At 45.6% G+C, this 60,951-nt stretch overlaps 1 pseudogene; it reads left to right on the top strand.

The window, feature by feature from the left end:
* Positions 1-5,188: 5,188 nt before the first annotated feature.
* LOC136610351 (mast cell carboxypeptidase A-like) lies at positions 5,189-32,203 on the top strand (annotated as a pseudogene).
* The last annotated feature ends 28,748 nt before the right edge of the window (positions 32,204-60,951 follow it).

Genomic DNA, 60,951 nt, shown 5'->3' with positions numbered 1-60,951 from the left:
GGTGTAAATTGTGGGATGCTATACATATGGACTATGGTCAAATTGAGCCATATAGTGGCTGAATCAGTATGACCGCAGGGAGCGGTTGATTGTGGCTAGCAGGGATTGCAGTCAGTAGGACAGGGAGCATATTATCAGGTGTTATGTATTTGTATGTGGAACCACTGTGTCGTTCCTCAGAGCAGGGAAACCACCCAACAGGACTGACAGCCAACCCAGAGACTGGATGCTCACTCCTCGGCACGTAGCTTGGTATGAGGCAGAGACTGGGACTGAGCTAGCCCTGAACTGGAGTAGGGTAATGAAGTCCCTGCCTAACAGAGCGGAGTAATCGTCCCAATAAGGACGGCCCCGAGCTGGTACCTAGGAGCTGAATAACCTTGTTAAGGCCCTAACTGGAACAGGAAATACCAAGCAGAAACAAGAACCAAGGGTGTGAGCAGAAACAGAAGATCTGGGAAAAGCACAAGGAGCTTACAGCTACAGCAGAATTGAGATCAGTAGTCACAGAGATACTGCAGGAGCAGAGAGCCACAAGCCGTCATAGAAGTACAACAACCCAGAAGCACTGAATAGCAGATCTGGGGAAGCTATATAGTGGAGTGATTGGCAAACAGCCTCCAGCTGAGCGGAATAGTGAGGAAGTTTTAACTCCGGAGATGCTGGAGAAAAATAAATACAAACTCATATAACAGACAGAGCAGCAGACCTGTCTGTTATACCTAACAGTACCCCCCTCCCTAAGCCCCCTTCCTCCCCTGCCGATTCTCTGCAGGAATCTCCGAATGAGCTGGGGAACGTTGATGTTCTTGGAGGGCTCCCATGACCTCTTCTCAGGCCCATAACCCTTCTAATCCACTAGAAAATAGGTTTTATTCCTTACCCTCTTAACATCAAGAATATTCTTTACCTCAAAGGTGTCTTCAGAGTGAACCCGGGTGGACACTGATTTGGGTTTCTTGGAAAACCTACGAAGTATCAAAGGTTTAAGCAGAGATACATGAAAAAAGTTGGGAATACGAAGGGAGGGAGGGAGTCTAAGTTTGTAAGAGGCCGAATTAATTCTCTGTAGAACTTCAAAAGGGCTCAAAAACCATGGGGAAAACTTAAAGGATGGTATCCTCAACCTGATATATTTGAAGGACAGTCAAACTTTATCCCCAAGCAAAAATCATGGAGGTTCCCAGCGCTTGCGATCAGCAAACCTCTTCATAGAAGCTACTGAACTTACAAGCTTAGCCTTGGTCTCCTGCCATGTCCTGGTGAAACCCTCTGCTGACGCAACTGCTGCCGGTACCTCAGCAGTGATGGAGATCGGCAAGGGAATCCTGGGTTGTCGACCATTTACAATACAAAAAGGAGAATTATTGGTTGAGTCACTCACAAGCTGATTGTACGAGAACTCCCCCCACGCCAAAAGACTGACCCAATCGTCATGATGGGCATTAATAAGCTGATGAAGGTACATAGTCAAAATTTGGCTAATGCATTCCACTTGTCCATTGGATTGTGGGTAGTAGGTGGAGGACAAGTCTAAAGAGATGCTCAATAACTTACAAAGAATTTTTAAGTAAACTGCACTCCCCTGTCTGATACAATGTGCTTAGGAAAGCCATGAAGGTGAAAAATATGCTCAATAAATTTATCGGCCAAATGACTGGCAGTCGGCAAGTCGGGCAAAGGTATGAAATTAGCCATTTTGGAAAATCGATCCATGGCTACCTATATGACAGTACACCCCTTGGATGTTGGTAGGTCCGGGGCGAAATTCATGGCAATACATTTCCATGGAGCTTCTGGTATGGGCAGTGGACATAGCAGGCCTGTGGGCTAAGACTTCACAGTCTTATTCTGGGCACAGTAGGAACAAGAAGCCACAAAGTCACACAATAGCTCTTCCCATGGATGGCCACCAGTATTGCCGCTGAATGAGTTTGCTGGTCTTCCGTTGACTGGTATGTGCATCCAACTTGGAGCAGTGACTCCAGGACAGAACACCTTTTCTCTTGGCCTCAGGAACAAAGGTCTTCCCCGGATGTATATCTCTCACGTGGACAGGGGCTACGGTTTTCAATTTAGTTGGATTGATAATGAATTGTGGGCTCTCCTCAGCATCAGTACAGTCAAATACCCTGGAGAGAGCATCAGCTTTAGTTTTATAACTGGCAGGACAAAAATATAACACAAAATTGAAAGGTGCAAAAAACAGAGACCACCGCGCCTGTCGTGGATTACCACTGAGCGGTCTGCAGGTAGGTCAAGTTCTTGTGATCGGTATAAATTATAATGGGATGGCAGGCTCCCTCTAACAGATACTGTCATAATTCTAAAACCATCTTGACGGCCAGCAGTTCTCAATCTCCAATAGAGTAATTCTGCGTGGCTGGAGAGACACCTCGACGAGAAGAAACCGCAAGTCTTCTTGCAAGCAGATGCACCCTTTTGCAACAAAACTGCTCTGACGTCAAAAGAAGATGCATCGACTTCCAAAAAAAATTGACTCTTATCATCTGGTCAGTGCAGTACTGAGGCAGAGGAGAAGGCCTCCTTAAGAGCCTGGAAGGTAGACTCTGCCTCCGGAAGCCAATGCTTGGCATCTACCACCCTCCATGTGAGGGCAGAAATGCCATTAATAAATAAAGATGCGGAATGAACTGTCTGTAGTAATTGGCGAAGCCCAAAAATCGTGGGATCGCCCGGAGTCCTGAGAGACGAGACCAATTCAGAACTGCAGAGAGTTTCTCGGGATCCATCTCCAATTCCTGCTGGGAGACACCATATCCCAAAAAGGGGAGCGAGTCACACTCAAAACAGCATTTCTCCAGTTTGGCAAACAAATGATTCTCAGTCAATCACTGTAAAACTATACTGACCTGCCTCCGATTGGAATGAATATCTGGGGAAAATATAAGGATACCGTTGTTAAGAAAATTGTAGATCAATGTATCAGTTAATTGTTTTGTTATTAGATTGTTGACTAGGAAGATATAGAATCCTGCTAGTATAAGAAATGAAGAGGTTAAACAAAACCTTTTCTATATACCAGTGAGTGATTCAGACAGAAGATAAGATCCCTCAGCCCCCTCCCTGGCATAGCTTCTCACTGAAATCATGACAGTTACATTGTATATTATAGTTACACCTTAAAAGGTGTAACTTATGTTAAACATTTTAGTTGTAGCCTATCATGTATTCTAATTATTCTTGGAGGTATATACTTTTCCTGTGATGTCATTTATGGTATATAAACCACAGGCACCTTTGAATAAATTAGAAATCATTTGATACCGCAACAGGCTGGTGTGATTTGTATTTCTCCTATGGGCCCACACTTCTACATGATTGTCTTCTCCTTGGTAAACACATCAATTCTCTTTACAATCATTCAGATACACGACTACAAATACATGAACAAGGTCGCGAAAAATATTATTAACAAAGTCTTGAAATACAGCTGGAGCATTACCTAGCCTGAATGGCATCACCAGATATTCAAGATGGGTATCGCCAGTATTAAACACCGTCTTCCACTCATCCGCCTCGTGAATACAGATCAAATTACAAGCACCCCTCAGGTCGAGTTTGGTAAAAACTCGGGCACCCCGAAGACGATCAAAGATCTCATAGATCAGTGGTAATGGATATTTATTTTTCACCGTGATCACGTTGAGCCCTCAATAGTCAACGCAGAGGTGTAAAGATCCGTCTTTCTTCTTCACGAAGAAAAAGCCGGTGGAGAACTTTCGAATAAACCCTTTAGCAAGATCGTCCCTTATGTATTTAGCCGTAGCCTGAGTCTCAGAAAGAGACAAGGAATAAACTCTTTCTCGGGATGCAGTGAAACCAGGCATGAGTTCAATAGGGCAATCGTATGGACGGTGTGGTGGAAGACATTCAGCCTGCTTTTTTATCAAGAATGTTCCTAAACCCCTGATAAGCCTCAGGAATGCACAGGGTCTGCACCAAGTTGGGACTTTATTGTGGAAGTTGTACTGACAACAGATCAATAGTTTTGCAAATGAACAAAATCTTTAAATGCAGGTCCTTTCCAGTTATTTTTTAGGTTAGCAGTCAACTACAGTTGTAAGGATAGATTCACTCAGTTATGCAGAGTATTAAGACTGCTGCCTTAACACTCCGCTCCACACGAGGCCCTTAGAAATGGACAACCTCATCAGGGCTCAGTTAGAGGAGCTGCCTTTTTTTGCACACCTATGTGCACAAAAAAAGAAACGTTCCATGCATGCTAGAAATGCGCATGATTGAAGCTCTGTGCTCACTGCTTTCAATGGGGCCGGAGTTACTGCAGCCGGCCCTATTGAAACCAATTGGATGCAGGCAACCCCTCAGTGATTTTCGAGGAAAGGCTTGAAATATAAGCCTTTCCCTGAAAATCATCCCTAGCTCCTGGAAAAAACATTTTAAAAATATACCAGCACTTTTTGGAAGCAGGGATTTTTAATCCCCGGGCAGCAGAAAGTGCTTCAGAGTACTGCCAGGGACCAGCAAGAAGACGCGCCGAAGCCACGACAGCGGCGGAGAGGTGATGTAGATTTTTTTTATTTTTTACTGCAGCTAGGGATAATTTTCAGGAAGGGCTTATTTTTCAAGCCCTTCCCTGAAAATCACTGTGGGGGCTGCCTGCATTCCATTGCTTTCAATGGGGCTGTGGCAGTGGGGAGGACATTGCGATCCTCTGCCACAGCTATGACAGCTGTGGCAGGGGATTCTTTCGTCCCCGGGGAGAGAACCATCATCACTGAACAGTGTGACAGTGCTGTCACAGTGTTCAGTGATGAGGGGACTCCCCGCGGGGAATCTTTATGCGCAACACTGACCTATGTGGTGCACGCATGTCCTATCTTTTGCAGGTGCAAAGATTTTGACGGTCATGTGATCACATCATAGGGAACCAATGGTTCTCTCAGACGCGCTTTTTTTTGTGCACATAGGCGCTCGTAAAAAACGCTCATTTGACTTCGCCCTTACACAGACTTACTATTGATGAACTAGAACACACATTTATGAGAATTTTTTTTTTTTAGGGGGCAATAGTCTTATGTTTTAAAGTAGAGATATTGAGTTGGTTGTTGATTGGGACTTTTGCTTCTGTAAAAAATGTTATCAAGTAATAAAATCTAGCATTTAGAATAACGGAAGATAATGTGGTGATCACATGTAGTTTGGTGGAAGAAGATATAAGAGGGGGAGAAGTTAGAAGAAGCCAGTAGATAACATGAAGCTGTTTCTACTTCTGTGTTATATCACAGTCAGCCTCTGCGCTCTACGTGGTCGGCGGTTTGACAAGTACTGTTTTCTTCTATGCATGAGGCTTTTTATTGAGTGACTGATCTGTTGTCCTCTTAATAATCACAATACCGCATCCTTCATGTTTCTCATTTTAATGTACATTTATCCTTTTGCAGTGAGAAAGTATTTAAAGTTACTCCTAAAAATGACCGGGAGGTGGAATTCATTAAATACTTGGACAAAACAATGAAGGTAAGTTGTTTGATGCTGATGTAATGATCAGGTGATAGTTTAATGGAGTTTAATGTGTGTCAGGGTTATGGGGGTCAGTGTTCCATTCCTCTAGTATTAAAGCCGGTCCTTGCCCCAGAGAAAAGCCTCAGTCCATTGACAAGGCCAATACTATTTAATGGTATTGTATCTGTATACATATGCGCTGTATTTGTAGAGGATCCTGTGTGCATTTTAGAAATGCTTATTACAATCTTATTGTTTTCAATCGGGGCTCATTAACATGATTTTAAAATATGTAAATTAGTCGGCCTTCATTCTTATGATTAATAGATGTTGAGGCCTCACTAGTGCTATATCCTGACGCATCTCAATGACATATCACAAGCAGGATAAGGATGCACATACCATTCAAAAGCTTTGTTATGGTAGAAGTGAAACAAATCGATTGTAAGGCTAGTGACACACAAGCATATTATGGCCAGAATTATGTGTCCAGCATGCAGATGAGTGTTGCGGGCTGAAGGCGGGTATCCCGACCCAAACTCCAAGCATCACAGGGATCTATGATGCTCTAAGCTCGGGTTAGGATACTCATGGTCAGGCCTTGATACTCATCCGTATTACAGGACATATAAATGTGTCAGCGGCCTTAGATAGATACCTAGATGCTATTTGTGCAGTTTATGGAAGGATTAAAGCCTTTAGTAATTTTATCAAAAGCACTGCAAACAAAATCCATCTATTTCTTGCTATGTTTACTTTTACAGCTTGACTTCTGGAAACCCAAATACGGTCATAATGTGACCCCTAAAACAAATGTGCATTTTCAAGCTGATGCACAACAATCTAAAGTGATTGTAGAGCTCTTAGAGAGGGAGAGAATCGAGTACAGGTAGGTACTTACTTGATGATTATCCATTTAGTTGCATCCGACCTTCTGTCCCTCTATGGAATAATGTTCTCTACGCATTCCTGTCTTTCACCACTTCTTTCAGTTCCGCGATTGACATGTTTGTGTTGGCCTTGATTGTATCTAGCCATCTTGTATTCTGTCATCCTGATCTTCTCTTTCCACTGACTTTGCCGAGCATCAGTACTTTTTCCAGTGAGTTCGCGGCATCACGTGTCCAAGAATAGAGAGCCGCTGCTTTATGATTTTGCCCTCTAGTGATATTTTCGGTTTAACGGGATCTAACACTACCTTGTTCATTGTCATGGCAGTCCAAGGTATCCGTAGCATTCTCCTCCAGCACCATAGACAGAAAGAAAATTGATGTGTTTGAACTGTTTTTCTGAGCGTCCAACTTTCGCTGCCATACGTCGTTATGGGAAAGACAATTGCATTGATCAGTCTTGTTTTTTGTTGCAATGCTAATATCCTAGCTTTTCCAAATCTTTTCCATTCCTTGCATTGCATTCCTACCAAGTGTAATCCGTCTCTTGATCTCAGGTCCAGGTTGCCCGTTGCAATCGATTTTGGATCCAAGGAAGATGTCACTAAATCATCATTGTGCTCTACTCCATGCATTGTAGATTCCTTCTCTGTGTTTCTTGGCAAAACAATATAAATGGGGAGATTATTGCTTGATGGAATATATTAATAATAATATTTGCATTATTGTGTGTAGTAATTACAATTAAAAAGTATTTTTTAAAGCCTACTTTCACCATAACACTTTACATATAAATTGTATATGACATTTCCACTGAACACTCCCAATTCTGCAGACTGATGATCTTACATCCCCTGCATTCCCCTCTGCTCCTCCGCCTACTACACTGATCTTAGTTTGGTTGTGTAATGCAAACTATATCATGCCTATTGCAAATCAAGGACTCAAAGAAGCGAGCTCCAGCCTACAGACTCCTTTAGAGTAGGGTCTCGTGTAATGGCCATTATCAGGCCACTGTGCATTCGAGATATGGCTGTGATATGACTAGGGTTGCCATCCAACTGGTAATTACCAGCATAAGCTGATGCCGGTAATTATTTTTTAACAGCCATGTTAATTGCAGTAAAAAAACATAATTAACCTGTCGGAAGCCATGAGGCCTTGCTGTGAGGCAAATGTATGTAAACAGGAGAAGAGGGAGGAGCCAAGGTATGCTCAGCATAGCAATGGCTAGAACTTCTGACAGCATGAGTGTGAGAGTCCGGAGATGCTGCTTGCCAAAAGACTGCTGTCTGTCTGCTTGCCTTTCCAGTTGCTTGGAAGGAGTTAAAGGACCATAGGGTCATTATTACTAATGAGAGTCATAGGGAGCATTATAACTAATGAGGGCCACAGTGGGGGCACTATTACTAATTGGGGCCACAGTGGAGGCACTATTACTAATTGGGGCAACAAAGAGGGGCACTATTACTAAATGCCACCACAGTGGGAGACAAAATTACTAAATGGGGCAATAGAAGGGGACACTATTAGTGAATAGGGACACGAAGAGGGACACTATAACTAACTGCAGCTACGCAGGGGGTTACTATTATCTAAAACACTGCAGATTGGGTGCGGAAATATTCCACTCCATGTGCCGGAGATTTTAGAACTCTCATCCACATGGCTTGTGCTGTAAATTCTGCAACAAATTCCATTGCAGAAATTCCTGCGCAGTTACACTGTGTGTAAAGCCAGCCTAATGCTATTTGCTGTTGCACAGGTCAGAGTTTGCAGACTCCTTTTTTTTCCTGCTCCTGGATCTTCATTGGTGGCTCTCCAGTAACCTGCTCATAATTTGCAATGATCTATATATATTTTACTAGATGTGATCTAGCCACAGCTTCCCATATGATACAAGGCATCATGGGAAATGTAGTTATCAGAGCAAGTGGCCGCAGATAAAATGATTCTTCAACCAAGATGGTGGATAGAGGCTTGACTAAGCTCTTCTGATATTAACTTAGAGGTAGCATGGGGAAGACAAAATAACGCTGTCCTTCTGGGCTTAGATTGGGGGCACAGGGAAGGATTTAATAGGTCGGCTAGGGTTTTTTAAATTGGTGTTGAGAGAGTTACAACACTTTTGCTAGTAAGAATAGTGAAGCATGCAAGGCTATTCACACCGTAAAATAATGGAAACCTTGATTGAACTCCAATGGACTCCGCTGTCAGTAGAATCCATTGCTCATAATTTGTATTTATTGTATAGTAGATATGGCTTATGTTATACGTGGAAGCCATGATGCTAGTGTGAACATACTGTAGCATTATCCATATCTTTCTAAACATTTATCTACATTACTTTATATATGTCATAAATGTATTATTGTTGCATTTCCGCTATATTCTGTTTTCCATTAGGATAGTTTTTCATGATTTACAAAAAGCTATTGAGAATCAGTTTAACAAAGGAAGTAAAGACAGGAAGGTCTTCTCCCGCTACCGTGAATGGAAAGAGGTCAGTAACATCTCCAATCAGAGTCAGTCATCTAAGAGTAATTCAAAGAAGTACATTTATATACATTATGTGTCTTGGTTCATTAGATTGCTGTCTAGGCTTTTTCAGTCGCGATAAAAAACCCAAAATTGGCTTCCATAGTAGAGATTGGAAAGACATATGAAGGGCGGCCCATACTTGTTCTGAAGGTACGCATCTGCTTTCACCTACTACTTGACAATTTAAATTCATTTTCTGATAAATAAATTTCTATTTATATAGTTTTGTTCCTTGTTTTGTACATATAGGCTAATGTACTTAAAGCTCATTTCCAGAATTACTAGTATAAAAGAAAGATGGAGTCATCCATAGCTACAAATTAGATACATCTACACTTACCATAGGGTAAACACTGTGGATTTCCTGCAATGGAATTGCCTGGGGAAAATTTGACATAAGCAAGATGGAGAAAATTGCTATGAAAATTGACCAACAGTTTTTATTTTAAATTTGTGGCAATTTATTTTGTAGAGTTTCACTACAGGGGATAAATTCTGTAATATTTTATAGTATGGGTGTTATAGATGTGGTGGTACTAATTATGTGCATTTTTTTTTTGTTCTTTTTATTTTTTCAATACATTAATCCTTGTATACAGGGAAATAAAATGTTACAAATATTCTGTAAAAATGTTTACATGCCATGCTCAGTAATGATGTGAAAGAGTGATTAGATGAGAAAGTCTTTTCACTCCTATTCTAGGGAAAAAGACCCCATATGTGACAGTAAGGCCTTAGTCAGACGGGCGTTTTTTCGCGCGATTTGCGGATCGCATGTCAGATGCGCATGCGCAAATCGCGTGACCGGGGGCGAAAAATCGCGGGAAAAATCTGCACCTAGCCGCGTTAATCGTCGCAGCAAAACGCCCGTCTGACTGGAGAAAAATCGCCGTGCGCATCAAAATGCGCATGAAACTTAGACTGGCCAGCGAAAAAAATGATTTTGGTGTGCACATAAAACGCCGAACGCAGATAGGCGCGATCTGCGAATCGTCGTGTCCTATAATTTATCGCATATTGGCATAAAAAGCGGACATGTGACCGATACCATAGCGAACCATTGGTTCTAAATATGCGCGAATCGCATGCGCAAATTGCGCGAAAAACGCCCATCTGACTAAGGCCTAAGAGAGCAAATATGCCCTCTCATTGTTGGGGGGTGATAACATAAAAAAAAGTTAATGTCACTCCTTCCGTGGGACAGAGGGAGATACAAGAGAATAACAAATCATCACTGCTGCCTGCTCATCCCTCCTCCCCTCTTTCTCTGCTTCACACACTGACTAAAAAGTGACAGCTATAAATTCAATATTCCTGACCCCACTTCAAGCTGCTGTAACTCCTGTTCTATAAGTGCTACTGAATGCCTCTGTGTCATTTTAACACCAAGAATCTTGGCATTAAAATGGCACCAAAGTCTGACAAAAGCACTAATTGTAATTTAATTTTCTGCAAAAGGAACAGAACTCATCCTAAACTGTAGGGATAATAATAAGCTGATTTGTATGAAACTGGCACTTTGCAGCGCTGCGCATAGCAGAGTGACTGTGTACAACTGTAAGTTAAAGCATACCTAAACTTTCAGGTAACTCAATTTTTCAAATTCAGAGCTCCAGATGCCCTGCAGCGACCTACTATACTTTAAAAAAATATGGATCTAGACTAGCTGCTATGATGTATTCCATACACAGCACACATAGAGGAGGGAAGATCCTGCTCCCCTATCCCTACTTCTTATGTATAGAGAAGCAGCAACATCATGCAAGACATTCTAGAGAAGTACTGAGCAGTGTAGTTGTGAGACAGTAGCCGTAAGGCAGGAACCTGCCTGATAAATGGGGAGACATATTACTGTTTCTAATATTTACATGTACTGTTGATTTATGCAAAATTGATTGAACGTTCAATGATCATTTAAGCTTTTGTAGTGAGAAGAACTTATTATATAACCTTCATACTTTATGCACTATGCTATACTGACATCAGTCCTTCCATTTTATGAAGATTGGAAATCAAGAATCTGCCAAGAAAGGAGTCTTTGTAGAATGTGGAATCCATGCTCGGGAATGGATCTCTCCTGCATTTTGTCAGTGGTTCATAGCTAAGGTAACATCTTAGAAACATCTGAAATAAAGAAAAATGTTATCATTTCACCATTTCTCAGTACATTGCAAGGCATGTGAAAGCTTACCCATTTCTTGCTGTGCTTGTTATATCTCTCAAAAATCAGTCAAGTTGCAAAACTTTTTAGAAACCAGTTGTGATTAGAAACCAGTTGTGTTTAGAAACCAGTTGTGAAACCAGACACTTTAAGTATATAATTAGAGACCATGTTGTAAATTAAATTTATAATTCTTTTATATCCTAACCAGGCTGTAAAAACATATGGAAAGGACAAAGAAATGACGAAGCTCTTGGACAGTTTGATATTTCATGTCTTGCCTGTATTTAATATCGATGGCTATGTTTGGACTTGGACAAGTGTGAGTATTGGAAATATCAACAATTACTGCAAATACATAATGTAAAAGAGATAATATGTAGGATATCTGAAGATCAATAGAGCGACTAATGGACATTAGATAGTGGTTGGAAAATTTCCACCTTCAACTTTAACAGCTTTTCAAAAAATTGTTTTTGTGCGTAAAGTGATGCTCATGTTTTGTAACATCTACAGGATCGCATGTGGAGAAAGAATCGTGCTCCAACCCCTAATGATAAATGTTTTGGCACAGATCTTAACAGGAATTTCAATATATCATGGGATGGTGAGTTAACTGCAGTGTATTTCAAAGACAGTAATGAAAACCAGACCAGCATCCCCATTTAATGCATATAATAATAAAGATCAATAATATATAGCAGCCTGATAAATATTGTATTGAATGTCCGCCGTACTTTATTGTTACAAGGAATGTTTCCAAGATAATGAAGAGATAAGCTTTAATGAAAGAAGCTCATTTTAGAGCATAAGGCCTCGTTCACACAAGCTTGTATTTGTGTGCGCATATGTGCGCACAAAACCACACGCTTTTAGAACCATTGTTTTCCTATGATGTGTTCACATGTCCGTGTTTTACAGGTGTGCAAATTCGCGCACCTGCAAAAGATAGGACATATGTGCACCGCATAGGACCATGGTGCGTGTAAATGTTCCCCGCGGGGAGTCCCCTTATCATTGACCACTGTGACAGCACTGTCACGGTGCTCAGTGATGAGGGAACTCCCCATGGGGAGTAAAGAATCTCCTGTCACAGCTGTCACAGTTGTGGCAGAGAATCGCAATGTTATCCCATTGCTTTCAATGGGGCCACTGCTGCTGCATTGAAAGCAATAGGATGCTGGCAACCCCTACAATGATTTTCAGGGAAGGGCTTTAAATGCAAGCCCTTCTCTGAAAATCATCCTTAGATTGAGTAAAAAAAATGAAAAAAAATATATGCTTACCTCTCTGCCACTGTCGGGGCTCGGCGTGTCTAGCCGCTTGGCTCGTCGGCACTGTACTGAAGCTTTTTCGGCAGGCAGGGATTTAAAATCTCCAACTCCTAAAAGGTCTGCATCTGATTGGCTGAGCACTCAGCCAATCACAAGCAGCACTCAGCCATTCAGTGAATCACAGCTGAGCGCTGCTTGTTATTGGTCACAGCATTCAGCCAATCAGAAGCAGAGCTCAGCCATTCATTGAATTTGTTGAAAGCAATGGGAGAACATCATGATCCTTTGCCACAGCTGTGGCAGGGGATTCTTTACTCCCCGTGGGGAGTGCCCTTGTCACTGAACACTGTAACAGTGCTGTCAAAGTGTTCAGTGATGAGGGGACTAACCCGCGAGGAATATTTATGTGCAGCATGGACCTATGCAGTGCACGCATGTCCTATCTTTTGCAGGTGTGCGAATTTGCATGCCTGTAAAACACGGACATGTCAATACACCATAGGAAAACAATGTTTCTAATAGCCGCATGGTTTTGTGCTCAAATACACCATCATGTGAACAAGTCTTAAAGGTAGAGTACCCCTCATATGCATCTTTCTTGTGCAGGTATTTACCACGATGATGAGCCTTGTAGTGGAGGCTATGCTGGGACCGCCCCGGAATCTGCACCAGAAATACAAGCTGTTACTGGATATATTCGTGATAACCTTTCCTCTTTGAAGGCTTACATAAGTTTCCACTCATTCTCACAATTACTATTATATCCCTATGGATATACAAGTGAAAAGACACCAAATCATGAGAAACTGGTAGGTACAAACTTGGGAATAACTAATGAGCAATAGGGTGGCCCCTATTTTTCAACTTTCTAAAAGTTTAGCTCCCATCCCCCTATCTCATTTCAATCAACAAAAAAACAATCTATTCAAAAGTTTAGCTCAATTGGACAACTGCAAGACAACCTTCATTGACCAAGAAGTTTTTAAATTTTCGCCCAGAAATTCATTTATTCACAAAAAAAATGTTATTATTATTTCATTTATAATCACTTGTAAGCACTAGTAATGGAAATTAATGTGCATTTTCATTAATTTAATTAGCATTGCTATTGCTAAATTAAGCCGGTGCTACAACTGAGTTAACATACTGTTACGTTATGCGTGAATTATGTTATTTGATTTGCATATTGCACAATAACGTTGCGTGCAGTTCTTTTCCTGTGCTAAATGTAACGTCGCTATTAACGGCAGCGTCACTATTAACATCGTTCCATATGTACACTACCGTTCAAAAGTTTGGGGTCACATTGAAATGTCCTTATTTTTGAAGGAAAAGCACTGTACTTTTCAATGAAGATAACTTTAAACTAGTCCTAACTTTAAACAAATGCACTCTATACATTGCTAATGTGGTAAATGACTATTCTAGCTGCAAATGTCTGGTTTTTTGTGCAATATCTACAAAGGTGTATAGAGGCCCATTTCCAGCAACTATCACTCCAGTGTTCTAATGGTACAATGTGTTTGCTCATTGGCTCAGAAGGCTAATTGATGATTAGAAAACCCTTGTGCAATCATGTTCACACATCTGAAAACAGTCTAGCTCGTTACAGAAGCTACAAAACTGACCTTCCTGTGAGCAGATTGAGTTTCTGGAGCATCACATTTGTGGGGTCAATTAAACGCTCAAAATGGCCAGAAAAAGAGAACTTTCATCTGAAACTCGACAGTCTATTCTTGTTCTTAGAAATGAAGGCTATTCCATGCGAGAAATTGCTAAGAAATTGAAGATTTCCTACAACGGTGTGTACTACTCCCTTCAGAGGACAGCACAAACAGGCTCTAACCAGAGTAGAAAAAGAAGTGGGAGGCCGCGTTGCACAACTAAGCAAGAAGATAAGCACATTAGAGTCTCTAGTTTGAGAAACAGACGCCTCACAGGTACCCAACTGGCATCTTCATTAAATAGTACCCGCAAAACACCAGTGTCAACATCTACAGTGAAGAGGCGGCTGCGGGATTTTGGGCTTCAGGGCAGAGTGGCAAAGAAAAAGCCATATCTGAGACTGGCCAATAAAAGAAAAAGATTAAGATGGGCAAAAGAACACAGACATTGGACAGAGGAAGACTGGAAAAAAGTGTTGTGGACGGATGAATCCAAGTTTGAGGTGTTTGGATCACAAAGAAGAACGTTTGTGAGACGCAGAACAAATGAAAAGATGCTGGAAGAGTGCCTGACGCCATCTGTTAAGCATGGTGGAGGTAATGTGATGGTCTGGGGTTGCTTTGGTGCTGGTAAGGTGGGAGATTTGTACAGAGTAAAAGGGATTCTGAATAAGGAAGGCTATCACTCCATTTTGCAATGCCATGCCATACCCAGTGGACAGCGCTTGATTGGAACCAATTTCATCCTACAACAGGACAATGACCCTAAACACACCTCCAAATTGTGCAAGAACTATTTACAGCAGAAGCAGGCAGCTGGTATTCTATCGGTAATGGAGTGGCCAGCGCAGTCACCAGATCTGAACCCCATTGAGCTGTTGTGGGAGCAGCTTGACCGTATGGTACGCCAGAAGTGCCCATCCAACCAATCCAACTTGTGGAAGATGCTTCTAGAAGCGTGGGGTGCAATTTCTCAAGCTTACCTCAACAAATTAACAGCTAGAATGTCAAAGGTGTGCAATGCTGTAATTGCTGCAAAAGGAGGATTCTTTGACGAAAGCAAAGTTTGATGTAAAAACAATGTTATTTCAAATACAAATCATTATTTCTAACCTTGTCAATGTCTTGACTCTATTTTCTATTCATTTCACAACGCATGGTGGTGAATAAGTGTGACTTTTCATGGAAAACACAAAATTGTTTGGGTGACCCCAAACTTTTGAACGGTAGTGTATAACACTCTGCTCCTTTGGCCTGCGTTATACTACACATAGGGAACATAATCAGGCTTCATCACTGAACTTAATGAGGTATAGCTCATTAAGCGCAGTGTGTATTCTATGTACCAACTTCAAGGCGTTTGAGGGTCACCTAGCAGTTGTCTGATTGAGCTGCAGTTTTGCACAGTCTGTTTTTTCGTTGATTGGAACAGAATTAAGGGTGGCTTCACACGGGCGTGCTTTGTGTGTGCATATGTGCGGACAAAAACACGCTTCTATTAGAACCAATGCATTCCCTATGGTGTGTTCACACGTCCGTGTTTTACAGGTGTGTGCCCATAAAGATATGACATGCGTGCACCATAGGGAATGCATGCATTTTCTTCAATGGAGCCGCAGCTGCTGCCGGCAGCTCCATTGAAGGCAATGGTCTGCCGGCACCCCTGAATTGTTTTTCAGGGAAAGGCTTTACATGTAAGCTCTTCCCTGAAAAAAAGAATTTTAATGTAAAAAAAAATAAAATAAAATACTTACCTGTCCGCCGCTGCCGTGTCCCCGCGGGGATGAAGAACACATCTGCCGAATGCGGTAGAGGATTCTGCAGCTGGCACCCCATCAATAGATTTCAGCGAAGGGCTTTAAATATAAGCCCTTCCCTGAAAATCCAGTAAAAGTGCTGTAAAAAAACCAAAAAATAGATACTCACCTTGCTTCAGCTGCCAAGGATCAACTGTGTCTTCTCCTGCTGTCCCCTGCTCTTTATTGCTGATCTATCAGCAGGTGGGGATTTAAAATCCCCACCTGCTGAAAGAGCTGAATGTGATTGGCTGAGGGGCTCAGACAATCACAGGCAGCTCTCGCCCGTCATTCATCTGTGACAGATGCAGCAAAGGAATTCTTCATCCCTGCGGGGAATAAAGAATTGCCTATCACAGATGACAGCTGTGGTAGGGGATCCAGCTGTCGGCATCCTGTAACTGTTTTTCAGGGAAGGGCTTTAAATATAAGCCCTTGCCTGAAAAACAAGAAAAGGTGGTGATAAAAAAAAAACGCAGCTTTCTTCAGCTGCTGGGGTTCCGCCGCGTGCAGTCGGCTCTTCTCCTGCACTGCTCTGGGGAGTATTCAGCAGGCAGGGATTTAATTGAATGACAGCTGAGAGCTGCCTCTGATTGGTCACTGTCCTCAGACCATCAGAGGCAGCTCATTCAGCAGCCAGGGATTTAAAAACCCCACCTGCTTAATACTCCTCAGAGCAATGCAGGAGAAGAGCCGGCTGAACGCGGCTGAGCCCCGGCAGCTGAAGAAAGGTGAGCATTTTTTTTCCTTTTTTCATCACCATTTTTATTTTTTATTTAAAGCCCTTCCCTGAAAAACAATTTCAGGATGCCAGCGGCTGGATCCCCTACCGCAGCTGTCATATATGACAGCTGTGGTAGGGAATTCTTTATTCCCTGCAGGGATGAAGAATTCCTTTGCTGCATCAGTCACAGATGTGGCAGGTGCGGCAGAGAATTCTTTTTCCTCATGGGAACAAAGGAAACATCTGCCGCATGCATCCCTGCATTGTTTTTTAGGGAAGGGCTTCACATATAAGCCCTTCCCTGAAAAACAAAAATTTTAGTGTAAAAAAAATAAATAAATAAACTTACCCTCCACTGCTGCCATGTCCCCCGCGGGGATGAAGAACACATCTGGCGAAAAACAAAAAAAATAGATACTCACCTTGTTTCAGCTGCTGGGGCTCAGCCGCGTCTTCTCCTGCTGTCCCCGGCTCTGTAGTGCTGATCTATCAGCAGGTGGGGATTTTAAATCCCCACCTGCTGAAAGAGCTGAATGTGATTGGCTGAGATGCTCAGCCAATCACCGGCAGTTCTCGACGAATATTTAAAGCCCTTCCCTAAAATCAATTGACGTGGTGGCAGCAGAATCCTCTACTGCAGCTGTCATGTATGACAGATGCGGTAGAGAATTGAAGAATTCCTCTGCTGCATCTGTCACAGATGTGGCAGATGTAGCAGCAGGGAATTTATTTTACTAACGGGGATGAAGGAAACATCTGCCGCATGTGGCAGATGTGTTCTTCATCCCCACGGTGGCCACGCAGCGGCGAACAGGAAAGTTTATTTTTATTTTATTTTTCCACTAAAATGTTTCTTTTTCAGGGAAGGGCTTATATGTAAAACAATGCAGGGGTGTTGGCAGACCATTGTTTTCAATGGAGCCGCCGGAAATAGCCGTGGCTCCGTTGAAAACAATGCGTGCATTCACAATGGTGCACGCATGTCTTATCTTTGCAGGCACACACCAGTAAAGCATGGACATGTGCACACACCATAGGGAATGCATTGGTTAATAGATGCGTGTTTTTGTGCGCGCGTATACAAGCACAAAATACACACCCGTCTGAAGCCACCCTAAACGATGAGCGATGATCCTGAACGCTCATCGTTCAGTGTAAACAGCAGCCATTCAGTAGTGAATGGCCACTGTGTTAAGTGAATGGAGAGGGGCGGGGCAGAGCGAGGAGGGAAATCTCCAGTTGCCCTGGCCCCCCGCTGGCCGCTCTGTCAGAGAGCCAGCTATACTCGCTCCTATGCAGCAGCATGGGAACGAGTAACAGGCATCCTTTGCCCAACATTCATTCCGTATAAATGGGGCTTTACTCCTTCTTAGTAAACAATTGTATTCCAGTTAGAAACCAATTACTATAAATTCACAGATCGCAGAGGGGAAAATTAACTAAGACCAGCATTTTAGACACCAGTCTTAGGGCTTATTCACGTAAACACATTTGCAATGGGTTCATTCACATGAGTGTATTTTGTGCCCACATTTTGCCAAAAAATATGCAGCATGTTCTATTTTCATGCATATTGCACATAAACATAGCACATGTTAAAATAATTTTACTTAATTTCCCCTGGAAACACCCATTGTGCAAATGCAAGCAAAAATGTGCTTACACCCATGTGAAGCCGCTGTAAATACAATTTTAACCGGGGCATGATCTGACTAATTTATAAAGTGGTGAAAGCCTCTTCGTATATTAATCTCATCTCGGCTCCTCTGTGTGCCAACACAGAAATCTACGCCAGCTATAAATTAGCATGGATTTCTGGTATTATTTATGCCAGTTTCCAGTGTAAATTCCTGGTATGATGTACAGCATGGCGTAAATTATACTTAAATATGTCAGGCCGTGGCGATCACGCCCACTCCTGACAAGCCACACCCACTATCCCCAAATGTGATGAGGCGCAGAAAGCCAAAAAGTCATAAATGTTTTGTGCAAGTGGGTCTTAAGGCAACATTTGTGACTTTTCTAAGCCAGAATTCTGGGGTAAAGCCCTTATTAAATATCCCAGAGTGTGTCCAGTTGCTAAGAACCACAGAACGCACACACATTTATTAGGAAAACGTGCCAGAAATAAGAGATGTTTGCGCTACTCTCAATTTTTTTCAAAAGTGTCTAGAAAATTGGCGTGGTCATGTTGAATTGTAAAATGCACCAGATTTAATAACGGTGTGTGACAACAAAATAACGATCTAAAGTAAACTAATCAAGCGGTGGTATAAAAAGGTGTCTACAAATACACCAAATATATCATACAACGTGTTTTACAGTGATATGGGTCGGGAGGGGTGTCGTTTCTTCTAGGGAAAGCACCCAGAAGGTGTGGAGACACTTGGGAGATGAGTGGGTCGGGAGTGGCATTGTCTCTCCCCAAGAAGACCACCCAGAAGGGGTGTGGAGAAACCTAGCAGGTGAGTGAGGAGACTTATAAGGCCATGCATGCTCCTCTGGGTAATATATGCAAATAAGGAAGATAGAACAATACCTCTGCAGTGCCACCTATTGGATAGCAGCATGCCTTCAAATCAATATATGACCCTTAAACAAGTCTTTAAAACAATGATTGAGAATAGGAAACAAATCCAGAATCCATTCACAGACAGCTGTTTCAGGGTTTTTGCCCCTCATCAGTGTGCAGTAGGTTTCTGGTTTGGCTAGTGAGAGGCATGTGCTTCCTTATTCACAGTGATATCAAACAGCATCCGTAAATCTGTCCCAATATTTCTCAAACTTTCATGTTATATCTTTAACAGGAAGAAATGGCAAAGTCTGCAGTGAAAGCACTTCAAAGTCTGTACAACACCACCTACACATATGGGCCTATCTACACCACAATATGTAAGTTTATGTTGTCTATGAAACATGAATATAAAGAAGATGAATATTCACAGTAGTCTCACAGCACAGGGTACAACTGTGATGAGAGACAAGGAGACTGATGTAGGAAGGAGAGTACAGAGCTTAAGCTCTTACACTTCACAACATTCTACACAGCTTCCTAAATAAAGCCTGGAGCCTGTTAGTATGCTGTTACATGAGCTTTTTCATATTCTTCTGGATAGGTCATCATTCACTTTAATTGGATCTGTACCTGCAATACCATGCTGGGCCACTGCAAAGTGTATGGAGCTGTGTGCTTCCAGCTGTGTGCACTGAAAAGTGATCTGGTAGACAACTGATTGTCAGGTGTCTTGGAAAACAAACACCCACCAATTTGCTATTCATGACCTATCCTAAATAGAGCTGGACAGCCCCTTTATGCTGCCCATAGACGTTGGATATCAATAATCATCAATTGATTCCTGATCGCTGTCTGATGTAATGGGATTTAGGCATAATGAATTTTCTTTGGTCCTTTAACATCCACAATGACATACTTATAGAAAGGTGTCCCCTGATCAGTGGCGTAGCTATGGGGATCGCAGGGGTTGCAGCTGCGACCTGGACCCTTAGCCAGGGGGCCCTGAGGTCTCCCTTGCTACTGTGTTAGCCAGCGCCATCCCTATAAACCCCCTGCAGCTCCCACGCTCAGCAACTTAGTGTCTTTAGTCATAATTTCTTGACCTTCACTAACACAGTGCTGCTGGCTGAGTGGTTCGACTTCTCTCCGTAGCTCATATTTACTAACAGAAGAGACTGCAAGGAGGAGATGGACCGTTCATCCAGCTGCACTGCATGAGTGAAGGCAAGGAAGTTGAGACTGAAGACACTATGATGTGTGAGATGAGTGTTACTTTCTGGGGACACAGAAGGACCACTATTACTCTAGAGCAGGGGTGTCAAACTCATTTTCACCGAGGGCCACATCAGGCTTATGGTGACCTTTAAAGGGCCGGTTGTAAGACAGTACAGTAAGGGCTCGTTCACACAAGCGTATTTGCGTACATAATATGCAATGAATAGAAGCCATTGATTTCAATGAGTTCATTCATATGATGTACATTTTCACACAGCATGACCTATTTTGTTACATACTAGGCACCCCAATAGGCCACTGAAATGAATGGGCCGTGCAAATACATGGTAAATGCGCAGGAAACCTGTGTATTCACTGCAGATTTGCGCCACATTTCAGTGGGCCCATCTGTGTTCTTTTTTGCGTGCCCAAGTTGCAGGCATAAGCGATTTTCAATTGCACAAATACACAGCGTATTTGTGCAACCGAAATACAATCAAGCTCTTGTGAACGAGCCCTAATAGTGACCCCCACAGTGGCCCCAGCAGTAACATTAACCCCCCTCAGCAACCAACATTAGCCCCCCCGCCCCTCGACAGCCACCATTAACCCCCCACCCCCTTCAGCAGCCACAATTAACCCCGCCCCCTCGGCAAACACCATTAAACCCGCCCCCTCGGCAAACACCATTAACCACCCACCGTCAGCAGCCACCATTAACCCCCCCCCCCTTGGCATCCACCATTAACCCCCCCACCCCTCCCTCGACAGCCACCATTAATCTCCCACAGCAACATTAACCCCCCTCAGTCATAATAGTTCCCTCCCAACCCATATACTTACCTCCTTCTTGCTTTTAGCACGGCTCCCCCTCTGCTCGCACTGAGCCCGGGTGCACACTGACATCAGTGTGTGCGCTCGGCACTAGAGATGAGCGAACGTACTCGTCCGAGCTTGATACTCGTTCGAGTATTAGCGTGTTCGAGATGCTCGTTACTCGAGACGAGTACCACGCGATGTTTGAGTTACTTTCACTTTCATCTCTGAGACATTAGCGCGCTTTTCTGGCCAATAGAAAGACAGGGAAGGCATTGCAACTTCCCCCTGAGACGTTCAAGCCCTATACCACCCCCCTGCAGTAAGTGGCTGGCGAGATCAGGTGTCACCCGAGTATATAAATCGGCCCCTCCTGCGGCTCGCCACAGATGCATTCTGACAGAGATCAGGGACAGTGCTGCTGGTGCCGGAGCTGCTATAGGGAGAGCGTTAGGAGTTATTTTAGGCTTCAAGAACCCCAACGGTCCTTCTTAGGGCCACATCTAACCGTGGGCAGTAGTGTGAAGGCTGCTTTTTGCAGTGTTGCACTTTTTTTTTTTGTATATCGGCCGTGCAGAGCATTGCGTCCTGCAGTAATTTTACATTGTCCAGGGCCAGTAGTGGTGAGGCCGGGACAGAAGACATATTTAGTGTATATAGGCAGTGGGCCTTTCCAAAAACATTTGGGAAAAAAATCTATTTGGGCTGCCTGTGACCGTCCTCAGCGTACTGGGTCTCTGCTGGGGGTAGTTGTCCTAATTCATACGCAGCCAGCTAAGTGTTACAGCAGGCTTGCGCAAAATTCTTTCCTGCCTCTGTGTTGCCTGTTACATCACCGCTGTATTCCTGTCCACAAGTGTACTGGGTCTCTGCTGGGGGTAGTTGTCCTAATTCATACGCAGCCAGCTAAGTGTTACAGCAGGCTTGCGCAAAATTCTTTCCTGCCTCTGTGTTGCCTCTTACATCACCGCTGTATTCCTGTCCACAAGTGTACTGGGTCTCTGCTGGGGGTAGTTGTCCTAATGCATACGCAGCCAGCTAAGTGTTACAGCAGGCTTGCGCAAAATTCTTTCCTGCCTCTGTGTTGCCTCTTACATCACCGCTGTATTCCTGTCCACAAGTGTACTGGGTCTCTGCTGGGGGTAGTTGTCCTTATTCATACGCAGCCAGCTAAGTGTTACAGCAGGCTTGCGCAAAATTCTTTCCTGCCTCTGTGTTGCCTCTTACATCACTGCTGTATTTCTGTCCACAAGTGTACTGGGTCTCTGCTGGGGGTAGTTGTCCTAATTCATACGCAGCCATCTAAGTGTTACAGCAGGCTTGCGCAAAATTCTTTCCTGCCTCTGTGTTGCCTGTTACATCACCGCTGTATTCCTGTCCACAAGTGTACTGGGTCTCTGCTGAGGGTAGTTGTCCTAATTCATACGCAGCCAGCTACGTATTACAGCAGGCTTGCGCAAAATTCATTCCTGCCTCTGTGTTGCCTGTTACATCACCGCTGTATTCCTATCCACAAGTGTACTAGGTCTCTGCTGGGGGTAGTTGTCCTAATTCATACGCAGCCAGCTAAGTGTTACAGTAGTCTTGCGCAAAATTCTTTCCTGCCTCTGTGCTGCCTGTTACATCACCGCTGTATTCCTGTCCACAAGTGTACTGGGTCTCTGCTGGGGGTAGTTGTCCTAATTCATACGCAGCCAGCTAAGTGTTACAGCAGGCTTGCGCAAAATTCTTTCCTGCCTCTGTGTTGCCTCTTACATCACCGCTGTATTCCTGTCCACAAGTGTACTGGGTCTCTGCTGGGGGTAGTTGTCCTAATTCCTACGCAGCCAGCTAAGTGTTACAGCAGGCTTGCGCAAAATTCTTTTCTGCCTCTGTGTTGCCTCTTACATCACCGCTGTATTCCTGTCCACAAGTGTACTGGGTCTCTGCTGGGGGTTGTTGTCCTAATTCATACGCAGCCAGCTAAGTGTTACAGCAGGCTTGCGCAAAATTCTTTCCTGCCTCTGTGTTGCCTGTTACATCACCGCTGTATTCCTGTCCACAAGTGTACTGGGTCTCTGCTGGGGGTAGTTGTCCTAATTCATACGCAGCCAGCTAAGTGTTACAGCAGGCTTGCGCAAAATTCTTTCCTGCCTCTGTGTTGCCTCTTACATCACCGCTGTATTCCTGTCCACAAGTATACTGGGTCTCTGCTGGGGGTAGTTGTCCTAATTCATACGCAGCCAGCTAAGTGTTACAGCAGGCTTGTGCAAGTGTACTGGGTCTCTGCTGGGGGTAGTTGTCCTAATTCATATGCAGCCAGCTAAGTGTTACAGCAGGCTTGCGCAAAATTCTTTCCTGCCTCTGTGTTGCCTCTTACATCACCGCTGTATTCCTGTCCACAAGTGTACTGGGTCTCTGCTGGGGGTAGTTGTCCTAATTCCTACGCAGCCAGCTAAGTGTTACAGCAGGCTTGCGCAAAATTCTTTCCTGCCTCTGTGTTGCCTGTTACATCACCGCTGTATTCCTGTCCACAAGTGTACTGGGTCTCTGCTGGGGGTAGTTGTCCTAATTCCTACGCAGCCAGCTAAGTGTTACAGCAGGCTTGCGCAAAATTCTTTCCTGCCTCTGTGTTGCCTCTTACATCACCGCTGTATTCCTGTCCACAAGTGTACTGGGTCTCTGCTGGGGGTAGTTGTCCTAATTCATACGCAGCCAGCTAAGTGTTACAGCAGGCTTGTGCAAAATTCTTTCCTGCCTCTGTGTTGCCTCTTACATCACCGCTGTATTCCTGTCCACAAGTGTACTGGGTCTCTGCTGGGGGTAGTTGTCCTAATTCATACGCAGCCAGCTAAGTGTTACAGCAGGCTTGCGCAAAATTCTTTCCTGCCTCTGTGTTGCCTCTTACATCACCGCTGTATTCCTGTCCACAAGTGTACTGGGTCTCTGCTGGGGGTAGTTGTCCTAATTCATACGCAGCCAGCTAAGTGTTACAGCAGGCTTGCGCAAAATTCTTTCCTGCCTCTGTGTTGCCTCTTACATCACCGCTGTATTCCTGTCCACAAGTGTACTGGGTCTCTGCTGGGGGTAGTTGTCCTAATTCATACGCAGCCAGCTAAGTGTTACAGTAGGCTTGCGCAAAATTCTTTCCTGCCTCTGTGTTGCCTGTTACATCACCGCTATATTCCTGTCCACAAGTTTACTGGGTCTCTGCTGGGGGTACTTGTCCTAATTCATACGCAGCCAGCTAAGTGTTACAGCAGGCTTGCGCAAAATTCTTTCCTGCCTCTGTGTTGCCTCTTACATCACCGCTGTATTCCTGTCCACAAGTGTACTGGGTCTCTGCTGGGGGTAGTTGTCCTAATTCATACGCAGCCAGCTAAGTGTTACAGCAGGCTTGCGCAAAATTCTTTCCTGCCTCTGTGTTGCCTGTTACATCACCGCTGTATTCCTGTCCACAAGTGTACTGGGTCTCTGCTGGGGGTAGTTGTCCTAATTCATACGCAGCCAGCTAAGTGTTACAGCAGGCTTGCGCAAAATTCTTTTCTGCCTCTGTGTTGCCTCTTACATCACCGCTGTATTCCTGTCCACAAGTGTACTGGGTCTCTGCTGGGGGTAGTTGTCCTAATTCATACGCAGCCAGCTAAGTGTTACAGCAGGCTTGCGCAAAATTCTTTCCTGCCTCTGTGTTGCCTGTTACATCACCGCTGTATTCCTGTCCACAAGTGTACTGGGTCTCTGCTGGGGGTAGTTGTCCTAATTCATACGCAGCCAGCTAAGTGTTACAGCAGGCTTGCGCAAAATTCTTTCCTGCCTCTGTGTTGCCTCTTACATCACCGCTGTATTCCTGTCCACAAGTATACTGGGTCTCTGCTGGGGGTAGTTGTCCTAATTCATACGCAGCCAGCTAAGTGTTACAGCAGGCTTGTGCAAAATTCTTTCCTGCCTCTGTGTTGCCTGTTACATCACCGCTGTATTCCTGTCCACAAGTGTACTGGGTCTCTGCTGGGGGTAGTTGTCCTAATTCCTACGCAGCCAGCTAAGTGTTACAGCAGGCTTGCGCAAAATTCTTTCCTGCCTCTGTGTTGCCTGTTACATCACCGCTGTATTCCTGTCCACAAGTGTACTGGGTCTCTGCTGGGGGTAGTTGTCCTAATTCCTACGCAGCCAGCTAAGTGTTACAGCAGGCTTGCGCAAAATTCTTTCCTGCCTCTGTGTTGCCTCTTACATCACCGCTGTATTCCTGTCCACAAGTGTACTGGGTCTCTGCTGGGGGTAGTTGTCCTAATTCATACGCAGCCAGCTAAGTGTTACAGCAGGCTTGCGCAAAATTCTTTCCTGCCTTTGCTGTGCGTTCCGTAAGCGAAGTTAGCCTCCAACCATAGGCCAATAAGCGGCACATTTAATCACAGCGTTCTGTTTCTGCACTACTGGTAATACAGCATGCTGAGGGGTAGAGGTAGGCCTAGAGGACGTGGACGCGGGCGAGGACGTGGAGGCCCAAGTCAGGGTGTGGGCACAGGCCGAGCCAGTGCGGTGGCCAGGGGTAGAGGCAGGGCCAGACCAAATAATCCACCAACTGTTTCCCAAAGCGCCCCCTCGCACCATGCCACCCTGCAGAGGCCAAGGTGCTGTAAGGTGTGGCAGTTTTTCACAGAGACGCCTGATGACCGACGAACAGTGGTGTGCAACCTTTGTCGCGCCAAGATCAGCTGGGGAGCCACCACCACCAGCATGCGCAGGCATATGATGGCCAAGCACCCCACAAGGTGGGACGAAGGCCGTTCACCGCCTCCGGTTTGCACCACTGCCTCTCCTTCTGTGCCCAAACCTGCCACTGGGATCCAACCCCCTCTGAGGACACAGGCACGAGTGCCTACCGGCCTGCACCCACACCCTCACCTCCGCTGTCCTCGGCCCCATCCAGCAATGTCTCTCAGCGCAGCGTCCAGACGTCGCTAGCGCAACTGTTTGAGCGCAAGCGCAAGTACGCCGCCACGCACCCGCACGCTCAAGCGTTAAACGTGCACATAGCCAAATTGATCAGCCTGGAGATGCTGCCGTATAGGCTTGTGGAAACAGAGGCTTTCAAAAGCATGATGGCGGCGGCGGCCCCGCGCTACTCAGTTCCCAGTCGCCACTACTTTTCCCGATGTGCCGTCCCAGGCCTGCACGACCACATCTCCCGCAACATTGTACGTGCCCTCACCAACGCGGTTACTGCCAAGGTCCACTTAACAACGGACACGTGGACAAGCACAGGCGGGCAGGGCCACTATATCTCCCTGACGGCACATTGGGTGAATTTAGTGGAGGCTGGGACAGAGTCAGAGCCTGGGACCGCTCACGTCCTACCCACCCCCAGAATTGCGGGTCCCAGCTCGGTGGTGGTATCTGCGGCAGTGTATGCTTCCTCCACTAAACCACCCTCCTCCTCCTCCTCCTCCAACGCAACCTCTGTTTCGCAATCAAGATGTGTCAGCAGCAGCAGCACGTCGCCAGCAGTCGGTGTCGCGCGGCGTGGCAGCATAGCGGTGGGCAAGCATCAGCAGGCCGTGCTGAAACTACTCAGCTTAGGAGAGAAGAGGCACACGGCCCACGAACTGCTGCAGGGTCTGACAGAGCAGACTGACCGCTGGCTTTCGCCGCTGAGCCTCCAACCGGGCATGGTCGTGTGTGACAACGGCCGTAACCTGGTGGCGGCTCTGCAGCTCGGCAGCCTCACGCACGTGCCATGCCTGGCCCATGTCTTTAATTTGGTGGTTCAGCGCTTTCTGAAAAGCTACCCACACTTGTCATACCTGCTCGGAAATGTGCGCCGGGTCAGCGCACATTTCCGCAAGTCCAAGACGAACGCTGCCACCCTGCGGACCCTGCAACATCGGTTTAATCTGCCAGTGCACCAACTGCTGTGCAACGTGCCCACACGGTGGAACTCTACGCTCCACATGTTGGCCAGACTCTATGAGCAGCGTAGAGCTATTGTGGAATACCAACTCCAACATGGGCGGCGTAGTGGGAGTCAGCCTCCTCAATTCTTTACAGAAGAGTGGGCCTGGTTGGCAGCCATCTGCCAGGTCCTTGGAAACTTTGAGGAGTCTACCCAGATGGTGAGCGGGGATGCTGCAATCATTAGCGTCACCATTCCTCTGCTATGCCTCTTGAGAAGTTCCCTGCAAAGCATAAAGGCAGATGCTTTGCGCTTGGAAACGGAGGCGGGGGAAGACAGTATGTCGCTGGATAGTCAGAGCACCCTAATGTCTATATCTCAGCGCGTTGAGGAGGAGAGGGAGGAGACAGCTTGGCCCACTGCTGAGGGTACCCATGCTGCTTGCCTGTCATCCTTTCAGCGTGTATGGCCGGAGGAGAAGGAGGATCCTGAAAGTGATCTTCCTAGTGAGGACAGCCATGTGTTGCGTACAGGTACCCTGGCACACATGGCTGACTTCATGTTAGGATGCCTTTCTCGAGACCCTCGCGTTACACGCATTCTGGCCACTACGGATTACTGGGTGTACACACTGCTCGACCCACGGTATAAGGAGAACCTTTCCACTCTCATACCCGAAGAGGAAAGGGGTTCGAGAGTGACGCTATACCACAGGACCCTGGCGGACGAACTGATGGTAACATTCCCATCCGACAGCGCTAGTGGCAGAAGGTGCAGTTCCGAGGGCCAGGTAGCAGGGGAGGCGCAGAGATCAGGCAGCATGTACAGCGCAGGCAGGGGAACATTCTCCAAGGCCTTTGCCAGCTTTATGGCTCCCCAGCAAGACTGTGTCACCGCTCCCCAGTCAAGGCTGAGTTGGCGGGAGCACTTTAAAAGGATGGTGAGGGAGTACGTAGCCGATCGCACGACCATCCTCGGTGACGCCTCTGCCCCCTACAACTACTGGGTGTCGAAGCTGGACACGTGGCCTGAACTCGCGCTCTATGCCCTGGAGGTGCTTGCTTGTCCTGCGGCTAGCGTCTTGTCAGAGAGGGTGTTTAGTGCGGCTGGGGGAATCATCACGGATAAGCGTACCCGCCTGTCAACCAACAGTGCCGACAGGCTTACACTCATCAAGATGAACAAAGCCTGGATTTCCCCAGACTTCTCTTCTCCACCAGTGGACAGCAGCGATACCTAAGCAATACGTAGGCTGCACCCGCGGATGGAAGCATCGTTCTCTATCACCATCAAAAACGGGGACATTTTTGCTTCATCAATCTGTGTATTCTATTCATCCTCCTCCTCCTGCTCCTCCTCCTGAAACCTCACGTAATCACGCCGAACGGGCAATTTTTCTTAGGCTCAGTCATATAATTTTTGTAAACAATTTTTATACGTTTCAATGCTCATTAAAGCGTTGAAACTTTCACCTGAACCAATTTTTATTTTAACTGGGCTGCCTCCAGGCCTAGTTACCAATTAAGCCACATTAACCAAAGCGATTAATGGGTTTCACCTGCCCTCTTGGTTGGGCATGGGCAATTTTTCTGAGGTACATTAGTACTATTGGTACACCAATTTTTTGGGGCCCTCGTCTACAGTGTAATCCAATTAATTTTTTGCCCACCTGCATTAAAGCTGACGTTACATCAGCTGTGATGGGCAATGCAATGGGATATATTTATGTACCGCCGGTGGCTTCCTGGCACCCACCCATGCTGTGGGTCCACAGGGAATTGTAACTGCATGTGTCCACTTTAAAGAACCCCAGTCTGACTGGGGCATGCAGTGTGGGCCGAAGCCCACCTGCATTTAATCAGACGTTACCTCAGCTGTGATGGGCACTGCAATGGGATACATTTATGTACAGCCGGTGGGTTCCAGGGAGCCACCCATGCTGTGGGTACACACGGAATTCCCATTGCGGAGTCGTACCTGCCTGTGACTATTTATAAAAAAACGCGGTCTGACTGGGGCATGCAGACACCTTGACAGAATGAATAGTGTGTGGCACATAGGTTCCCAATTGCTATGCCCACATGTGCAGCTCCTGATGGCGGTGGCACAGGATTATATTTCTCATTGCTTCTGTACAGCATTGTGGGCTATCGCCCCGCCCCTTTTAAAGAGGGTCGCTGCCTAGCCGTGCCAACCCTCTGCAGTGTGTGCCTGCGGTTCCTCCTCATGGCAGACGCACTTATAAATAGACATGAGGGTGGTGTGGCATGAGTGCAGCTGAAGGCTGCGCAGGGACACTTTGGTGTGCGCTGTGGACACTGGGTCGTGCGGTTGGGGGAGGTTGGGCAGCATGTAACCCAGGAGAAGTGGCAGCGGAGTGTCATGCAGGCAGTGATTGTGCTTTGTTGGAGGTAGTGTGGTGCTTAGCTAAGGTATGCATTGCTAATGAGGGCTTTTCAGAAGTAAAAGTTGTTGGGAGGGGGGGCCCACTCTTGCCGCTATTGTGGCTTAATAGTGGAACCTGGGAACTTGAGATGCAGCCCAACATGTAGCCCCTCGCCTGCCCTATCCGTTGCTGTGTCGTTCCCATCACTTTCTTGAATTGCCCAGATTTTCACAAATGAAAACCTTAGCGAGCATCGGCGATATACAAAAATGCTCGGGTCGCCCATTGACTTCAATGGGGTTCGTTACTCGAAAAGAACCCTCGAGCATCGCGATAATTTCGTCCTGAGTAACGAGCACCCGAGCATTTTGGTGCTCGCTCATCTCTACTCGGCACGCTTCCTCCCTGAGTCCTCTCCTGTGGAACTGAAGAGCAGGGGACTAAAGGGAGGAGAATCCTGGCTGCACACTGATGTCAGAGTGTGCGCCAGGATCAGTGCTAAGAGCATGACTATCAGCAAGGAGCTGCGGCACCCCAGCTGGTAATCGCTTCAGTGGTGAGCGGTGGTCGGCACATCGCGGGCCACATAAGATAAGGCAGCGGGCCTTGTGTTTGATACATGTGCTCTAGAGGAAGGCAGGAGACAGAAGGACCAGCATTTGTTACTACATCACACATAGGGGCACTACGGTATTACTGTGGAGCAAAAACAGGACATTATTACTTTACGGGACACAAAGGCAGAGTTTTAATTGTGAGAAGAATGGGGTAGTTACTATTTTGTGGATAAGAGAGCAGAGCCGCTGCATCTAAGCATGTCATGTTATAACAAGTGTCATACATATATAGATAACTAGCTGATATACCCGGCTTCGCCCGAGTTAATTTGGTACTGGTGTTTAGCTGGTGTTCACACGGAAAATCTTCTGAAGTCGTGGTTACTTTAGAGATACCGGAAAAACATATGTTCACCATTTTGCATAGTTCTCTGCGTTACCCAGGAAACATCACGGGGAGGTAACCATGCGACGTTTCCTTTATATAAAATGACATCAGGAAGTGAGAGAATTAGATTTCATACGTAAAATTTGGACGCTAATTCTTTTGCACTTAGAATTGAATAATCAAGTTGGGACCCATTAACTTTTCCTATTTATGACATAATCAATGCCGTGCCAAATTTCACATTTCTATGACACCGGAAAGTGAGAAAATTACATTCCGTATGTAAAATTTGGATGCTAATTCTTTTGCGCTTAGAATTAAATAATCGAGTTGGGACCCATTAGCTTTTCCTATTTATGACATATTCAATGCCCGTGCCAAATTTTAAGTTTCTATGTGAGAAAATTACATTCCGTACGTAAAATTTGGACGCTAATTCTTTTGCGCATAGAATTGAATAATGGAGTTGGGACCCATTAGCTTTTCCTATTTATGACATAATCAGTGCTCCTGCCAAATTTCGAGTTTCTATGACACTGGGAAGTGAGAGAATTAGATTCCGTACGTAAAATTTGGACGCTAATTCTTTTGCGCATAGAAATGAATAATCGAGTTTGGACCCATTAACTTTTCCTATTTATGACATATTCAATGCCCGTGCCAAATTTTAAGTTTCTATGACATTGGGAAGTGAGAGATTTAGATTACGTACGTAAAATTTGGACGCTAATTCTTTTGCGCTAGAATTGAATAATCGAGTTGGGACCCAATTACTTTTCCTATTTTGGAGATAATCTGTGCTTCTGCCAAAATTCATGTTTCTACGACATCGGGAAGTTGGAGAACTTTTGGCAAGTCAGTAAGTGAGTGAGTGAGTCAGTCAGTGAGGGCTTTCAGCTTTATATATATAGATTAATGCAAACTCAGATGTATACATTTTTAAGGGCCGCTGCCATGAACTGTGAGGTAAAGTTGCAATGGGGAGAGCCCCAAGCTGAACTCTTGCACCCGGGCCCGTGAACCCTAATAGATCTGTTTATCTTCGCAAAACAAGGTTCTATCTTATGATCAATCTACCATATTGTGACCAATCACTATGGGCAACTTTAGGCTTTCAACCATTAAGCATAGTTGCCAACAGTCTTGGGAAACTACTGTAGAAGGGGCTGGATTTGTGCAAATTTACCCCAAAGGGGGCAGTTTGAGAGCATTCTTGAATTATATTTGCAGTTATGACTTTTCCTTCAGACGTATAACATGAACTCAGTAGATTGCCTCACTGATGCCTGGGGCATTTAGTTTACTCATAGATATGTTTTTTGTTTTAATTCTAATTCTATGCAAACTTGATATAATCATTAACCATATAGTTTAACATAATGTTACACTGATAATCAGTGTAAGATACCAGTGACGATAGTGTTGTATCTGCCATTCCCAATTTATGCATATTCTGTAGCTGCCATGTTGGCCATAGCACTCACTAATAACTGGTCTGGCATTTTAAATGGCATTTTGCACATTTTAGCAGAAGCCAATATTGCTTTGGCTTGAAAAAGCATGAACATATAGATGTTAGATGTTAGATATTTCTTGTTTTATATATCAATCTTATTAACAGATTTTTTTTTTTTCTAGATCCGACTTGCGGCTCTTCAATTGACTGGACCTATGACATAGGCATTAAATACTCATTTGTGTTTGAGCTGCGCGATGAAGGTGAATATGGTTTTCTGCTCCCTGAGCATGACATAGAAGCAACCTGTAAAGAAACCATGCTGGCTGTGAAAAACTTGGCAAATTATCTCATTGATCAAGATATTTAAAGGAGATTGCAAAAAGGCACCTCACTTTGTGTTACATATCATCACTTTAAGCTTTAATGTTTCCTTTACTCTGATTAAACACTGATTCATTCTGATTAAATACTCAAATACTCTTTTTTTTCCTGTAGTTGAAGAGGGAAGTGTGCCAGGCAGTTGGGGGTGGTGATATAGGCAGCAAGCTGAGGGACACCAGGTGGCATAGAAACATAAGGTCCCAGGTTCCTTGGACACAAGGCGCATGTATGGGGAGTTGTTTCTCACCTGCGTCACTGGTATTTCAGTATTTTCTGAAGGCAAGGTAACTCAGGGTGGAAAGTCCTTCACTCTCAGCAGACATGTCTTGTGACAGCAAACAACCCCCTCAGAGAGGTACCAGCATCTGCCTTGCTTCTGCGTAATCCCCGGCAAGAGGTTCTGCAGGCGGATAGCGGTGCAGAGTACCTGTGGAGGTAATTCTTGCCCAGATTCCACAAGCAGCTTCCTTCCTTCTCCACATCTCTCTTGCTACTAGCCTTCCTCAAGATGCCTCCGAACATATCCACTCTCACAAGGAGTGCTGCTCAGTATAGATGAGCGAGTATACTCGCTAAAGGCAATTGCTCGAGCGAGCATTGCCTTTAGCGAGTATCTCCCCCACTCGAGATTGCAGGTTCGGGTGCCGGCAGCGGGCACGGAGCAGCGGGGGAGAGCGGGGCGGAACGGAGGGGAGATCTCCCTCTCCCCCCCCCCCCCCCCCCGCTCCCTCCTGCTGACAGCCGCTACTCATCGCTCCCCCGCGCCGGCACCCGAACCTGCAGTCTCGAGCGGGGGAGATACTCACTAAAGGCAATGCTAGCTCGAGCAATTGCCTTTAGCGAGTATACTCACTCATCTCTACTGCTCAGTCTAACTGTGCACCTTGTCTCTTAAAGGGAACAAAGCACAATTATATGAAGGCACAATAATAAACAATATAAAGAACTACTAAGGAACAGCAATAGGGAGAAAGGAAGCACCCTCGTTACATAGTAAAAAAAAATCTGAGAATAATCATTAGCGTTAATCGTCATGATCGACCAGGCGATAAAATGAACCTGATTTTTACTAAATTGGATTGAATCATCACAATCCGACTTTAAGCAAAAATTGCCAAAATATTGGCTTTCTGCTTTGAGCAGAAAGGACAGATGTGTTGGCTTAGCACTGCTGTCTTGCCGTGCTGGACTTCTATGTATCAATATAACCTGATGGGGACTTGAGCTTGGGACACCCCCACTGCAAGGTAGCGATGCTGACCACTGGGCTGCCACCACCACCTCCATTTTTATTCAGTCTTTGGTGCCTATGATACTGTCGCCAATTGATCAGTTATCCATCCTTGGACCCTTGGATCACATTTGGTAGGTAATAACCACTGCATACTGGCAACACTACACAAGACGTGTTGCTTTGAAGATGTTCTGACCCCTTCGTGTAACCATCACAATTTGGCCCTTGCCAAAGATGATTCCACAAATCACATGCATAAACCACATATATGCAAAATATGAAGAATTCCAACCCCATACCCATGGGGAACCTTCAGTGCAGGATGGGAGGGGCAGTATTACTTTTGGGAATATTGGTGAATCTGGAGAGGTTTTTTTGTTGGGGGGGACCAGAGAGCCATTACCGGGGAATGTCTGAACCTACACGGTGAGATAGAACTGGTAAAGGCCAGAATTTAACTTTTACAGAAGGAGGGACAAGCACCATTTTGGTAGACATGTGTCAGGTGATGGACTGTGGGGATCAAACTGAAGCAAAGAAACTTACCTGGGCAGACAAATACATCTGTTTTATCCCCCTCGAGACTGAGTGTAAAGGATGTACTCAGGCCCTATGGGCCATAGCGACCCAGGATTGAGGTTATACAATGTCAAGGACAGATGCACAAAATTTATTTTTTTTTTTTAAAAAGATTATCAATAATAAAGGCAATAAACTCTCCATGCATGCATCGCAAAGATTGTGATCAATTGTTGATCACACTGCAAAATCCTATCTTAAAAGACCAAAGGTTGTTTGCTATGGGTGCATGGGTATCTGAAATAAATCCCTAGGGCATTTCTTTATACAAGTAATTCAAAATTAAATAGAATATATGACCATCTAGCTTTAGAAGGGGTATTTGAGGAAAAGAATAAATGGTTAAAGGATGCTTGATTCTCGCAAACCTCTAATAAAGCTGCTGTTTTATTTTCACCCTCACCCCTACTTTTCAGCTTTAGAGTTCATTGAGAAGAAGGGAGGGGGAGTGTGTGACTGACTCTCTAACGTAGTAGTCTGAGAACGATGCTCTTCTTGCGTGAAATTAATAGAGACTTGTTGTGAAGATGAACATGAATGAAGTTTAGTATAAACTTGTGTAAATAGGAAATGTATATTCATGCTGTTATTTGTGTACATGTCAGTTCTGTGATTGGTTGAATGTGTGTATATTTGCTAAAAGGTGTTACTGCTGTGTTTTCTCTGTGAGAATGTCCTTTAGGAGAAATGAGTTATTCATGACCTCTATGTGAGACCTGAGTGTTCCTATTAAAGGAAAAATATTACAATGACACTACAGTTAGCTGTAGGAGTCTAGAAATAGTTAAAGCTTTGTTCATCTTACTTCTTCACCTCTCCTTGATAAGAGGAATTCTGGAGGGGGTGCTTTTTAGGTTGGAGGATCAAGCGAGTCTGCAGATGGTTGGAGTAATAGTAGTTGTGTAAATTTTTATGCTATGCAGTAAACATTGTGTTTAGAGAATTATATGGTTATTAATATTTATATGAGTGAGAAAGACTTGACCGCACAGATGGATGAAAGTTCATGACAAATGTTGAAGTTGTGATAATTGTACAATGTATGATTACGCTTTTCAACTCTACCTACACCCCACAGATAAGTGATCCATGTTATACATTGAGTTTGCTGTTTCCACCTGTGGGCAGGAACCAAATACCACCTGCTGTTGTCTCAGATCCTGGGACTATACTTGTTTCGCGCTACCTGCTAATGGGACTAAGGCAGACTACGGCAGACTGCCTGAGGGATACTGTGCGAAGAGGATAACAGTAAAGGGCATGTTGTTTTCTAGGATATGGCCTGAGTAACAAAGAGCACATGCAAACGTGTGGTGTTTGTGTGGTGACAGGCAGCTAAAACAGTTGCCAGGTACAGGCCCTGGCGGGAATTGTTCCTTGGTACAGCTGATAATGCCTGTGCACCTCATGACCTTAGAGTGCAATAGCAGGGCCTGTCCGGAGAACTAGGAACACCTCTCCCAAAGGTTCCTTTGACACCAATGTTTACATTGACGCAATCAGGGTCCCAAGGGGGATATCGAACGAGTATGAGGCGAGGAATCAGATAACGGCGGGGTTTGAGTCTCTTCTTGCATGGTGGATAACAGTGAATAAAAATGTGGACTGGATTAATTACATATATTATAACCAAAAGAAATTTGTTAATTATACAAGAGATGCAATCAGGGGCCTAGCAGAGCAACTAGGACCTACCTCACTTATTGCATGGCAAAAAAGAATGGCTCTTGTTAAGTTTCTAGTGAAAAAGGAGGAGTTTGTAAAATGATTGGAGGATATTGTTTTATTTTCATTCCTAATAACACAGCACCAGATGATACATCAGCACTGCAAGGGTTAAATGCATAATAAAATGAACTAGCTGAAAACTCTGGCATAGATGATTCATTCATTGACTGGTTGGAAAGCTTGTTCAGACACTGGTCACAAGTCATATACTCCACACTAGTCTGTGTCAGTATTTGCCTCCATTCTAGTACTCTGCGGTTGCTGCTGTATTCCATGTATCCAAGGACGGCTACAAAACTTTATTGACACTTCCATCACTAAAACTATGTTCCGAAATATACAAGATGACGAAGAACAAGATGACTTACTGGGTCAGGTGACCACCTCTGTCTGACAAGTGATGGGTAAAAGTTCTATAAAGAAAGTGCCATTTTACTTTGATGATTTTAAAGTGTGACATTTTGATTCCAGTGCGTTCTGATTGTACCGGAGGATTGCTCTAAATAACTGATTGACACTTACAATAAGGGAGATTAAGTATATCATGATGGATAATAATTTTCATATGAAGAAGCACCAATCGGATAATAATAAAGCAAGGCCAAATTTCTCTCGGGGGCAAGCCTAATTTTGAATACAATTGGTGGAATGACTTTGTATACTTGTATATAGATCAATATATTACTTTTATATGAAATAATTACATACTTAATCTAGAAGTGTGAACCCAGACTTTCTGGTAATAAAGCTTCGGGTGTGAGGAAGCCAGTGGGACTGTGGTAAAGCTATTTTATTTATGTATTTGAGACATAGTCTTAACAAAATACTGTGTTGATGTATTGATCTAAAGTGGAAATGTTAAGAAAATTGTAGATCTATGTATCAGTTAATTGTTTTATCAGATTGTAGACTAGAAAGATATCGCATCCTGCTAGTATAAGTAGTGAAGGGGTTAAACAAAACCTTTTCTATATACCAGTGAGTGGTACCGATCAAAGATCTCAGAGATCAGTGGTAATGGATATTTATTTTTCACCGTGATCACGTTGAGCCCTCAATAGTCAATGCATCAGCGTAAAGATCTGTCTTTCTTCTTCACGCAGAAAAAGCCAGGGGAGGACTTTCAAATAAACCTTTTAGAAAGATTGTCCCTTATGTAGCTGGAGTCTCAGAAAGAGACAAGAAATAAACTCTTCCTTGAGATGGAGTGATACCAGGCATGAGTTCATGGGATCTTACGCTTTATTAAAACCTTACCAAACTCTTATAAATAACCGACACAGACACCAATATTGGATAAAGAAGGCCGCGGTGTTTATTAACGGGGTTACCAACATTTGGGGAGAAATGTAACCAATAATAACCATAACACTTCTGTAAACTCTGTTTTACAGACCCAAGTTTATTAACCAATCAATAACCATAACAGTTCATGTAAACTCTGTCTTAGAGACACAAGTTTACCACCACCAAACTCTCCCCGAGTTTACCTGCCCACCCACCTAATGCGGGCGACAATCCCCTATTAACTACACCGCGACAAACCTAAGGGAGGGAGGGCGGGATGCTGCTTCCTTTCCAGATGATGATGGCCCACATCTCTGCACCTCCATATGTCACTGCTGCTCCTCTCAGCTTGTTCCTCTGGGCCAATCACCAGCCACTGTCAGGCCACCTGATTCTGCCTGACAACCACAGGCATTTCCCACCATTTTTCTACAGCCAATCATTTGCTGCTGCCAGCCACTCCATCACTGGGCAGAACTCACTCTCTGCCATCTCATCTGACCCAGTAATGACCTTTGTAACATATCATAGTTAACCAGAAAACCTCCTCCATAGAAGGTGACATATCTTCCATCCATCATGTACATAAAGCTTCCAGATCCCATAAGTCTCCATAGAGGGTGACATATCATCCATCCATCATGTACATAAAGCTCCCAGATCCCATGAGGCTCCATAGAGAGTGACATATCATACATCCATCATGTACATAAAGCTCCCAGATCCCATGAGGCTTTCCCTCCTAACTGTCCCTCAAGCCTTACATGGGATCTTACACTTTATTAAAACCTTACCAAACTCTTATAAATAACCGACACAGAGAGGGCGTGGCTTGCGGATGAGCGGCTAGGACGTGTCCCTACACCGCTCCCGAACCCAGCGCCAATACACAGACCCCAGCGGTGACCGGGACCCCACCAGGCAACATCATGGTCAAGAAACTGCTGCAGGAGACCCCCAAGAAGAAGACGAGCATATCGGGTAGAAGCATGTCTTCATACCTGCGCCCGCCGGCGAGCCCGAGAGGGAGCGGGGAGAAACCAAAGATGGCGCCGGCAGAAGAGAGAAAGAGCGCTCACGTGACCGGCCGGCGGCAGAACGCTGAGGAGGTAGAGAACGCCGGGACCAGCAAAGAGGCGCAGGGGGAGAGCGAAAAGAGCCAAATAAAGGCAAAAACGCCAGAGGGTCCCCCACACAGCGAGCCCCTGATGGATGAGCAAGAGCAGGCTGGAAGCGCTGGAGAGACACAGCAGAGGGGGCTAAGCAGCCAGGGAGGAGAAGCACAGCGGAGCCCATGGACGCAGCAGGTCAGAGGGGACAGCGCAGGGGGGGCCATCACACACTCCCCAACCCCTGCCAGGGCAGAGGAGAAGAACACTGCCCATACTGACGCTCCACAAACTACAAGACCAAAGGGGGCTCCTGCCTACACATTATCCCACAACAGGGCAAAAAATGGACTGGGTGCAGAGGCAGAGGCACACCCTTCCCTCCCCCACCAACTTACCTTAACAGATAAGGAAGAAGCAATGAGGGAAAAGAGAGCCCCCGCAGAGGTAACCCGAAGTGCCAAAGAGGGTCCACTCCCCCCCAGAAGGGATCAAGGGGGAGAATATCCTGCTCAACAGGTCGACTACACAACACCTGAGCAGCGGGAAGGGAAACGCGACCCCACAGGGCGATATGCCCAGCACCCAGATCAGGTTACCCCCCAAGACGACTGGGACTGGAAGGTCCACCTCCGAGCACTACCTACTAAGGGAGAAATAAGTGATCTATTCCAGAAGATGGAAACGTCACACAAAAAAGATATTGAAGCCTTACAGCAGGATATACGCCACATAGGGCAGAGGGTGGAGGCAGTGGAAGAGTGTCAAGACCAAGTCTTTAATATCATGGACTCACACTCGCAAGAGCTACACCAGCAATCACAACAGATATCAGAGTTGTACTCAATGATAGACGACTTGGAAAATCGTCACCGCAGAAATAACGTGAGGATCAGGGGCCTCACTGAAGACATTGCTCCCTCCCAACTAGAAACATGGGCACGTGAATTCTTCAATGACCTACTTCAGAAACCACCAGAATCCGAAATCGAAATAGACAGAATCCACCGATCTCTCGGCCCAAAACCCAGCGATCCCAACAGACCCAGAGACGTGATATGTAGAATCCACTTTTACTTAACTAAAGACCAGATCCTTCAAAGAGCCAGAAGGGTGGGAGAGATATCATACCAAGGTGCGCCATTACTTATTCTAACAGATTTATCCCGCCGCACTCTACAGCTACGCAAAGCCCTGAGACCGCTATCGACGCTCCTAAGAGAAAAGGGAATCAACTACCGATGGGGCTTTCCGTTCCAGCTACACGCAAACAAAGAAGGTAAATCCGCAACGTTCAGAGGCTTGGGCGACCTACCGAAATTTCTTTCCATATTCGAACTACCCTCCATATCCCTACCGGAGTGGCCAAGCCCATGCTCTCTACCAATTCCTCCACCAAGAAGCGAGTGGCAAGACGTAGGCCAGAGACCAAGACGACGGGCACCGCGTCAAAAGACACGAGAGACACGCCAGTCCCAGGCCAGCGATCTCACTTGAAGAGAACACCAAAGCCACATGTGTCAGTCCGAGAGGGGTCCCGGACCTGTTTGGGGTCGAAAAAGTTCCAGAATTGTCATACTAAACCTAAGGCGCGGGTGGTGGAAGCGGTTGCCGGTCGGCCCGTGAGCTTGTTTGCTTCCACAAACCCAGCGGGTAGCGAAGGTCTGAGTAACCTTCGCGGTTAGTCGTTAAACGATTTTTTCCCACATGTCTTATATGTTGTCCCCCCATGTTATGTCCATCTACCACTTGTGTCTTCGTTCCCTCCCTGTCCCTCTGCCCCATCCCGCCCCCCAACGGCCCCCAGGGGGTAGCCGGGATATTTACTTGACAACCCTTTACGCCCTATATACCAATGGGTGATCTAACATGCTGCACCTTCAATGTAAAGGGCTTAAATATACCACAGAAAAGAAAACAGATATTTTTTCACCTACACAAGAAAAGAGTGATGGTGGCCATGCTCCAGGAAACGCATTTTAGAGCAGACAGCGTCCCTTCATGCGGCAATAAATTCTACCCGACCTGGTTCCATGGCCCCCACCCCTCTAAAAAAGCTGGAGGTGTTTCAATAGCTTTGCATAAAGAGTTTGGGCATCAAGTTCTAGACTCCAAAATAGACCCGGAAGGGAGATTTATCTTCCTGAAAGTAGAAACTGTTGGTAATATTATAACTGTGGCTAACATTTATCTCCCGAACCAGGACCAAGTCACGTGTGCAACAAGATTCCTACAGATGCTGGCAGAATTCGCGGGAGGCTCCAAGATCGTACTCGGCGGAGACCTGAACCTGGCCCTGGACCCAAATCTGGACACGTCATCGGGTAAGACTTCCGTCCCCCGCACAGCACTCCGCTCGCTTAAACGCACACTAGATGCAATGCATCTGGTAGACTTATGGAGGATTCTTCACCCAGGGATCAGGGACTACACATTCCATTCCCTAGCACATAATTCATACAGCAGGATAGACCTGCTACTGGTCTCTCAGAGTTTCTTAGATTGCTCCCCGAGGTGTTCCCAGGGCGACTTCATTTGGTCTGACCATGCACCGGTAATGGGTGGATTCTCGGGCTGGGGTAAAGGTCAGAAAGGATTCTCCTGGAGACTTAATGATAACTTGCTCAAGGACTCCTTGTGTGTCATGGACATCAAAAAAGCAATAGCAGAGTTCATAGAAATTCACCAAAACGACAATACGGGGGCCCCTACCCAATGGGAGGCTATGAAGTGCGTACTTAGGGGAGTGCTGATCTCCCATGGCGCAAGACTCAAGAAAGAAAAATCTGCCAAGTTAAATAAGCTAATACAGAATTTGCAAATCAAAGAAACAGCCAACAAACAAACCCAACGAGAGGTCCTTAAAGCGGAAATCTCTACATTAAGACAGGAAATATTGAGCATCCTGGACCAACGGTCCCTGGCCTCAAGAGATAAACTCCGGAGAGGTGCCTTCGAATATGGCGATAAATGTGGAAGCTGGCTAGCAAGGACCCTACACCCCAAAACCCCGCTAACGCACATCACCAAGATCCAGTTAAATGGAGGGGGGTTAGCACATGCCACCACAGAAATCCTAGGGGAATTTAAAAAATATTATGAGAAACTTTATAACATCAAAGGGGACGTCCCAAATCGTAACCAAAATGAACTAATAGAGATAGAGACATATCTACAATTAAATGGCCCTACTAGAATGACCTCAGAGGATTCAGAAGACCTAGAAGCAGACTTCTCCCCCCCGGAACTCACGGAGGCCATTAAAAATATAAAAGTAAATAAAAGTCCGGGCCCTGACGGCTTCACAGGCAGATTCTACAAAATGTTTAGAGAAGAGATTTCCCCTATGTTGCTAAGAGTGTTCAATGCAGTAGGAGAGGGGGGCTTTTTCCCACCCCAGGCACTTATGGCACATATTTCAGTCATTCGCAAACCGGGAAAGGACGCCTCGGTTTGCGGCAACTATAGACCAATTTCACTCCTCAACATAGACATTAAATTGTTTGCAAAATTAATTGCATTACGCTTACAAAACATCATCCCACGGTTGATTCATAGAGAGCAAGTTGGATTCGTCCCAGGCAGAGAAGCTAGGGACAACACAATCAAGTCCCTAGCCCTAATAGCCAGAGCCAAGCGCACTAGCCATCCCCTGTGCCTCCTGACGGTGGACGCTGAGAAGGCGTTCGACAGGGTTAACTGGGATTTTTTATCGGCTACTCTGGCTAAGATCGGAATTGGGCAACGAATGATTGGAAAGATCATGTCCCTATACAAGGGTCCCTCAGCCAGAGTCAGAGTCAACGGAGCCCTGTCGGACGCCTTCCAAATCCGAAACGGAACTAGGCAGGGTTGCCCCCTGTCTCCGTTCCTATATGTCCTTATTATGGAAGCATTAGCGAACGCGATACGCAGTAATGGTTCTATAGCGGGATACCGTATTGGAGACACGGAGCACAAGATGGCCCTTTTTGCGGATGACCTTCTGCTCTACCTATCTAATCCACGCATTGGCCTCCCAGCATTACATCAAGAGTTTAAACGATTTGGCAAGCTGAGTAACTACAAAGTTAACTCGCAAAAATCAGAAATACTAAATGTCTCGTTGCCGCAGACCGAGGCGTCACAACTAGAAGAACAGTTCCCCTATCATTGGAAGCACACAGCAATAAAATACCTAGGGATACAACTACCGGCAGACACCTCACAAACATTTGAATTAAACTACCTACCATTTACCACGAACTTAGAGAGAGAATTAAATAAATGGAAATCCCTACTCCTTTCCTGGGGAGGGCGAATCAACGCCTTAAAAATGGACTCCCTACCCAAGTTCTTATATATCTGCCAAACGCTACCATCAAAACTCCCCAGCTCTTACCTAAAAAAACTACGATCGATAATAACAGCATTTGTCTGGAGAGGAAGAAAACCACGAATGCGATACTCTCTTCTGACAAGACCTAGAGGAAGGGGTGGGATGGGCCTACCCGACCTAGCCCTCTACCACAAAGCATGCATTGCCAATTGCATGTTAGACCTACTTAATAGAGAGAGTTCGAAGCTCTGGGTAGAGATGGAACATACGCAGGTTCCGGGAACCCTCAGGGGAGCAATATGGATCCCGCACAGATACATAAGAGACACCCCCAATATATCCCCATTCATGGAACAACTCCTCCGCACATGGGCAGAGTTTGCACCAAATGCCGGACTAATAACAGTACCAGGCCCACTCACTCCGCTGATATCTAACCCACAATTTGAGATATCCCTTCGGGGACCCCCAGTTTTGGGGTTACCAATCCACCCAATCCCGCGCCTCAGAGATGTGATGGATCATTCGGGACTGAAGCCGTTATTAGAAATCTTGGGAGAGAGAGAGGCGCAGCCGAGCTCGTGGTTGCAATACTTTCAGCTCAGGGGGTTCGTGGGGTCCCTGGTCCCCCGGGTGAATCTTACTGGCCCGTTGACGGCTTTTGAACAAAAGAGCATGTCGACGGGCGCTCAGAGACACATGATTTCCGTGATCTATGAAATGTTGCTGACCCGGGGGTCGGAGTCTCAATTGCCCGCCTACGTGGACAGCTGGGAAAGGGAGTTGGGTCGGACCCTTCCAAGGGAGGACTGGGAGAAGGCGTGGACCATGTGCCACAAAATATCATCAGCTTGCAAATTGCAGGATCTCAATTTCAAGATTATGTCCCGGTGGTATAGAACCCCGGAACGTTTACACAAAATCTTTCCCCTTACATCACCTACATGCTGGAGATGCAATGCAGATAGAGGTGATATGTCCCACATCTGGTGGAGCTGTCCAACGGTAGCTAAATTATGGAAGGAGGTAATGGAGATCCACAACGCCATTTGCACCCCTCAAGTAACATTAACTATAGAAATGGCCCTTCTCTCAGTTCTCCCGGGATCGATCAAAATGATAAGAAATAGCATTTTACGCTTTTTCGTACTAGCAGTCAGAAGAATCATACCTAGATTGTGGAGGTCCAGCACCCCACCTTCGAGGGGCATGTGGGTGGAAGAACTCAATGAGCTCATGCGCTTTGAAGAAATGGGGGCAGACGAGAGTGGAGAGCTGGAAAAATTTTACGGAGTCTGGCAGGTGTGGATCTCCTTACGAGCCTCCAGAAGGTTCAAGACCTGGATCGAAACTGGCAGGCTCCAATGAGCAAACAACACTCAACGACACGGAACGACTCTTTGCTCCGCTCTCGCTGCCACCCCAGACGACACAGGTTTGGCTACCCCCCCCCCCTCCTCCCCCCATCCCCCTTATCCCTCCCTAATGTGTGTCTGTCCAGTTGTATGTTAATACGTAGATGTTATACTGTTAATTGATGCAAACCGAAGTAACAACAACGAGAGGCGCCTCCTGGGCCCCCGGAGGCAGTTTGACTTTTAAGTTTAAGTTTATTTACACTTGATTTGAGAGGGCCCAGGTTAGGGTGTACGGTGATGTGATGTTTGTAACAATAACAAAAATGCTAATAAAAACGTTTGAACAATAAATAACCGACACAGACACCAATATTGGATAAAGAAGGCCGCGGTGTTTATTAACGGGGTTACAAACATTGGGGAGAAATGTAACCAATAATAACCATAACACTTGCTGTAAACTCTGTCTTACAGACCCAAGTTTATTAACCAATCAATAACCATAACAGTTCATGTAAACTCTGCCACCAAACTCTCCCCAAGTTTACCTGCCCACCCGCCTAATGCGGGCGACAATCCCCCACTAGGCCATGGCATCCACTAATGACATGCCCCCCCCCCCCCCCCAACAAACCGCAGCCTCCTCAATCATCTACACAAATCCATATTAAAAATATCCAACGCAATCTCTGACTAGTATACTATATCATTCCTATGGAAGCCTGGAACAAGACCTTCCAAATCAGCATATCTAAAAAGAAAACATCCATTCCTGGCATGGAGCTCTCCATCACCCGGTTAACCCTTCTCCGAATTTTCATCTATATATATAAAGACGAAAGCCCTCACTGACTCACTGACTCACTGACTCACTGACTCACTGACTCACTGACTCACTGACTCACTGACTCGCCAAAAGTTCTCCAACTTCCCGATGTCGTAGAAACATGAAATTTGCCACAAGCATAGATTATCTCCAAAATAGGAAAAGTAATTGGGTCCCAACTCGATTATTCAATTCTAGCACAAAAGAATTGGCGTCAAAATTTTACGTACGTAATCTAAATCTGTCACTTCCCAATGCCATAGAAACTTAAAATTTGGCACGAGCATTGATTATGTCATAAATAGAAAAAGTTAATGGGTCCCAACTCGATTATTCAATTCTAGCGCAAAAGAATTAGCGTCCAAATTTTACGTACGGAATCTAATTCTCTCACTTCCCAGTGTTATAGAAACTCGAAATTTGGCAGGAGCATTGATTATGTCATAAATAGGAAAAGCTAATGGGTCCCAACTCGATTATTCAATTCTATGCGCAAAAGAATTTGCGTCCAAATTTTACATACGGAATCTAATTTTCTCACTTTCTGGTGTCATAGAAACGTGAAATTTGGCACAAGCATTGATTATGTCATAAATAGGAAAAGTTCATAGGTCCCAACTCGATTATTCAATTCTAGCGCAAAAGAATTGGCGTCGAAATTTTACGTGCGGAATGTAATTTTTTCATTCTCCTGTGTAACAGAAACGGGAAATTTGGCAGGAGCATTGATTATGTCATAAATAGGTAAAGCTAATGGGTCCCAACTCGATTATTCAATTCTATGCACAAAAGAATTAGCGTTCAAATTTTACGTACGGAATGTAATTTTCTCACTTTCCGGTGTCATAGAAACGTGAAATTTGGCACGAGCATTGATTATGTCATAAATAGGAAAAGTTCATAGGTCCCAACTCGATTATTCAATTCTAGCGCAAAAGAAGTGGCATCAAAATTTTATGTGCGGAATGTAATTTTTTCATTCTCCGGTGTCACAGAAACGGGAAATTTGGCACGAGCATTGATTATGTCATAAATAGGTAAAGCTAATGGGTCCCAACTCGATTATTCAATTCTATGCGCAAAAGAATTAGCGTCCAAATTTTACGTACGGAATGTAATTTCTTCACTTTCCGGTGTCATAGAAACAGGAAATTTGGCACGAGCATTGATTATGTCATAAATAGTAAAAGCTAATAGGTCCCAACTTGATTATTCAATTCTATGCGCAAAAGAATTAGCGTCCAAATTTTACGTACGGAATCTAATTTTCTCACTTTCCGGTGCCATAAAAACGTGAAATTTGGCACGAGTAATGAAAAAATGAAGTCACTTACCAATATAATGTGTATATTAATTCCGTGTCTAATCCCCTCCATACTAAAATGCATTCATATTTTTGACTTTAGGGTTCGCACACAAGTATGATAGTCCATGGACTATGCAATCAAGTGATTATGCCACAAACTTGTCTCTTTGCTATGATTTGAAAGTGTTAAAGACAAAACAGTGAATTGGAATTAAATGTTAATGCTAACTTGATAACTTGTTTATGTTTTCCTAACTTAACAAGGAAATATACAGTTCTTGGTCCTGGGCTTTAAACCTGCCCCATTGTAAATATATGGCACAAGTATGAAGCCGCTGCTCCTGTAATCTAGGAGGAGCAGGTTAGGACCCTGAGAAGTAGATGGAAGCAGTTGCTGCCTTCTCTTTTGCAGCCTATATACCACTAGTGGTTAATGAGCACTATGTAGTGAATAGAGGAAGCAAAAGTATAGTTTCCTAGGATGGCAGAGCTGCTGGATGTTAGCAGACCCAGATCGGCTCTGACAGAGACTATAGGGGGACATTTGCTCCTGTAACTGGGATCGTCCTATGGATACCCAGTTAAAGTGGAAAAGTGTGAACTAAAAATATTTTTAAATTACATTTTGAACGTACCTCAGAGTCACATCATGGGGGACATATAGGTTTAAAAAATATATGCAAAAATAAGTTTAAAAAAATTATGGACTGAAACAGAAATACTTAAAACAAAAAAGTCCATGCCAACCTAAACCATTGCTACAGACAATTCTATAATCCGAGACTATATAATATGTCCAAAACAAAATTGGGAACACATTTTTAAACTTTATTTTAGTGTTATTTGCTTATTTTGAAAATAAAGAAACTAGAAATTTGAAAAACTTTTTTTTTACTTTTTCTACACTTCAACCATAATAAAAAAACTGAAAAAAATCAAAGAAAAGGGTAATAAAAACATTCCTATATGTCACAAAAAAACACAGCAGAAATAATTTTGGTAGCCCAAGAAACATAAAAAGGAAACATAAAACCACCACATGCATAAAATCACTAAAAAGTGTCTTGTCTTTAAAGGTGATTTTCCATTAACATAAATGCATTTAATAAATTTCCCACACATAAACTTATATAATGTATACCTTTTTCTCAAATTTTTGCGTCATTCATGAGATACACTCATTGTCAAAAAAAATCAAGCACCAAGAAGGACTTGTCGGAATTGAATGAAACTTTCTCTGTGTGATTGTAACATTGATATAAGTAAGTGGTTACAATATCAGAACAAAAGGAAAATATATTGCAGAAAACTGAACACTTGAAGGGAGGCTCTACTACCCTGTTGTACCGCCTCTAGCTTGGATACAAGATGTGATAAGGGTGTGCATGGAGGCTCTAGTACCTTTTTGTACTGCCTCTAGCTTGGATACAGGATGTGATAAGGGTGTGCATGGAGGCTCTAGTACCCTTTTGTATTGCCTCTAGCTTGGATACAGGATGTGATACGGGCAGACATGGAGGCTCTAGTACCCTGTTGAGCCACCTTTAACTTGGATGCAAGATGTGATACAGGGGGCATCGAGGCTCTAGTACCCTGTTGGGCCGCCTCTAGCATGGGTGCAAGATGCGATACTGGCGGGCATGGAGGTATACATTTGCTGTAACAGAGCCTGTAGATCATGTAAACTCATACACTGTCAAAGTTGGTGTCCTGGATGATCCCATGCATGTTCTATTGGTGATAAATCTGGCGACCGGGCAGGCCATGTAAGTGAGGCAATGTTGTGGAGACATTCCTGTAACAGACTTGCTGTGCGCTGCTGAACATTTTCCTGCGGGAAAATGTCTCTTGGAAGTCGCCATTAAAGGCAACACATGTGGCTACAGAATGTTCTGAATATATCCCTAAGCTGTCATTGTCCCTCATAACACTACTAGGGGTGACCAACTGTCATATGTGATGGCCGCCAAGACCATCACACCAGCAGTGGGGGCAGTGAGCCACTGCACAGCAAAGGCAGGATTGAGGCAATCACACCTAGGTCTCAGATACAAACATAGCTGTCAAAAGTGCCCAAACTAAACCTGCATTTGTCGCTAAAGACAACTTGGTTACACTCTGTAGCGGTCACGTTTCGTCGCTTATGACACCACTGGAAATGGAGGAAACTGTTGGTGTCAAAGGCAGTACACGTAATGGGCAGCATGAGACCAGATATCCTTCTGCCAAGCACCTGGAAATGGTTCAAACTGACATAGGTGTCTGTAGTGATGGTGCCACTTGTCTCTGGATGGTGGACAACAAAACTGTTGGAGTTGCTCATGCTTGATGGATGATCAGAAGATCCTCTCTGCTGGGTGGTTTGTCAAGGGCGTCCTGAGCCCTATCACCTTGTGTGCATACCTCTCACGCATCCACTGGTTCTAATACCTCTTAACAGCCTGGTCAGAAAGGCCAATGGGGCAGGCAATTTGTCAATACGACCATCCAGCTTCTTTCATTCAAATAATGTGCCCCCTCTAAAACTCGGTAAACTGGGCAAAATCTTTTTTATTGCATAATAGAGGCATCTAGTGGTCAACAAGTTCTACACAAGTGGAAAAAGAGATCCACTACATACAGGTAGTCTCTAAGAGCTTTTGTATGGGCCAAGGGTAGAATCACTTTTAGGGCTTCAAGTGGAAAGAAAGTTCATCTAATCACATCACAACTTTAATCATTTGCATATCTGCCTGAGATGTAGCTGTATGCCAAGTTTTGCAGCAAATCGACAACTCCTTCTAGGTGCTTGTTTTTTTTTGGTGTGTATAGAAATACCTTCATGCCATGTATCCAAACCAGGAAGTATCAAGTCTCTAAATTTTCCATCCAGCTACAGTCCCGTTCAGTAGGTCAAGTTTGACTTTAATGGAGCCCATAGAAGACAGTGATAGAGGTCGAGCATGCAGAGTAACACCTCTTCCACCTTGATGTGATCGGACAACTGCATTGGTTTTTATGGACTCTATTCACTGCAATGGGGTGCATAGAAAATAATAATGGAGGCTGAGCAGGCACAATTTGCATCATTTCTACACAGCAATTGCTGGACATATTTTCATAGAATGGTAGAGTTGGAAGATACCTCCAGGGTCATCGGGTCCAACCCCCTGCTCAATGCAGGATTCACTAAATCATCCCAGACAGATATCTGTCCAGCCTCTGTTTGAAGATTTCCATTGAAGGAGAACTCACCACCTCCTGTGACAATTTGTGCCACTCAGGAAAAGAAGTTACCAGCAGCACTCAATCAAAGATGTATCCAGCAAGGGAAGCATTTATGCAAAAGCCACAATAAATGGATCCTGAACCATGATCCACATATCACATCCAATAAAGAAGTAGTGTCAGCATCAATGATGTAGATTTAAACAAAGGTTTATTTAATTCCATCCAGGTACAATGTTACAGCCACCTGGCCTTTTTCAAGCATATTGCAACTGGGTGGTTAGTTATCTGTGGGTAATTGTTCCCATAATACCTCTGTTATCTTTCTCTGCTAGGCTGCATTCGCACGTGGCGGATTTTGGTGCAGATCCAAATTTTGTGCTGTGGATTTTGGCAGGGATCTGTTCAAAATCTGAGTCAAAAATTGCACCAATGGTGCTAATTTGCTGCAAAATTGGACATAGATTTTGCAAATGTAGGCTGCGGAAAGCTCATAGTAAATACATGATATATATACAGCTTAATGTGCTCCATGGTGTTAAAAAGTTGCACATTTTTAAGCATGTCCCACTTGCTCAAAAATTTGCAACTTTTCTGCATTTGTAGAACAAAAGTGGTTGGAGATTATTCAGAGTTGGTGGGAATACTTGCAGGTCATCAGATTCACTAAAATTTGCATCAGAAGCGGGTGTAAATTATAGTGCAAATTTATGGCGGGTTTTACCTGCTGTAGAGTTCAGCAAGTCCTACCCAGCCTAAAATGTAATAAGAGGCTTACAGCTGTTATTATATTTGACACATCTTACTGCATTGTCACTTATCTAAGACTGGCATGTAAAATACTGGTTGTAGATAAATGTGTCCAATTGTGTGTAAACATATGCATATAGGTGTGTGTGCGAGTACTATATATACACAATGTGCTTGTTGTCAGCAAGAGAAACCAAGTAAACTTGTAGATATGATACCTTTTAATGGCTAATAAAAATACATAATGTAAAAAGCGAGCTTTCAAATCGACGCAGGGTTCTTCCTCAGGCTTAAAGGGGTTGTCTCGCGAAAGCAAGTGGGGTTATACACTTCTGTATGGCCATAATAATGCACTTTGTAATATACATCGTGCATTAAATATTGGCCATACAGAAGTTATTCACTTACCTGCTCTGTTGCTGGCGTCCCCGTCTCCATGGCCCCGTCTAACTTCAGCGTCTAATCGCCCGATTAGACACGCTTGCGCAGAAGGGTCTTCTGCTTTCGGCTCAGTTCGGCAGCAGCGGCGTTCTGGCTCTGCCCCCTTGTACGCGTCATCGCGTAGCTCCGCCCCATGACGAGTGCCGATTCCAGCCTCCTGATTGGCTGGAATCGGCACACATGACGGGGCGGAGCTACGCTATGATGCGTAGAAGGGGGCGGAGCCAGAACGTCGTTGCTGCCGGACAGAGTAACGAGCATCTCGAGCACCCTAATACTCGAACGAGCATCAAGCTCGGACGAGTATGCTCGCTCATCTCCAGTCACTATATTTGTGTTAGGCGGTCACCAGCGTTATTATGGTTGCGCTGTGCTGGAATCTTTCCCTCAGTGTTTCTAGTAGCACAGCTCCACAGGTGGTTGGTTTAGCTGGCTGGGGTGGTTTTGCTCAGGTCAGCCAATTCCCAGGATCTGTGCTCATATATATACACCAGCCCCTTTCAGTGTCTGCTGGGTGTCCCCTATTTGTATCTGGTGTTTGTCTGGTATTCTACTGTTCTTGTTTTAGTTATTGTCAGTCTCTAGTAGGTCCTTGGTCACTTACCTCCCTAGAAGATAGGGAGAGGGGTTAATTGGGGATGGTTTCACCTGGTAATCCCTATCTTTGGTAACGTTCGTGTGCACCTGGTGCTCACTTGCCCACACGAACGTAACAAGCGTGTTATCTCTCTTACAGATTTTTCACATTCTCCACTGGTGTAGATAGCCCCTCCGATATTCATTCCTTTCTGGAGAATGTTAAAGGTAGTAATAAATTTGTACTCCCAAATTCTTCTGTGACATAGAAATTTGAAATTGCATTTTAATGTGGTGACTTTAATGTGTTCTACGTTGTGTCCGTGACTAGAGAAATGTTCAGCCACAGGTAATTCTGTCTTTCTTTTCTGAGATCTTATCCTCGCTTTACGTTTTTGTCCTGTTTCCCCAACATAAAGGCCTCCAACAGGACATTCCCTGCACCGGATCAGGTACACAACATCGGACGTGGAACATGTAAATGTCCCTGGGATCTTATAGTCCTGCTGTGTGTTGGGGATCCGTATCCTGTCCGATGTCAGTACATGTGAGCAGGTCTTACAGCTCCTTACATTACAGGGATGAGTCCCTTTCTGTGTGTCGGAGGGCAATGCACTCCTGATCATGAAGTTCCTCAAGTTTGGGGGTTGCCTGTAACACAGAAGGGGAGGGTCCGGGAATATGATTTTTAGACAGTCATGCCTACATGAGATCTGTGCCTGTTCATATGTATCTATAAATGCATCTTTCTTCAGATCTACTCCATAAGCCTGAGGAAGAACCCTGAGTAAGTTTGAAAGCTCGCTATAACATCATGTATTTTTGTTAGTCATTAAAAGGTATCATATCTACAAGATTACTTGGTTTCTCTTACAGAGAACAATCACATTTATACACAGTGCTTGGGTGCAGAGTAGTAGGGGAGCACAGGGGGAATATGAAAGGGTTGATGACAGCAGTGCACAGAGGCTACACTGGTGGAAGCTTCATGATGTCAGACAAGACCCAAAGATCACCCAACTTTACATGACAGAAATAAGAAGTTAAAAGAAATGGTGGAGATACTGAATGTGGACAAAATGACAAGATTATGCACTAATTTGTGATACTGTATATAGTATATGTGCTTCCAGTTCTAATTTTGTATGTGGGAAACCCCCTTTAAAGGGGTAAAAACCTTGTGGGTGGAACAACATCCTGGTTTAGCCAGCGTGAAGCAGTGAGTGAGGAAGGAAGGAGGCAGAAAGTATCAATATCACCTGAAGGTATCACAAGTATCTCATTGGGAACATGTACCTCAAGTTGAGAAACCTTGGCAAGTCTCCCCATATAATAGAGCAAGTAGAGGCTCTGCTATTAAAAACAAATAGGAGGAACATAGGTAAGGGCATGCAGAAGAGGGGGTTAGAACTTCCTCCTTGTGCTTGCACACCTCCTGGTTCAGAGCTGCAGCTCTCCTCCTCAGCCTGTTGTCTATTTTACAGTTTTTACTGTATGTAGTGTTGCTAGTGAGAGATGAGGATTATCTGGAAGATATTCACCTTTCACTAGCTGATGGCAGACTGCATTATATACAGACAGTAGTTGGGTCACAGAGAAAGTGGGAGAGAGCTATAATGCTGGTCGGAGCCCATGCACCTCTTTATGATAGAGATCAAGAAAAGAAGGTAAGTGCATAAGTGTGTTTGTATATACTATATGTGGGTGTGTTTGAACATCAGCAAGTCTTTGGTGCCTATGATACTGTTGCCAATTCATCAGTTATCCTTCCTTGGACCCTTGGATCACATTTGGCAGGTAATAACCACTGCATACTGGCAACACTACACAAGACTTGTTGTTTTGTAGTTGTTCTGACCCCTTTGTGTAACCATCACAATTCGGCCCTTGCCAAAGATGATTCCATAAATCACATGCATAAACCACATATATGCAAAACATGATCCATAGAGATGAGCGAACGTACTCGTCCGAGCTTGATATTCGTGCGAATATTAGGGTGTTCGGGATGCTCGTTACTCGTAATGAGTACCACGCGGTGTTCCAGTTACTTTCAGTTTCCTCTCTGAGACGTTAGCGCGCTTTTCTGGCCAATTGAAAGACAGGGAAGGCATTACAACTTCCCCCTGTGACGTTCAAGCCCTATACCACCCCCCTGCTGTGAGTGGCTGGGGCGATCAGATGTCACCCGAGTATAAAAATCGGCCCCTCCCGCGGCTCGCCACACATGCCTTGTGACTTAGCTGAGGGAAAGTGCTGCTGCTGGTGCTGCTGTAGGGAGAGCGTTAGGAGTCAGTGTAGGCTTCAAGAACCCCAACGGCCCTTCTCAGGGCCACATCTACTAGTGTGCAGTACTGTGTTAGCACAGTATTTTTTATTTTTTTTGTCCAAAATTGGATCTGCAGAGCATTGCGCCCTGCAATAGGGACAGAAGTGGGGGTTAGGCAGGGAGAGTGTTAGGAGTGAGTGTAGGCTTCAAGAACCCCAACGGTCCTTTCTAGGGCCACTTCTATCCGTGTGCAATACTGTCCAGGCTGCTGTTAGCAGTGTTGCATTTTTTTTTTTTTCTCAAAACCGCCTGTGCAGAGCATTGCACCCGGCATTAATACTACAGGGATAGAATTGTGTAGGCAGGGCCAGAAGACATTTATTATTCATTGAATACACGCAGTGGGGTCTTCCCTTTGCTAAAAAGGAAAAAAATTATATTTGGCCTGCCTGTGTCAGTCCTAAGGTCTCCGTGTACGTGTGTGCTGCGTGGACAATGTACAAAAATCAGACGCAACCAGCTACGCTTTACTGCAGCCTAGCGCCATTGTCTTTCCTGACTGGCAAATACCTGCTCTGCTAGAGTTAATAACTCTGCTACACTATACTTGTGTGACACTTTTTGAGGGCCACACCACAGATATTAAACTTCTTGTTCATTGAATATACGCAGTGGGTGCTTCCCTTTGCAAAAAAGGAAAAGAAATTATATTTGGCCTGCCTGTGTCAGTCCTAAGGTCTCCGTGTACGTGTGTGCTGCGTGGACAACGTACAAAAATCAGACGCAACCAGCTACGGTTTACTGCAGGCTTGCGCCAATTTTTTCCTGCCTGGGAAATCAAATCACTGGTAATACAGCATGCTGAGGGGTAGGAGTAGGCCTAGAGGATGTGAAAGCGGCCGAGGACGCGGAGGGCCAAGTGAGGGTGTGGGCACAGGCCGAGCCAGTGCGGTGGCCAGGGGTAGAGGCAGGGCCAGACCGAATAATCCACCAACTGTTTCCCAAAGCGCCCCCTCGCGCCATGCCACCCTGCACAGGTCAAGGTGCTCTACGGTGTGGCAGTTTTTCACAGAGACGCCTGACGACCGACGAACAGTGGTGTGCAACCTTTGTCGCGCCAAGATCAGCTGGGGAGGCACCACCACCAGCATGCGCAGGCATATGATGGCCAAGCACCCCACAAGGTGGGACGATGCCCGTTCACCGCCTCCGGTTTGCACCACTGCCTCTCCCCCTGTGCCCCAACCTGCCACTGAGATCCAACCCCCCTCTGAGGACACAGGCACTACCGTCTCCTGGCCTGCACCCACACCCTCACCTCCGCTGTCCTCGGCCCCATCCAGCAATGTCTCTCAGCGCAGCGTCCAGACGTCGCTAGTGCCACAGTTTGAGCGCAAGCGCAACTACGACGCCACGCACCCGCACGCTCAAGCGTTAAACGTGCACATTGCAAAATTGATCAGCCTAGAGATGCTGCCGTATAGGCTTGTGGAAACGGAGGCTTTCAAAAGCATGATGGCGGCGGCTGCCCCGCGCTACTCGGTTCCCAGTCGCCACTACTTTTCCCGATGTGCCGTCCCAGCCCTGCACGACCACGTCTCCCGCAACATTGTACGCGCCCTCACCAACGCGGTTACTGCCAAGGTCCACTTAACAACGGACACGTGGACAAGCACAGGCGGGCAGGGCCACTATATCTCCCTGACGGCACATTGGGTGAATTTAGTGGAGGCTGGGACCGCTCACGTCCTACCCACCCCCAGAATTGCGGGCCCCAGCTCGGTGGTAGTATCTGCGGCGGTGTATGCTTCCTCCAATAAAGCACCTTCCTCCTCCTCCTCCTCCAACGCAACCTCTGTCTCGCAATCAAGATGTGTCAGCAGCACGTCGCCAGCAGTCGGTGTCACGCGGCGTGGCAGCACAGCGGTGGGCAAGCGTCAGCAGGCCGTGCTGAAACTACTCAGCTTAGGAGAGAAGAGGCACACGGCCCACGAACTGCTGCAGGGTCTGACAGAGCAGACCGACCACTGGCTTGCGCCGCTGAGCCTCCAACCGGGCATGGTCGTGTGTGACAACGGCCGTAAGCTGGTGGCGGCTCTGCAGCTCGGCAGCCTCACGCACGTGCCATGCCTGGCCCATGTCTTTAATTTGGTGGTTCAGCGCTTTCTGAAAAGCTACCCCCACTTGTCATACCTGCTCGGAAAGGTGCGCCAGCTCTGCGCACATTTCCGCAAATAGCACACGCACGCTGCCACCCTGCGGACACTGCAACATAGGTTTAATCTGCCAGTGCACCGACTGCTGTGCGACGTGCCCACACAGTGGAACTCTACGCTCCACATGTTGGCCAGACTCTATGAGCAGCGTAGAGCTATAGTGGAATACCAACTCCAACTTGCGCGGCGCAGTGGGAGTCAGCCTCCTCAATTATTTACAGAAGAGTGGCCCTGGTTGGCAGACATCTGCCAGGTCCTTGGAAAATTTGAGGAGTCTACCCAGGTGGTGAGCGGCGATGCTGCAATCATTAGCGTCACCATTCCTCTGCTATGCATCTTGAGAAGTTCCCTGCAAAGCATAAAGGCAGACGCTTTGCGCTCGGAAACAGAGCCGGGGGAAGACAGTATGTCGCTGGATAGTCAGAGCACCCGCCTGTCTATATCTCAGCGCGTTGAGGAGGAGGAGGAGGAGCATGAGGAGGATGAGGAGGAGGGGGAAGAGACAGCTTGGCCCACTGGTGAGGGTACACATGCTGCTGGGCTGTCATCCTTTCAGCGTGTATGGCCTGAGGAGGAGGAAGAGGAGGAGGAGGAGGATCCTGAAAGTGATCTTCCTAGTGAAGACAGCCATGTGTTGCGTACAGGTACCCTGGCACACATGGTTGACTTCATGTTAGGATGCCTTTCTCGTGACCCTCGCGTTACACGCATTCTGGCCACTACGGATTACTGGGTGTACACACTGCTCGACCCACGCTATAAGGAGAACCTTCCCACTCTCATTCCCGAAGAGGAAAGGGGTTCGAGAGTGTTGCTATACCACAGGGCGCTGGTGGACAAACTGATGGTAAACTTTCCATCCGACAGCGCTAGTGGCAGAAGGCGCAGTTCCGAGGGCCAGGTAGCAGGGGAGGCGCAGAGATGAGGCAGCATGTACAGCGCAGGCAGGGGAACATTCTCCAAGGCCTTTGCCAGCTTTATGGCTCCCCAGCAAGACTGTGTCACCGCTCCCCAGTCAAGGCTGAGTCGGCGGAAGCACTGTAAAAGGATGGTGAGGGAGTACGTAGCGGATCGCACGACCGTCCTCCGTGACGCCTCTGCCCCCTACAACTACTGGGTGTCGAAGCTGGACACGTGGCCTGAACTCGCGCTGTATGCCCTGGAGGTGCTTGCTTGTCCTGCGGCTAGCGTCTTGTCAGAGAGTGTGTTTAGTGCGGCTGGGGGAATCATCACAGATAAGCGTACCCGCCTGTCAACCGACAGTGCCGACAGGCTAACACTCATCAAGATGAACAAAGCCTGGATTTCCCCAGACTTCTCTTCTCCACCAGCGGACAGCAGCGATACGTAAGCAATACGTAGGCTGCACCCGCGGATGGAAGCTACGTTCTCTCTCACCATCCAAAACGGGGACATTTCTGCTTCATCAATCTGTGTCTAATATTCCTCCTCCTCCTCCTGCTCCTCCTCCTGAAACCTCACGTAATCACGCTGAACGGGCAATTTTTCTTAGGGCCACAAGGCTCACTCATAATTTTTCTAAACAATTTTTATATGTTTCAATGCTCTTAAAAGCGTTGAAACTTTAACTTGAACCAATTTTTCGTTAAACTGGGCTGCCTCCAGGCCTAGTTACCACTTAAGCCACATTAACCAAAGCGATTAATCGGTTTCACCTGCCATCTTGGTTGGGCATGGCCAATTTTTTGGATGTACATTAGTACTGTTGATACAGCAATTTTTGTGGGCCCTCGCCTACAGTGTAATCAAATGAATTTTTAGCCCACCTGCATTACAGCTGACGTTACATCCGCTGTGTTGGGCAATGCAATGGGATATTTTTGTGTATCGCCGGTGGGTTCCAGGGAGCCACCCATGCTGTAGGTGCACACGGAGTTTTACCTACATCTGTCCACTTGTAAAGAACCCCAGTCTGACTGGGGCATGCAGTGTGGGCCGAAGCCCACCTGCATTAAGCACGACATTACTACCTCAGCTGTGTTGGGCAATGCAATGGGATATTTCTATGTACCGCCGGTGGCTTCCTGGCACCCACCCATGCTGTGGGTCCACAGGGAATTATAAATGCATCTGTTTCCACTTGTAAAGAACCCCAGTCTGACTGGGGCATGCAGTGTGGGCCGAAGCCCACCTGCATTAAGCACGACATTACTACCTCAGCTGTGTTGGGCAATGCAATGGGATATTTCTATGTACCGCCGGTGGCTTCCTGGCACCCACCCATGCTGTGGGTCCACAGGGAATTATAAATGCATCTGTTTCCACTTGTAAAGAACCCCAGTCTGACTGGGGCATGCAGTGTGGGCCGAAGCCCACCTGCATTAAGCACGACATTACTACCTCAGCTGTGTTGGGCAATGCAATGGGATATTTTTATGTACCGCCGGTGGGTTCCAGGGAGCCACCCATGCTGTAGGTGCACACGGAATTTAACTTACATGTGTCCACTTGTAAAGAACCCCAGTCTGACTGGGGCATGCAGTGTGGGCCGAAGCCCACCTGCATTAAGCACGACATTACTACCTCAGCTGTGTTGGGCAATGCAATGGGATATTTTTATGTACCGCCGGTGGGTTCCAGGGAGCCACCCATGCTGTGGGTCCACAGGGACTTCACAATAGGGAGTTGTACCTGCCTGTGTCTATGAATTAAAAACCGCGGTCTGACTGGGGCATGCAGACACCTTGACAGAATGAATAGTGTGTGGCACATAGGTTCCCCATTGCTATGCCCACGTGTGCAGCTCCTGATGGCGGTGGCACAGGATTCTATTTCTCATTGCTTCTGTACAGCATTGTGGGCTATCGCCCCGCCCCTTTTAAAGAGGGTCGCTGCCTAGCCGTGCCAACCCTCTGCAGTGTGTGCCTGCGGTTCCTCGTCATGGCAGACGCACTTCTAAATAGACATGAGGGTGGTGTGGCATGAGGGCAGCTGAAGGCTGCGCAGGGACACTTTGGTGTGCGCTGTGGGGGGGAGGGGGGGGGGTTGGGCAGCATGTAACCCAGGAGAAGTGGCAGTGGAGTGTCATGCAGGCAGTGATTGTGCTTTGTTGGAGGTAGTGTGGTGCTTAGCTAAGGTATGCCATGCTAATGAGGGCTTTTCAGAAGTAAAAGTTTTTGGGAGGGGGGGGGCCCCACTCTTGCCGCTATTGTGGCTTAATAGTGGGACCTGTGAACTTGAGATGCAGCCCAACATGTAGCCCCTCGCCTGCCCTATCCGTTGCTGTGTCGTTCCCATCACTTTCTTGAATTGCCCAGATTTTCACACAAGGAAACCTTAGCGAGCATCGGCGAAATACAAAAATGCTCGGGTCGCCCATTGACTTCAATGGGGTTCGTTACTCGAAACGAACCCTCGAGCATCGCGAAAATTTCGTCCTGAGTAACGAGCACCCGAGCATTTTGGTGCTCGCTCATCTCTAATGATCCACTAATGAACCGGGAGCGATCCACTGGTGCAAAAAACATAACATTAAGGGGACTCTGGAGCACAGAGTGAAGATACCATTAGTAAAGCTGACAATAGCCATTTCATAGAGAAATTCATCTTGCAATCTCCAGTGTGTGCCCCATACATGTGGTCTGCAGGCGGGACATCTTAATTTGGTGCTTGCATCTCTGTCCAATCAGATGCTCTACAACAATACTTGACAGCTATAGCATTCCCCTGATTGGACACTACAGCGATCAATCATTGCTATGTAGCATCTAACTGGACAGAGAGGGAGATCACTGGAGAAAGAAATCCCATCAAGTGGCATGCTGCCAATGTAGGCACACCATACAACTGCTATGGGGCTTATAGGGCAGGGGACTCACACCCTGTCCAACCACTGACTCGCTTCACCCTTCCCCATAACATCTAGCAGCACAAGTTTCACTTGCATTCTAGCTGCTCAGGGTGCTGCTGCGTCAGTCAGCGCAGGCTGCTTCTGCACCCTCTCTGGGCTGTACTACAGTGAGAGCAGGAAGGAAACTTCTGCTACTGAACATTCAAGGGAAGCGGGAGACACAAAGGGGACTCCATTATTTTGTGGAGCCACAAAGAAGGGACTCCAGTGCCTTGATGGACTGCAGAGGGGGAACAACAGTGTTTTGTGGAGCCCCAGAGAGGAGACACCTGTGCTTTGCGGGGTCACAGAGGAGATACTAGTACTATGAGGGGCCACAGTGAGGGGACACTAGTACTATGGGGGGTTACTTAGAGGTTGATTGGGGTAATGGCAGTATGGTAAGCATGCGCAGAGACAAATCATGGCTGGAGAAAATCTTCATGGTCATCTAGGCCCAAATAAAGAACAAAAATGAAAACAGACATCAGCAATCAGAGGAGGTGCGACATGTGATCACTGAAGGCAACTACACTATAATTACAATCACTGTGTACAACTTGTATCTATTATATGGTGACATTCTAGAGATGAGCTGCACTATATTAGAGGCAGCATATCTAAATATGACACATTTTCGATATGCTGCCTCAAATACAATTTTTTCCCCTATGTAGGGGCCCAATTCTATGTTTTGCTGTGGCCCCTGTGATTTCTATGCGCACTCCTGGACCTACCTGCAGAGCACTTGCTGTAGGTGTGCACTGGAGCTTAAAATATGAATTTCTCTGTGCATGTGGCTACTCACAGCTTTACTAAAGGCACAATATCTGCATCCCTTGCCCCCTTGCCCCCATGTATCTCTGTCAGCAGTTATGTATGAGAAAAATTGCTTAGAGTCCCTTTAAAACATAGCTTTTTTTTCTCCAAGTGTAATATATGTATAATGTGATATTCCAGCTATAAATCATGTACCCTATTCAACTTCATGTAGCAAACAAAGCCAGGATGTGGGAATTAGGAAGAACCCACAAAAAAGGCCATATGATAGTAACAGGAACAATCCTAACATACCATTTGCAGCCTGAGGCTCATCAGGTACTGTGTACTCACAGATAACTTTTAAGCACTGAAGGGGTGTCAGGACAGTCACTATCCCGCATAAGCCCTAATGGAGTGCTAGCATTCACCTTAGAACACTTAACCACGGGGTACCCATCCTGACAAGTGTAACTCCACCTGGAGACTTGCCCTACAACAGCTTACTCTATACAAGCCCCTATAAATGGCGTACATGTTTCAACATAACATTTTTCGTCCAAACAGACTCATCAGGGGATAAATATAGTGGGAAGTTAAGACACCACAAAGACTAATTGCACAAGACCTTGGTTCCTCATTGCCTACAACTGCATATAATGAGGGCTACTGCTCACAGTGGTGGCTGTAAACCTCACTCAGAAAGGCCGCAATCAAGTGAAGTGCATACAGCCAGTAAACCTATGTGGATGGTTTAAAAACACAGACACCAGGCACCCAAACCATTACATCCCGCTGTCGCTGCTGGTGAATGCGACACAGCTTGCAGAATACGATGCAGGCTACGGAGCTGCAAAACAGGAAGCTTTTTATTATAAACGAAGAACTGAAAGAAAAGTGTATTCTACAGATTGGGAAACAGTTTAAAAAGCAATTGTACTCACACGGACTACTGCTAACAAAAGCGGATAATTGTGATTGGTACTGTTGTATCTTGTCTCCACCAAAAGGATGG

The sequence above is a fragment of the Eleutherodactylus coqui genome, chromosome 1 (genome assembly GCF_035609145.1).
Source record: "Eleutherodactylus coqui strain aEleCoq1 chromosome 1, aEleCoq1.hap1, whole genome shotgun sequence".
In the NCBI taxonomy this organism is placed as follows: Eukaryota; Metazoa; Chordata; class Amphibia; order Anura; family Eleutherodactylidae; genus Eleutherodactylus; species Eleutherodactylus coqui.
The sequence above is the reverse complement of the archived record's forward strand: the minus strand, read 5'-3'. Positions and strand labels throughout refer to the sequence as shown.